This window comes from Amblyomma mixtum, chromosome 2, assembly GCF_055824585.1.
Source record: "Amblyomma mixtum isolate Tamu chromosome 2, ASM5582458v1, whole genome shotgun sequence".
In the NCBI taxonomy this organism is placed as follows: Eukaryota; Metazoa; Arthropoda; class Arachnida; order Ixodida; family Ixodidae; genus Amblyomma; species Amblyomma mixtum.
This window is the reverse complement of record NC_143013.1, coordinates 102,272,288-102,344,376: the sequence shown is the minus strand read 5'-3', so window position 1 is coordinate 102,344,376 and position 72,089 is coordinate 102,272,288. Positions and strand designations below refer to the sequence as shown.

The window sequence follows — 72,089 nt, the reverse complement described above, 5'->3', positions numbered from 1 at the left end:
ACGTACGACTGCATATTCTCTATACCGATGCTTATCACGCTCTCGGCCCCACTGCATCCACCTGCCCACCGTGGCAGGTGGATGTAATGACGTGTGACCTCTTAGCCAGATCTCACCCTACAGTGTCCGGGGGGTGGAAAAGGTAAAGCAGGTCACTGCAGCGACTTTCTTCCCCGCTCATATGAACATTCTAAGTGTTGCGCAAGCCTCAGCGGTAATGAAATGATTTTACGGCATTGCATTGTTTCCCGGCATGGCCCGATGCATCGGCACTACTCAAGGGTGCTCCCTAAATACAACTGTTTCGAAACATGAGAGGTTATTTCTGCTCCTATCTGCTGGTAAAGAATACATGGCATTACGTAAGCAGTTGTTATCGTGCCAACCATTTTCATGACGGCTGAGAAATCTGTTTGCTGCCAGCAAAAGATGGTGCCTTTCAAGAACCCATATGTTGCACTGACCAGGAACGACTTCGAAGAAGGCATTACTGCAGGCTGAGCGTCCGCGCTTGCCCTGCAGTCATCACTTCATATGATCGCCTTTCGCCACCACGTCTTGCAGTTAGGCTAGCAGTCACTTAGCATTTGGTGAAGGCGCTGGTGGTCATGTTCGTCTCCAACATAGAACTTCCTAGCCTTTTGTGCCTTGAGCTCTCCGGCGGGGTGCTCACGACTTCCGTTACTGCGCGGGCGTGCCATACCTGGCCTCTACTAACTGCCCTCCCCGCCTTGTCCCCGGAACCAACGAAAACCCCACTGGCGTAAGACCATTCATCGCCTCCTGACCTCGAACCCCACTGAACGCCCACTCGAGAGAACATCACGCCGCCGCCGATATCGTTAGGCGTCGACTAAATGAACCTTGAGAGTCGTCTCCTGGCAACAGGTGGTTCTGCCGTCTTCATGAGCCAGGCTTGAGCCGCTCATCTCCTTCAAAGTGGCGGAAACAAATTACTTCTTTCTTTCTCGAACCCTTCTATATTCGTCCATTCCCGATGTCCAGCGTCGCTCTTGTCCTGTATTATGTACGAGTCATCGTCCTTGTCATTTTTTCTTGTTCTCGATTGCGATGACGGCTTGGTGGGCACGACTAGAAAGACGACAAAGATGGCAGGGCTTGGACGGAGCAGTAACACTTGGACCAGTGCCGTTAAACAAAAATATTTCCACCCGCCAGCAGGAGACGTGATGGACGGTTAACCACACCGGCTTGGAGCACCTGTGACAGTGAGATGTCAAGACGAGAGCCTCCCCCTCCACCTCTCATTTTACAGCTGTACCGTGCTTTGGGTCCTCCGCCGATACGTATGAAGGTTTAGCGGCTAATAAAGTGCTTCATCTAAATCCCTTGCCTCATCCGTAATAAAAATTGCATCGTGCTGCAAGTTCGAGCAAACTTGTTCTTAACAGCGCAAAGGTGATAATCTTCACTCCTTTGGAACGCATGAAAATACTTAACGTCCGGCTTTGCTGAAAGTTAACAAACTGAAAGCCATCGCCGCTTGGAGAACATGAAGTGAAGAAATAAAGTTGACGTCTAAAAAGATTAAGCCGCCTCATTAACCGCAATCGTTCAACCGCACCGCTATATAACAAAGGATGCGCTTGCGATACCTGAGCTTTTGACCCTGTAGCTGAAGCCAGGCTGGAAAGCGTCGTACAATGTTTAGTTAACTGACAGAGCAAGCTTTAGCTGGCGGAAAAGAAGGTTCGTCTAGGATATTTTCGGTGCAACTGCTTGCTGAATCTTTGAACACCAAGAGATGTTGGCACCATCACCAGGTTTGGGAGAATGCTTGTCCGGACAACCATTGACAAAGTTCTGTTTCTGCTACTGCAGACCATACAGTCTACACATTTTGCAGGTGTGTTCGTTTATCATTTTAAACACCGCTTAGGAACACTTATTTTCTCCTCAACTGACTTGTCCTTCTTTTAGCTTTGTTTTCATTACCGTGAAGCCTGCTAAACTAACCCACCTTTGTCGTCCGTATTTTTTTCTTCGGGTTTAGGACTTTAACCTGACAAAATATGAAAGTTCCGAAACTTTTTATGCATTTTTCAATTAATCATTGTAAAAAAATGTGCGAGAAACTTTAAGCGATAGAAGAAGCAAAGAGTAGTGCAAATTAGCGGTGCCAATGGTCTGTACTTTGACTTTCACTATGTTACACCCTGTGGCAGTGCTGGTTATAGAAGCAGAGATATATAACAATTATCGGCGTCTCAATATGGCACCGCCCTTTCGACCCAGGTGCTACGTTAAAATATTGTAAAGGAGAAGACGGAGACGAATTTCTAGTCATGCCAGTGGGTAAGGATAATGCTTATCTGGTCGAATTGTTTCCACGAAAAAAAAGGATCAGCCAAATTCAGCACTCACCCTGGTAGACCATCCTGTCCTTTGAAGTGATATACGTAGGTTACTTTCCCAGTAAAGGTGTCGAGTGGTAAGCGGTCAGCGGTCAAACATTGCAACGTTGGATCGTCTGTCGTCCCTGCCAGCAGAACTGCGTGTGGCAATGCCTTGCACGCCTGCGATACAGAAGGTAGTCCTTAAAATCCAGGACAAATAACTGTTCTTCAGCACGCAAGTGTTTGAAGAAAAAAGAGAAATGCCAAAAATAAAAGCCAAGAATTCGAGTATTGTGAGCCCCTTTCAAGCTTTCTAAACTTTGTGCCACGAACAACACAGGAAAGCAACCGGCGTGAGCAGTGAAGGACGAAAAAAATTCACTGAGTGAAAGATTTTGTTGTTTACCGGATTCCTCTAAGCTGCGGTCTCTTTTACATTGGACAGACGGTGAAGATTGCCGAAATCTACGCCAGAATGAAGGCAGCTTTCTAGTGGATGACTGAAAAGTGGGCAGACATTGCCGTCCTGTGTTTGAAAATCACTTTCTTCAGGAGTGAAAGGAACACAATTGACATGGTAGTTGTGGAAGCTTATTATATTAAGAAAGAAGGAAGCACATGCGTTATCAAGCCACCTATTACGCTTAGCAATGAGGAGGTCTCTTTTCTAGAAGGATATCTATAGGTCTGATATGGTTCTTGGTCCTGTAGTTCATCGTTCTTCCATTTGGCGTTCAGATTGAATTCTTTTTTTGACGCTTTGGCGTTTTTCGTGCGGATTTCTTTTTTGTTTTTAGGCCTCTGAAGCGACTTTGGTCTTAACACCCATCTTTCGTTATTTTCTCGTTTCTTGTACGTCATCTGTAACGCAGTTACTATTTTCGTTTTCGGTTGTTGAAGCATTTCCGTTAATCGCACTTTTCGCCTTTTATGTTTTTTTAGGCACACTTTGGTCATAATAGTTCATTTTTGACCTTTTTCATTGTTCCTCGTTGGTCACCTGATATAACTTCCCTCGCAGTTGCATTTTTTTTTTTGCTTAATGGTTTTCCCTTGGTCGTGCTTGTTTTGCTCTCTGTGCCGATGTAGTGCAGTTATTTTTTTATTTTTCCTTGTAATTTTTTTGTGTTTTTTCCTTCCGTATGGACGTTACAAATAGTGACTATGATGGTTTATTCTTGTGCTTCTTGTTCGATATGTTTATGTGACGGACTACGCGCATTGCCTCCATGAGCCTGCGTTATATGGGTGCTTGCAAGTGTGATGCGGCTAGGTCGGCCTACAAAAAGTTGGGTTTCGTGCGAAATAAAGTTAATTTGCTAGTTGCGCCGGTCCTCTAATTTTGTATGCCTCCTTTGTCTTTGTCCATCGCGCCGTCTTTTTTTCTCATTCTTTCGTATAAATCGTCCGCACAGCCTTAATCGATACACTGATGGATACCCCTCCACTTGATAAAACACGCTAATTGGCTAGTTAGTGGTGAATTCTTGCTAGATGAGAAATTAAGCTTCACGTTTTTAGACGAGAAGACGGTGAGACATGACAACATGAGGGTTGATATTAACTTCCTCCTCTTCAAACGAATTGATTGTCTATTACTTTTTTTCGCCGGCCTCGTGATCGCTTGTGCGCTGGCTGCCGCTACTAATATTCACCATCTCGCCCATAATGCCACCCTTGCAAAAGAAAAGATCAGGACCGTTGCAACCGCACAGCAAGATATCCGTTCACTTGGCCTCTCCTCCACGTTTTTTTTTTGCGATTTTCTAGAGAAAAACAATCTAGGCACGGGATTGAGCACGGACAGTCGTAGTCGCGGATGGTCTTTTTTCCTTTTGGTTCGAAAACCCAGCAAGTATTACGTGCCGTGAAAAAAGCACTTAACTCTAAAAAGCGTACCAAATTTTGTTCTGGAATCACGTGCGTGCCTTCGAGAGCTGCTAATGTTTGCTTGAGTGCACTAAAAATTGTGGGAGAAGGGCGGACAGAGCATACACTTGGCTGCAGTCAAGTTGACAGAAATATGGCCAAGATTTAAACCGTGCAAAGAAGGGAGGACAGGGCGTATTATAGCAGACCGACTCACTAACTACTGTAACGAAAGGTTTCAGCATTCGCCATCACTTGTGCAAAGGTCCCCGACCGGCATTTAGTTACGTGTGTGAAAATCCTCGTGTTACTTTTCTTAACGCGGCTACTTCCGCCGCTTTACTTTTGTTCATAATTTATTTTTGACATGCTATAGATCCTTAGGGCCATACGGCGTCACTGTGAAATAGCTGCACGCCGAAATTACAATCAATAAAAAACGCTGTCAAGAGAAAGGCGAGGGAAAGCCAGAAAATATTACTCACCATGCTCAGCAAAGCATTGTACAGTTTACTCTGAGCTTTTGTATCAAAATTGTGATGAAACCATTCCTCGTATAGTGCTCCGGGTGGTGCCAAACGCGCGTGTGTCTGTGTGCGGGTGGTGTCACCCATCACACCTCCGGAAACAGCGCAGACAGTGGAAGGCACTGTCTGCGGCGCGCCACAGTAATGGCTTCGCATTCCCACACGCAAGCACTCATGTGTGTCTCTGCCGATTTTTTTTTTAATGGATAGTTTGAAAATATATGCCAGGCTCCTTGAGCAACGCATTTCCACAGCTTGATTGATGACCCCTGTTTCGGGTAGCGTTTGCAACAGCCTTAGACTAGCTGTGCAAGAGCGAGATCGCGAACGCGCCTTCTATTTTGAAATATTCGTCCAAATTCCTTTCTGTGCTGTAAATTCTGCTTTACAGTTACTCGATTCGCCACAGCTTCTCAAGAAGTCTCACCAACATCCCCATATCTCTGCCCAAACGTTAGATAGACAAAACGGGACGTGGTTAGGCCAGCTGGCGTTGTGTGGCAGACTAAAGGCGCATATCCATGACCCCTCTTATAAAAATGGTCTATAGACAGGCTATAGACTTCTTATTGACTCTCTTGACTTTCTATAGATATTGCTTTTTGTCTACTCATAGTCTATGACTGTCTATAGACAAAAGTCTACTAAAAGTGTACGGCCATAAATCTATAGATTCTCTATAGACTGCCTATGATATTTTTATTGTCTATAGACAGTCTATAGACTTTATAGACAGAAGTCTATAGACTCTCTATAGACTGTCTAAAACTTTTTTTGTAAGGGCCATCCTACACGCCCAGCGGCGCGCCCACATCCGCGGTGCGCGACCACATCCTTGATGCACCCGGGCTTTTGCTTTGTACAGTCTTCAGCGTCATCGGGTGGGATGCGTGGTCGCAAGACACCCTAAACGCCTCGAAACGCCTCTCAGACGCCGCACATAGCCGGAAGCTCAGGGCCCAAAGACGTTCGGAGTGTGAAAAAGACGTAGCATGCACTGGGATGCTGCCCACGGATGCGTTGCACGAAAACATCCTCACATATGTGCTCAAATATTTCAGAGACAGAATGGGGCAGCGTTAATGTTCACCGGTGTAGGCAAGACGACCACCTGTATTTGAATTGTGCCACTGCTAAACGGCCACGTTTCGAAAAAGGAACAATTACGTAAAACTCATTGCCAGTGAAAAACATAAAAGCAGACAGGCTTTGTTTTTTACCTTTCTCTCGCGTAACCACCAACTTCATTACATTTTTTCTGTTTTGGTCATTTCAACTTTTTTTGTCCTGCGGAACGGCTCCACAGACACTCGCCTGTGAGGAGGCCCGAAATATCACCGCTTGCCACTAATAATTCAAAGTTTTTAAATAATTAGATAATAGTTATCACAGTTGTGTCCGCGTGACACCACGTACATAAAGCGTTATTGCGTACTGTATGCGCGTGCGTACTGTTCACCTGTCGCTCATATGGTGGCCCGTGCTGGCTTTGAAAGACCGCCTGTACGCGCTCATCGCGCTCAGTATTCAACCTGCTTGCAGTCTACTAAGTAGCAGTAATAAACGTTCCTTCGATGTTACGTCAACGCCACCCAGCTCCTGGATAACTAACATGACAATAGTTGCGATGCTTTTCACGAACGTTATTCTCTGTATGAAAACAAATGTTTGAACACGGGTGCATTCTGAAAGAAAATAAAAAATTGCGTTTGAGTTGACAGAATTTTGCACCATTAGCAAGTAAAAGGTTAGTCTTGTGCCTTCGCCTAATCTCACTTAATGCAGTCCTCCGCACCAAATCAGAATTTGTCCACATTCGCTCCTCCCCTCGGGACGACAATTCAATTCACCTCACACTCCCTTCGGGTCCAATTAGAGAGGCCGATGAGATCCGCATTTATTCACCAACAACGGAGACCGGACACAATAATCGCGAAACTCCGCATGTTCGGCGACCAGGTGGGTAGTATGGTCCGCCGGGTCTGTAATACATGGGGGGGGGGGGGGGTTACGAAGCAAAGATGCCTTGCGGCTGGCACATGCCTTCGTAACGCGATAGAATTTTGTACTCAACCCCCTACCTTCACATGCTCGGATACGGCAATGACCAATTCGAAGTCATACGCCGCAAAGTCATCAAACGGGCTCTTGACCTTCTTAGTACCACATCCAAGCAGCGTTTGCTGGACATGGGGGCGCTGAACAGCTATCGGGAACACCGAGACGCCAATCTCGTCATCCAATACATGCGCCCAACACAAACGCCATCCGGTCGCCACATTCTTGACCGACTTCATATCCAACACACCGCCATGTTGGAAGGACGGGTATGAGCGCTAGAACAATGGAGACGCGCCTTCAGGGTCCGACCCAGTGCCCACAATGGCCGTCACCAGGCGAGGTGGGAGCTCTGGAGCGACATTATGGTCGACAACAACACGCGCGCTACGTGGATATCGCCGGTTCCCACCTTGGGGAGTGGTTGACAGTGGTACTGGTCCAAAACACCAACACAGTGGCAGGACTCACGTTCTGCGCCTACAGCACAACGCATGCGGAGGATATCACGATTGCGCTCGCCCTCTCCCTCGCACGAGTGAAACACATCATACCGACTCGAAGGGGGGCCTGTCGGAATTATGAGCTGGGTTGGATACCTTCTCTCGTCTGGCGCATCCTACAGAATTGCTGTCGGTGCAGCTACCTCCAACTTTCAACCTCATCTTGGCTCCCGGCTGTGCTCCCAACCTTCAGACCCCGTTCTCTCCCAATTTGCAACCAAAAATTCCCTAGTTTTCCCTAGATACGAAAAATAGTGTTCAGTTTTATATTGTAAAGTTATAAAATTGCATATTTATGCGTAGTTCTGTAGCAAGTTTTATCATGCAGCTACCCTATTATCAGACGTTGGTAAGCAAATTAGCTGTAAATTTGAAATTAAGGATGTAAAGTGAAGAACATCTAATTGAAGCTACAAGATAAACCGCAGCGCTCTTTGGAAATTACAAATTAAAGGCTGTATATCGTATGTTTTTTTTTCACTCCACGCAAGATATCAGTAAACATACATCGCCATGTGGAATTAACTGAATTTTTTTCCATCATGTTGTGTCGGTTTAGACTTCAGCCGAAGGATACCACGTACAAAATGCCTGGAGGTCGCTTGAGGAGTGTACGGAAACTGCGATATAAAAGCTGCTTGTTCATTTGCTGCGATTGCTCTAGAGGGTGGCAATGAAGCTGTGATTGGCATTTCTATGCCTCTAGTGACCTCAACCCACGTTTTTCGTCGTGATGGAACTAGAAATTATGGTTTATGATTTTGGATGGTCTAACACCCAAAGCGACCCAGGCTAAGAGGGATGAAATAGTGAACGGCTCCGGAAATTTCGACCACCTGGAATTCTTTAACATGCACTAATATTGCACAGTACACGGGCCTCTAGAATTTCGCCTCCATCGAAATTCGACCGCCGAGGCCGGGGTCGAAGCCTCATCTTTCGAGTCAGTAGCCTAGCGCCATAACCACTGAGCCACGCGGCGGGTCAACTGGGAATTGTTCCCTTAGTTAGACTAGCTCAGATTTCAAACACGGTGCTGCTTTATAAAAAAATGGCGCCCTTGTTCTTTCCTAGTTATCAAAACAAACATGCAAATATGCTTACTAAATAGGAATTTCACGTCGTGCAGCGAGCTCCAACTGCAGCATGAGGAAGGGGCGCGCGTGTTGAGGGAAGGCGGTGGCGCGCCAGATCACAGCAGCGGGTGTCACTGGCCACGTCAGGGACCATACACGTCGGACTACGTCCGCGTAATGGCTGGTTCACATGCATGCAAGCGACTGAAAATTGAGCAGGGCAGCGCTGCGAAAAATTTTCAACTTCTTGGACTATCACCGCTCTGACTGCTGTAGCCACCGCGATGACTCTAAACAGCTTTTGCGCTGCAGCAACAAAGCGTTTTCGCCTCCATGTGAGACAGGCTTCATTCGAGTGCGGGACGGTGTTGTGCGGGCCTCCGTCAGTTGTAGAAAAAAAAACAACGAAAAGCTTGTGCTGTCTTCACAATTTGAGGGAGAAAAAAAAAACAACCCTCCGAGGAAATGAAATGTCCCTAGATTACACAAAAAATCCATTTCCCCCTAAACGACGTCCAAATTCTCTAGATCTAGGGAAAAATCTCTAGGGTTGGCACCACTCCCGGCCACTATAGACTCCAGGGCAATGAGTTAGCCGATCAGGCGGCCCGCGCGCTCTCTCCCCGGCCACTTAAACTTGCTCCGGAAGCCTGCTCCGGGCCGACCCAATTTCTAATTACAATGAAAGACATCACTACATAATAAAAGACAGTCATCGTCGCCTTTTAGAACCCTGTAAGGGTCTCACGAGACCAGACGAACGGCTCCTTCTCGAACTTTTTACAAATACAATGCTGTGCCCGGCAGCATTGAAACACTTCGACAAAAAATTTGATGATGTCTGCAGCCTGTGTGGAGTGACCTTCTCGGATGTTGTCCACGTGGTCTGGGCCTCCCCTTATAATCCCCACCCGTCCCAATCCATCATCTCCCACCCTTCGAAGGAGGCCATGGAGGCGGCGCTGCTCCGCTGCCATGACCCACAGTCCCAACGGACTCAGGTCGCCAGGTAGTGAGACGCCATTGGGGCTCCGGAATAGGCGCTCCACCTAGATTTGTGCGGACCTGGGCCAGCACGGCCCAAACACCTGCTTGCACATAGTCAGTAAGTGTTTACCACTACCGCCCTTCTCCGTTCCATATTAATTTTAAGACAATGTTTGTTGTGCGATTGTGCAAGACTGGGAGGATATCCTTCAGAAGCGAACAAGCACCCCAACACGATCCTATTTGTGACCATCTAACGTCAGCCGCGGCCTCATATTTGACGTTGTGGTTAACTGCCGCTCAAGAACAGTTAAATTTTTCGTAGACGTCGGATGGCCAAGATGCTCGTCGATGGTGACGATTAACGATGGCACGTTGGTCGAATATAGTATACACGGTTTTTAGCAGTACGAAGAGCAGTTCGCGTGTTCATCCGCTTGTCAGGCGACACGTTGCCGGTGGGGGACAAACTCCAGCTTCTTGACAAACAAAACTGATTGATTACAGAAACCACGCAAATAAAATCAGTAAGAGGAAAAGGCGGTTTCAAAGAAAGGCTGTTTAAAGGCGACCAAGGTTTATCCTTGGCGCGCTCTTCGTAATTCCATGTTTTCCGCTCGTTTTAAACCCTTCGACAATTAGGAGGAGCTTTACTTAGTCTACCCTTGCCCAATTTCGACCAATAACAGTGCAATGGCACCATACATGCAAGTGGGCGGAGCCCAGGACTCATCAGAATCTGACTGAGCGGACCCCGCTCTTCCTAAACATGCAGGGCGCGTGGTTTCGTATATGCATCTCGCTACATCTGCAACCCATCGAGGCGCTCCCGCATTGGCCTTACTGCCTCTGCTGCCAGTGAACAGAACTCCACCGCTTAGCTGGACAGACTGGTGGCTTGAGAAGTCGCCGACCCTACTGACCCCTCCCACTTGAGAGTTCATTTCTTCTCAACGGAAAAGGTCGTCGACCCTTTGCGACCCTGACAAGGCCATTCGCGGTCTCACTCCCCATTTCACACGGCCTTTGACAGCGTCCGAAGCGCGCGACGTGCTGTACATGTTCTAACCCATCTAGGATTTCCAAGGACACAGCAGTTACCGGCGAAAGGGGGGGAAGGAGCCACCAGCGCCGTACGTTTCTCGTTTAACACGAACAGAGATAACAAATGCATTAAGTTTAACAATAATAATGATATCAAGATGTGTCACCTAAAGGAGAGGAAGGCTTGTCTTAAAATGAATATGGAACGGAGAAGGGCGGTGGGGGTAAACATTTATTGACTATGTGCAAGGAGATGGTTGGGGCGAGGCCCTGCTGGCCCAGGTCCGCACAAATCTAGTTGGAGCGCCTATTCCGGAGCCCCAATGGCGTCTCACTACCTGGCGACCAGAGTCCGTTGCGACTGTGGGTCATGGCAGCGGAGCAGCGCCGCCTCCATGGCCTCCCTCGAAGGGTGGGAGATGATGGATTGGGACGACTGGGGATTGTAAAGGGAGGCCCAGAGCACGTGGATAACATCCGAGGTCACTCCACACAGGCTGCAGACACCACCTGCGTGTGTGTGTGTGCGCGTGTGTGTGTTTAAAGAGAGAGAGAGAGACCGCACAGTTCGCTTGCCATAAACTGTCATTTATCGCCATTATCGTCAGTTCCATAAGCTGCGTCGAACTCATCAATACAAACGTTTTATTCTCATATCCGGCAGACACTGCCGTTTCTGTTATGCTTCCGCCTCTTCGATTCCAGTCCGTTACCAAAATATACTATAGCTTACTTTGCCTGCCCATTAAACGCCCTGCTGAAAGCCATTTTTTCTTCATTTCAGCTGCGATATCATTACCTCGCGTTAATTCTGTGGACAAATATGCTCCGTTTTTCCCTTTCTTAGTTTTCTTATTAGCCTTATTTTAATTTAAAGCATTTTTATTAGCTTGCAAGTTTCTGCCACATAGGTGAGTACGGCAAGATACACTTATCGCATACTTTCCTGTTTAGCAGCAGTGGTAAGCTATTGGTGCCTAATTTTATTGTATCTCAAAAACATTTTAAAAGCATAAAATTTGTATCAAATGCCCTCCTGAATTCTATGAGTAAGTGCGAAGGAGTACGGAATAATTCCTTACCCTAATAACATCCAGTGGCTCGCTGCTTGTATCTTTATCTGCGAAGGACGAACGAAAAGCGATGACTCCCAGGAGCCCGAGAAAGGCAGCAAACTTCATCGCGTCCAGTTTTTCTGTATCCGAGCTGTATAACAGAGCGCTTTGTATAGTCGACAAGAACGGCTGAAATGCCGATGAGTATAGCCGACATAGACTCAGCAAAGCGGGAGAAAAATCAGCAAAACATTTTGACAATATAAGTTGTCTATATATATGCACGACATAGTTTGCTATCAATGCACAGTGCAGCCCTGAGTTCTGCCTTTTTCGTCTACGAGGCAGTAATAACAGCGAAAAACATATTTGAGTGACATTCCTTTCTTTTTTCACAGCGCACGTGGCTCAATAGCCAACAATAAAAACCTGCCAAGGTAGCTAATTGACTTCAAAAACTAAAAACGCATTGTAAATTTCTGACAAACACTGTGCTGTCTATATGAACGTACACCTGGACATATGGCAAAGAGGTATTCGTCAAGACAACATCATTACAGCAGGCCACTGGCAAACACTGAGAGAAACATTGAGTGGAAGAGGGGATATTATATTTTATCTATACACTCACGTCCCCTACATATATAAACCTTGGCTTTGAAGAGTAATCACCTATACAAGGAGTGGTGCGTAATATTGCATCATGAATAAAAAAGATATAATAAAAACCTGTCAATACTTTCTAGTTCTTTGCACAGGAGTGGGCGGTTAAGTGCTAATTAGAGAAAATCTTTGTAGCTAAAAGTGAATCATGCTGTCGCCATTATTCTCAAAATAATGTGATATAGTTTTAAACGCCTAGTGTTCTATGAGACGGTGGCGTCTCATGGCGTGGTCACGTTTCTCCTGTTAAGGCTGCTCACTTACCAGAAATCAGTAGTTAATATCTGTACTAAGCCTGTGTGTGGATAGCTGCTGAAGGCGGCTTTCAACGCAGTACAAACTACACAGAAAGCATCCTCAGCTGTCATTCATAAAATATGATAAATGATAAGGTGTGTCTTCCGGGCACTATGACAACATGACTACGAAGTCGCCTAATGCTGGTATTTGTATTTTTGAACTGGTTTTCCCGCTGTCGAGCACTCAAGAGACAAGAAAGGAAATACTTCGTTGGGTAAGACGAGATTTTCGTCTCATCGCTGTCTATATTACCGCTGCAAGAATACATGGAGCCCAATACACTGTGCAGTTTCTCTTCGTCCATTGTCTAGACCGTGAGCTTCCGTATTAAGGAGGCAAAAATACATAAAAAAGTTTGGTCTTCAGAAAAGGTTCCATAATTCGAGCCTTTCCAACTAAAAACGGTGGCATTAACAGGGTAAGGTTGTAAACCAGGTGTTTTTAGCGCGTAAAGAATAAAGTTTTAAAACTGTGGGGTTGTGGTGGTGAAAACTTTTATTTTGTGCAAAAGAGTTTGGGAGCCACAGAGTGGCCCCGCTACATGGTCGGCGTCCCTAGTCCGGGACACCGCATGACGAGGCCCCGTCTCTCGCCCGTTTCACCAGAGCCCTCTGGGACTCAAGCGAGGAGCAGTTGAGGAGGGCAGTCTCCCATGCCTCTCTGGAAGGGGTAGGGGAAGGGGGGAGGTGGGGATTTTGAGTACATGCCCACACCATGTGGAAGATATCACAGGTCTCCCCACAGTGTGGGCATCGCCCATCCGTGTTAGGATCGTAATGCTTTAAGATTGCAGGACAGAGTAGAGTACCTGTCTGCAGGCGCCTTAAAGTTCGCTCCTCCGTCTTACTCAGCCCTTTTGCAGGGGCCGTGAAAAGGCTGTGGTTGTCGCTATAATGTGTTAATATTTCCCTGAATCGCAGCAGCGGCTGGTTAGTCTCCGAGCCAGAAGAGCTGGGATGAGGAGCCCGGTGAGTAAGCGCTCGGGCAGCCGCGTCAGCGGCCTCATTACCTCGTAAGCCCTGGTGGCCAGGAGCCCAAATGATTCGTTTGGGTGTTGGATCAGTGGCAGTCCGTCGTAGAAGACAAGCAGCTAAGGGGGAGATCTCCCCTGCCAAGTAATGTTCACATGCTTTTCGGGAGTCCGTGATGATTATTCTCGAATTGGCGCGGGCGGCAGCAAGCGCTATCGCTTCTTCCTCGGCCCGCATTGAATTCGGGGCTCGAAAGGAGAGTCCATCAACGTGCATTTCCTGGTGAACGACAGCGGCCGAGTAAAATCCCGTGGGCGATGGCCCTGCTACGTCACCATAATATACACCGGGTCGGGAGCAGTGTTGTCTCTCAAGAGCCCGAGCCCGCGCTTGTCGTCTGTTTTCATGCATGTCGGTGTCCATGTTACGGGGGAGCGGGGAGACCCAGAGCATATGGCGCCATAGTACTGGGATGCGCTCCGCCTCCTCTGGAGTGCAGTCGTGTTGGATGTGTAAGCGGTTAAGCAGGCGCCGCCCAGGAGCCGTCTGCGTGAGCCGCGTGTATTGGTTCACGAGGTGGGCCTCCCGCAGCTCCTGATAGGAGTTTAGCACCCCCAATGCCTTGAGTTTGGCATTAGAGGTAGCCACCGGGAGATCCAGGGCTCGCTTAGTTGCCTTGCGGATGATGGCGTCTATTCGCGTCTCGTCTTGCTTAGTAGTGCGGAGATATGGCACGGCGTAGAGGATCCGGCTAGTCACGAAGGCATAGACGAGCCGAAGCGCGTCCCTGCCCCGGAGACCACCCCGCTTGTTGGAAACGCGGCGGATCATGCGCCCTACCTGTTCGCCTACTCTCTTGAGTTTCGCAATAGTGGAGTCCGGTCTGAGTCTCTGGTGAATGAAAAGGCCCAGAATACGGAGCTCCTCCACCTCTCTAATAGGACCTAATGACAGAGATATCTGTATTGCTGTCCTATCCTTTGGATTCGCTCTGACATGCAGAAGCTCTGATTTCGCTGGAGCACATTGGAGCCCACAGTCATTAGCATACGCATCGACTATGGAAGCAGCCTGCTGAAGGCGGTCCTCCATGTCCCCAAGGCTCCCCTGAGTGGTCCAGATTGTAATATCATCTGCATATAACGCGTGTTGAATGCCTTCCATCCGGGCCAATTGGCTTGGGAGGCGCATCATAGCAATGTTGAACAGGAGCGGTGATAACACTGCTCCCTGAGGGGTACCCCGTGTTCCCATCATGTAAGGGCCGTATTCCTCGTCCTCAATCCGAAGAAAGGCCTGGCGATTAGACAAGAAATCTCTTACATACGCGTAGGTCCTAGCCCCACAATCGGTATAACTCAAGTTGGCCAGGATGCATCCGTGTTTCACATTGTCGAAAGCCCCTTTCAGATCAAGGGCGAGGATGGCTTTGTCATTGTGTTGCATAGTTGTGGGTCGTATTACATCCCTGTGCAGCTGGAGAAGGACATCCTGTGCAGACATGTGAGGGCGAAACCCGAACATGGTGACTGCAAAGAAGCCCTTACTCGCCAGGTATGGAGAGAGGCGATCCCGTACCATCGTCTCCATAAGCTTGCCCGCACATGAGGTCAGTGACATGGGCCTCAGGTTGTCCGTATTCACGGCCTTACCTGTTTTAGGGATAAACGTCACAAGTGACGTTTTCCACTCGGGAGGGAGTGGACGCCCGTCCCAGATCTGGTTGATGTATTCTAATAAATGAAGGTAGGCTGAGTCCGGTAGGTTCACTAACAGGTTTACTGACTGTTATGTGGTCCCGTCCCGGAGCCGTACCCCGGCGCATTTTTGCTAAGGCCGCCGTAAGGTCGTGCAACTCAAAAGGGGCATCGAGTGTTTCATTAGGCCTGCCAGAGTACATGTACTCTGGCCCAGGCGGGTCCTCCATACGACAGAGATATCTGTCGCACAGAGTGTCCGCAAGTTGCGCCGTCGTACCTTGGAACCCTTGCAGAGCCCGACGGAGCTGCTTTTGGCGTCTCCCCTCTTGTTTGGGAGGGGTCGATTAGACTGCGAAAGAGACGCCACGTCCACTTCGAGCTCATCTGATGAGCTGCGGCGTCGCAGCGTGCTATCCAATTTGAATCTGAGAGCTCGGCAGCATACGCTGCAGCCTACTCTGTGAGTTTGGATATGCGGTCGCGTAATTTGCGATTAGTTTTCAGCTTTTTCCACCGTTTAGTTAAGTTCCGGCGCCCCTCCCACAAATGCAGGAGGTGGGTGGCTACTGCAGGGATCTCTTCGGTGGTTTCTAGTGTTCTGACGTGTTGCTTCTGAATGTTGTATATGTGGTTAGCCCACTCCGCGTAGCCGCCGGAAAATAGTACGGGAGGGATAGTGTGATTCCGGAATTTGTGCCAATCCGTCAGCTTGGCCTGACCCCATTTTTTGCGCGCTGCCTTTGCCTCGAGTGTAATCCGGAGAAGGAGGTGATCGCTGCCTAGAGAATCTCCCAAGTTCTCCCAGGCAGCCGCTCTAGCATTTTTAACGAGAGAAAGGTCTGGACACGTGTCGCGGGTTACCGAATTCCCCACTCGAGTGGGATACGCCGGGTCCGTGAGCAACGTGAGGCTGAAGGTGGAGATGAGCTCCGCCAGCTTACGTCCTCTTGCCTGTTCGAAGTGGTAGCCCCAATGAAGGCTGGGAGCATTGAAGTCTCCAACGATCACTAGAGGCTCTTTGGCTGCCGATTTTATCGCGCGAAGGAAGATTTCATTGAAAGTTACGCGTGGATTACGCGGAGGGCAGTATATGTTGAGGATATGTATTGACGGGTCGCGGCGTCTGAGAGGCAGTACTCGGACCATTGTATATTCTTGCTCGGTACTCAAGTCTAAGTCGACCTGAACCACGGTGTAAGCCTTATTCACCAGGATGCACGTAGAGGGGCCCCCCTGAAAGGTGCTGTAGCCTGATAATTTAGCGTCTATGCCGGGCTCCTGCAGGGCAAAGAGCGCCGGCATGTCACCTAGGGACTGCAGGTAAAGCTGGAGGTGTGACCGCTTTTTCCAAGCTCTGAAACCCCTGCAGTTCCATTGGATGATCTTGAATTTTTCAAAGTTTTTAGTATCCCTATTACATCTGCTAGCCACCTTGTTGTATTTATTTAAGGGCGATCGGATTACCTCTGACCGGGAGCTGGCGCAACCCCAGTGAGGGGCCGCACCGACCCACCAGCTGCCGAGCCTGAACCATGTTCCTCCGCTGCCTGGCGGGAGGCTGTCTTACGTTTGAGGTGAGGGGATTCGCAGCTTATGGCGTTCTTAATTTGGGTGCTGACCCAGGGCTGCACGGCTTTAAGGACCGAGTCAGTGACCTGGGCCATGAGGTCGGGAATTGCCTGCGTTAAAGCTGCCTTGAACATGTCCTGGAAGGACTCGCGGACTGCTGACATGATTTGATTCGGGAGGGCCGCCACTTGCTCCTCCAGTTGCTCGGTTTGGCGCTGCAGTGCCTCTAGGCCGGCAACGCGACCAGTAGATTCAACTACCGTGTCCCCGCTCTGCCGCGAGACGCTAGTGAGGCAAGATGTTACGGATGATCCGTCATCCTGGTCGTCTGGCTCAAGTTCTTGCATTGGTTCGGATGACCCGGCCTGTTTGGCCTCTAATTCCTGAATTTTGCGCGCTAGAATTTGGTTCTGGCGCCTGAGCTCCTCTACCTGCTGCTGTAGGGCGGTTTCGGTAGGGGAGGGACGGGTAAGGGAGGGGCGGGTAGGGGGCCCGGAGACTGCCCTACTCCAACTGCTCACCTGTGGTTGGACGGGTGCCAAGGGCGGGAAGTCCATGGCGTTGAGGACCGGGGGCACCGCCTGGGTCGCGGACTTGACAGGTTTCGATGGCCCGGTTTTGGCCTTGGTTTCCTGATCGGCTGGCGCTTTCTTCGCCTTTGGCGGAGGAGCCTGCTTGGGCCCCGTCTTTGTCTTCGGTTTGGATCCTGATGGGGAGCTGGGTTTGATGGCTTTCCGGAACCGCCCGGCACAGCCAGGAGCTCCGGTAGGGTGGCCGCCTCCGCAGATGAGGCAGCTCGGAACACAGTCATGTTCCGCGACGCACGTGTGTGCTGTCTGTGCAGGTTCTTTCCACAGGAAATCGAACAGTATCAGTAAGAAATGAAACGCGAACAAGACAACTGAACCACGGACTGAAAAATACGCACCTCTTAGCCAGGGGAAGCTGAATACTAGCTCCTACTATTCTAATTTCGAAGGCGCGAAGACTCTTCTTTAGAAGTGTTATTCAACCTCGCTTGTATTTCCAATGCAGGAGCTAATACCTTGGTGTTCTTGCGTTGCCAACTCAGTTTTCTTGTTCGCGTTTCATTCGTTGCTGATAGTACATGATAGAGCTCCGCAATTATACGGTCCATTATATAAAACTGACTAATAAACGTTTTACTTTTTGATTCCAGCAGGCACAATCATATTATGAATTTGACGACCATCAACAACGATGGTCAACCCATTTTTTGCGCTTTCTTTCTCGGCAATGCGGTTTGAAATATGTAAGTTTAAAAATAAGCATTTTAAATCTCTCTGAGTTGGCTTTTTCGTGTCGCACGTTTAAAAAAGAGTGCCACTCACGTTTGTAACGCAAGAAACATGAACGCTGTTCCTGCATTCTGTAATGTATAGGCAGTTAACGTGATTTTAGAGACTATACTGCGCGCAGCGACACCATGTAAAGAATCTTCAACGTCCGAAAGCCAATTGCACGAGCTTTCATATGTAATAATTTGTCGTTAGATGTTTCGTGCCACATTGCCGATCAAGAAATTTTGAAACTTTGCTCACCTTCGACGCCAACAGCGAAATATTTCACATTACAATCTTGCTGCCTGAGTTATTATTTATTTAAATTAACAGTATGAATATCGATCTTTATGACATACTGAAGAGGCACGCCAGTATCTCATAGGTCTTCAAAGAAGCACTTGTAAACATGAAAAAAAAAACAGTGTATTGGAGTGGTGTATGCCGTTATTACTGACAATCAGTGCGGCGAACATGGTGGTTGTCAATTCCTTTAGTCATTACTACCATTAGAATTGGGACATATTCTTACATTTTACTTGCCCTAATTATTTTGAGATCACCGAACGCACCGGTTGTTCACATTATGGAAGAGAAAAAAATTTGGTGGGAGTGCGACCCCTCGCAGTCAGTCTTGGCATGCCAAGTGCTCAAGTCGCTCCTTCGCCCGCTTTTCGCTCTCGGAGTCAGTCCATACTGTTTTGGTTTTGTTAAGCCCCACCTCGATGGACACTTCCGAGGCGTACACGCGAAGCTCCTACGCGCCCAGCACGCGCCGCGACGGGCGTCGAAAAGTAGCATGCACCTCCATGCTCCTGGTGCTAGCTCGCTCCCCCTACCGCCACTGGCGTCCCAAACTAGGCTCCTCCACCTAGTGTTTGTAAGGATCAGTCCGTTAAGGGCTGATCCAAACATACCTCCTGTCCCTTCTTAATAAATGTTTTCACCACCACCACCACCCCCTCCCGAGCCGACTGAAAGAATGTCAAGCCGTGAACAAAAGATGGGTGGGGAGCTTCAAGGATTCCAAGAAAACTTGAGGGAACCTGAAAGAGCTTCAAGCCGTGAAAATAAGACTCCCCGAGAGCCCCGCGGTCCTCCGATTGTTGTAAACCGGACCCCGCTTCCGACGCGCGCGCGAGCGCCCGTGCGCAGGCGCCGATATCTGACATGCACAGATATCTGCGCGCCGCTCGCGCCTGCTCGCGCGTCGCGCCTTGCTCATGCGCAGACAGGCTCCAGCGTACGCCCGTGCGCGTAGGCGCATCGCGTGTACGCCTCGGAAGTGTCCATCAAGGTGGGGCTTTATCGCCTAGTGGGCGCGTCTGCGAGGCCCATGTCGCGGGCATCTACATTAAGGAGGTTGATCTAGTCAGTTTGCAGCTCTGGTCCGCGCATCCGCGCGCGCAGTGAGGATAGGTTTCACCACACGCAATCACGTGGTGTGGTCAAGGGGAGGGGGGCGCGCTCTTCCCCTTTTACTTTTTATGACTAGGCTTGAAAGTTATCGGCGGACCTTCCATCCATGGTTCACAGTATCAACCAGTGACTGCTTTCCAGGCTGTCGTCGTTAGGATTGTGGTACTCCAGGTTAGCTTGTCGACCGTGCCGTCACTGCACACTTCAACGCTCGCTCCTACCGGGACCAAAACTCGAAACTAGAAAATTGTAATATTTCTTATTCATGCTGCGCACTGGTGTTCGAAGCTCATTTTGTGGAGCACTAGGCCTGCAGGCCGCAAGCCCCCTAAAAGTGAGTAAATACTCATTGGCACCCACCCAAACGCAGCCATACGGCTACAAAGAAAACTGATACACCTTTCTCCGAAACTTCGTGGTTGAAGAAAAATTCGTCCTGATCCGGGGTTCGAATCCGGGACCACCGCTTCACCAGAGTAGTCGATCTGCCAACTGTGCTAACCGGGACGGCAAGCTTATGGTAGGGCGGGAGCGAATTGATCAATAACTCGAATTCTGAACCGCGATGTTTCTGATGGCTTTCCTTTGTAATCGTATGGCTGCACTTGGGTGGGTGCCAATGAGTAATTTTTCCCTTATTACAAATCTACTCTAACTGGGGGTTTTGCGTAAAAATTTGACCTTAAGCTCCTTTTCTGGCGTTATATTTTTATATGACCTTTTGCCTTGACTTATGATCCTCCCTGAAATATATTTGTGAAATCTAATTACACAGTGTGTTGTCTGCATTAAGCAAGCCACTGAGCTGGGTATGGCTCCACGTTATCGATTCTTACGGTATTGGGTCTGCTGGCTCTACAAGCTGAGGGTAGCGAATACGCAAGCAGGCGGCTATGACATGGCATAGCGAAGCCGAATAGACCAACAACTCGAACTCCACAACCTATTCTGAGCGCAAAAGGATGAAGACTGACAGTGGTGAAATTTTTGTGCTGACATTATGTATGGAAAATAGGAATTATTGAAAATATACATAGACTAGAATGAATAATTGTGTCGAAAGACGAAGGACACAGAAAAGCCGAGCCACACATTGCGACTGCAAGTTACGTTTGGTATTTATGCATTGCTGAAACTCGAAGCGTACCCGGTGCTGGAGTACAAACCTGAGGTGCTCGAAAGCGAGCTCGTAGCCGTCTGGCTACGTTTTGATCCATGCTAATCTGTAGACGCCCTTTGATATGACCTTCCTGCGATATGCAGCGCAGTATCGTCCACTTTGACATTTCGGACTTATATAAATGTTACAGGACGCCGAGTACACGCTTTAAAAGGAACGCCTTTGAGCTGTTTAATTTGGACTAAGGCTATGAATAAAGCGACGACAAAGCCAAACAAAAAAATGCGAACATGAAGCCTTCTCACGCAGTCGCTAATCGAGAAAAATAACCTGTAAATCTTTATTCTATTTGAAACACACGAAGGCGGCTGCACGCTTCTCGCTTACAGTTTACTCTGCAAGCAGCCATTCACCGTCCGCTGTCTTCCTGCTCGGCAGCGCACAGTGCACAGCTCAATGAGACAAATATTGCAGAATATATGCTGGCATCTTCCACGCTAATGAACTGCAACCGCATGAGCCTAGAGAGCTGCGCTATGCTTTCACATCAACCCTTCGTTCATCCCGTCAGTGTTCAGCGTAATGAAGAATTTTTTTTGGGGGGAATGGAGGGCCAGGTGCGCTATATTGGACACCTGTCAATTAGAAAAAAAACGCATATGAAGTCCTAAGGTGTGTCTCGTATAAGGGACGCTATACGGCTCGTGTACTGCACAGCACGACCAGAAAACGCTGAAATAACTCATTTGCTCTGAATATTTCCTTTCGACCGGTGACAGACAAATTACATTCCGGCTTGGGGTCACAGTCGTCTTTCGCTTTTGTAACACATGCAGGCTGTGCGTCGTGGCACAAGGCTAAGCTATTTTATCATGAGATTTATGCCGGAGTAATGGCCCCTGATTGTAGACATGCCACAGAGAGTTCACCGGACGTTTACAGGTACGATAATGGGAACAGCCGCGAGATGTTTAGCTAACTGCTGATACCACTTGGAATGTCAGGAACTCTAGTTAGAGTTGTCAGGTGCCTGTACGAGGGGGCTGTATGTTGTTTTGCTGATAGCGTAGCAATAGTTGGGATCGGTTATGAGACGAAGGTATTTATATGTAGGGATACAGGATAGAGGAGCTTCAAGCTGCGCAGCATGACCGGTCACTCGTCCATATATGATATTGGTGTCCCAGCTAACTGCAGTTTCAAAAAAGAGTGGATTGCCCGAGACCACTGAAACTGAACGCCGTTGTTAGTGACCATGCCTAGTTGGCAGCCTTTTTTTTCCGATTTTCCCAGTTAGTGCAGTAGTAAAAACTAATAAACGGGCTTATTGAAGGTTGAATCCGGGAAAAATTGGAGTTCCGAAGTTCAACACTCCATACTGTCCACGCTGAGTGTATGTGTGCCCGTGTGTGTGTGTGTGTGTGTGTGTGTGTGTGTGTGTGTGTGTGTGCGTGCGTGCGTGTGTATGTGCGCACGTGCTTGCTTGTGTGTGTGCGCGCGTGCGTGCGCGCGTGTTCACTAGCCTATAAACTACGCCCTCGAAATAAAAAAGAACGCGTTGTGGCGCTCATTCCCTGGGCAACTGCGCCCGACATCGATTTGTGTTTGCATGGCCACGAGATATGCGTCAGCAAATGCTAACCAGTTGGTCGGCTTTTTTTAAAGGTCGTTAAACATAAACTCCACAAAACGCCACTTGCTGTAAGCATTTCGGAGTGCTTTAAAAAGATAAGTTGCTGAAACTTTACAATTCACAGTTCTTTACCAAGTCCAATATTTTAAAGTTCAATTATTTTGTCGAAACTAAGAAATTATTTAAAAATAAAAAAGTATGCCCGTGAATCAGCCACAAAGCTGTCAGTGGCACTCAGTTCGTTTAGGTGACTTAGGCCATCTCATTCCTAAAAAGTTGATTATATTTAGCTGGCGAGAGGTACGTGTGTGCTGTCTCTGCCGGAGCTTTGTACAACAAAGCGAACATTAAGTACGTGATAGAACTCCGTAATCATGCGGTTGATTACACAAAATTGACTAATAAACTTTTTTTTTATTTCAGACAACACGATTGTATTTTCAAATTCAAGGCCATCATCAATGATGGCGAACCTAGTTTTTCACTTTCTCGGCAATGCGGTTTGAGCTATGAAAGTTTAAAAATGAGCATTTCAAACCTCTCGGAGTTGGCTTTCTCGCGTCGCACATTTTGAGAGGCCATGTCATTTCTAAAAGTTGATTAAATTTAGCTTGAAGAGCCGATATAGGGCGAGGGCATCTGCGGTTTCAAGTGCAGGTAAGGAAACGGCGACCAAGAGAGGGACGTATTATAGAGCAAAGGGTGGATAAAAAATTATCTGTGGCTTAGCTTGGGTAAGCCCGGTAATTGCGAAAGCAATATCCGTAGCTACATCATGGTTTAGCTGGTAGTGTAGCTGGTGGTGGTGCTGTTCCGGAGTTTCTTGGGCACGTCTCTGCCGTTTAGTCGCGTTCCGGCGTTCTGCACTGGAGAGATATACGCTACTCATTGCAGTATCGCTATCCATGGCGTTTAGCATACTCATCAAGTCGGGACGCTCTTCCATAGCTTGTTCAGTAGATTCTGCCGTTGAGGCTGCACGTTGCCGCTGAGCTAGAGATACACTGCTCACTTCTGTATCGTCATCCATGGCGTTGAGCATACTCATAAGAGTAGGACGCTCTTCCATAGCTTCTTCCACAGAGGCTGTACGTTGTCGCCGAGCTGCATACTGGGCACGCCGCTTAGAAAGTCTTCACGCTCTTCTTCGGTCTCCGTAGCTCTCTATTGCTTCCTCTTTGCATTTTGCCGAGCGGCTTTCGCGGTAGGTGGCATTGCAACGTCTGGCCGCTGTTGTGTTGTTGTGACTGAGAGAAGGATGAAAAGGGAATTGCACCGGCCTGCCTACTGACTCGAGCCGAGCCACCACCGCTGCCACGTGCAGACAGAGGAGAGTTAAAAGATCAGAGGAAAGAGAAAAAGGAAAGAAAAGACGCGCGTCGCAGCAACAACTGCGTCCGCCGGAGCGGACGCTTCCTGAAAAAACAGATAAGCGGCCGAAGCCACACTCGCCGAAGCGAGAACAGTGGCCGCCGGCGCGCTGCGCGCCCGGTTTTGCGGCAGATGGCATGACGTCAGACCGCTAAGCGCGCCGCGCGCGGCAGGAGCGGCAGTTAGGCCGCGCTTGGTAGCTGCGGCCTCGCTACGCGACGGCGCAAGTTGGAGCCCCGCTCTTGCAGCTGTGACGTCAGACCGCTAAGCGCGCCGCGCGTGGCAGGAGCAGGAGTTAGGCCGCGCTTGGTAGCTACCGGCCTCGCTACGCGACAGGCTGAAAGTGCAACTGGTATTGCTTTCGCAATAGAAGGAGAAGGGTTCAGATGGAGGATACGGAGTACAGACGACGCCGACTGCGGCTACATGATTTTGCAGACTGTTCTGCATCCGGTTATCGCTGTGAAATTTCGACACATTTAGCTGCGTCCCAACCTGCTTGCACAAAAAAACTTGCAGGTACCCCGCTGCACACATACTCAACAGTTCTGCACAAAAGCATTTTTCAGCGGGAAAGAGTTTATGAGCGCAATTCTTTCATACGTTTTAAGATTTCACTCTAACAATCAATATATCCTGAGTTATCCCGTCGGTAGCCTATAATGTTTTTGTTATTAACGTCTTTGCTATCGATTCCCTATTGATTTTCTACGGCACATTTAGCTGCTCGATGCGAGCGATGGAAACACTATAAAAGAAAACTTTTGCAACATATCGGAAGATAGGACCACAACCTTCCGTATTTCTACACCAGTACCTCACAGTTTCCAGTGTTAAAAATGTTTGTCAAAGAAGGTTCCGTTCCATGATCTGTCGTACGGATCTGACTTTGGATAGCAGTTGAGTAGAGGGAGTTTTATTAGCAGTTTGCTGTGACGTGGACGCCATATGTTAACTTCTTAATGCCCGCTTTCTTTAAGAAGCGATATATGATTAGCGATATATGATTAGGAATGTAAGCAGAATCTGTACTGGAACCAGCGTATAAAATGACTGTTTCTTCTGGCAATAAATTTAGTTCAGAGTATCGCTCCTTTGTGTCTGTGTTCTATCCCCGTCCTTTCTTAGTCGTTTTGCACTAAGAGCCTTTACATTACCAAGATGAACCAACTCTCCCAGCAGAACGTGTTAATGATTAGCACACCGAATACTGACGCGACCAAAGTATTACCGGAGGCGTGCTCTCAGGTAAACGATTACTGCATCATAGCCTCGCTACTGATTTGCGCAGCAGTGGTGGCAGAGGTTAGAACAAACACGTCCCCTCTGTCGTCGACACATTTCAGGCGATTGGATCACATTACTGTCCCGAAATAAAGATATACCTAAAGAGTGGAAGAGCAAATTCCTTACGCTTCCGCTTCCCAAAAACATGCACCCGGAGCATCATCATGCTAGACGAGTGGCGAGGTGCAAGAAAATGAACGAGTGCTATTCAACAAAAGAAGGAGGCTACGTCGTGGACGCTGCGGGTCCTGTACAAGGAACAACAACAATCTCAATGGTGCACCAAATGCAAGTCGTGGACGGGCTTTCAGTTCGTAACGGGGATACACAGGCTATGGAGGAAGTAGCGATAGCCCTAGCCGCAACGCACTCCGCATCGAAATACATAGTTATAGATTCCCAGGCGGCTTATAGAAACTTTATGCGTGGCAGAATCACGCCGCCAGCCTGCAAAATTCATAGTCAATGTAGGACTTCAGCTGAATTAATATGGGTACCAGGCCCCCAGGGATTTGAAGGAAACGAGCGCGCACACGCTTCGGCCCGAGATTTTCTTCCCTAGAATCCTTCTACGTCCTCCCTTACTGTTTCAGGCTCCCCCTCTCCGTTAACAACATATTCAGAAAAAAATTCAGGGGGCACTTTGACTGTTTAAAGTGCATAGAGGCGAAAGCGTTTTCCGCACCACTTTCAGTGCTTCTGTGGCACTGGTGGCGTCCCATGTAATTGAGTACTAATTAAGAAGTGATGACAAATCACTAATTAATGGTTAATTACTGATTAATGCCTGAATACTAATTAACCGTTAATTAAGCTTAAGCTTAAGCTTCGCCTTTAGGAGTGGAACGCGACAGCGTGTTGTAGCGCTGCCAGGGAGTCCACGGAACGCCACCACCCGTTCGGCGCGATGCCTTGCCGTTTCAACGCAACGGTTTTTGAGGAAAGGAAATGGCGCAGTAAATCTCTGTCATCTCGGTGGACACCTGAACCGCACCGTAGAGGAACGGAGGAAGTGGGAGTGAAAGAAGAAAGACGAAGATGGCCCGTAATGAAGAAAATGAAAATTGTATTTGAGGAAAGAAAATTACGCAGTAACTGTCTCACATATCTCGGTGGACACCGGTCAAAATTCAGGGGAGGGGGGGGGGGGGTGCACTTTTTTGACCTAAAATGTGGTCACTGATGTGTGGTTAAGATGTTAAGCTTCGCCTCTAAGAGTGGAACGCGAGAGCGTCTTGCAACGCTGCAGGGTGTCCATAGAACGCCATCGCCCATTCGGTTCTACGCCTCGCTCGTCGGTAAATTGGTTTTTGAGGAAAGGAAATGTATTTCTCTCTCATATCTAGGTGGACACCTAAACCTCGCCGGAAGGGAAGGGAGGAGGATGGCAGTGAGCGAAGACACCGTATTCACTAGACGTGCCTTTGTTCATTCCAAACCATCGAGCTGGCATGACGGAGTGGATAGCATGCTCGTCTCGCACTCCGAAGACCGGGGTTCGATTCCCGAGCTCGACCAATTTCTTACTAGGTTTTATTTATTTATATGGAATGACTAGAGAAGTTAATTAGGCTAACTGGGTAATTAAGCAATTAACTAAGCTCAGTCCCACTTACTTGGAGCATCACTATAGGTCCCTTCAATTGGTTGCATGGTTACTAGCCAAAGTACAATTGGCCCCGTTTGAAATTGGCGCACTTTGACGTAACGACCGTTTCGACCAACTGAAAAGCGTGACATTCTCTGTCGACAACTGCTGCTTACAACGATGAGACATTAAAGGCTTTCGCCTTAATATTACAACATTTGAGCCTTGAAAGGCAGACACTCCCGAGGCCCGCTAACGGCATTATTAAATCAGAAGAATGTCACCTTCGCAGGCTACAAACTATGTCTTTCAATAATCCAGCTACGCTTCATGCTATTGAGCCCGAGTCCTTTTCGGCAGAGTGCAAATTTTGTGGCCAGAAGGCAAACTTATACCATATGGTATGGGCTTGTCAGAAAAATAACAGCGTTGACATCATAAATCAGCCAACGCGGGAGGGCTGGGAGGCGGCCCTGTCCAGCTCGGACCTCGAGGAACAACGAGCCCTCAAAAGAGCTACTACTGGGGCTAGTTGGAAATACATACTTAAAGGAATTGGTGAGCGCTAAAAACCACGGAAAAAGGACTAATACACAGGACGAAGCGCTTGTTGCTAACTTGCTCAGGCAGCGTGCGTCCCGAAAGCTTGATTGCTCCGTGATCATTAGACATAAATTTCTTTGATTTTTTTGGAAGACTAGCAAAATTAGTTTTCCATAGCTGTTCACCGCATGCTTCGGCGTGTTGGATGAAATATCTTGTCATCTGTCGCGAGGCTCCTTCGTCGAGGAAAGTAGTGCAAATCACGTTGATGTGTATCCTGAACAGCCGTATTTTTCTCCAGCTTTCTGCTCGAAGAATCTTGCAGAGCCGTCTGGAAGTCTTTTCTGCAGGAGCCATGCTTCCAAGCATTTCTGACAAAACTGGGTTGGAAATTTCATGGCTGAGGGCGTATGAGAGAGCACGGGTGCGAAACCTTTCTTCTGCGATGGTTCTGACGAAATGGTGCACTTTTAGTAGAGGAGGAAGATGAAGAACATTCAGGCCCGATGTACTAGAAATTAAAGTCAAAAGAGCTACTACTGGGGCTAGTTGGAAATACATACTTAAAGGAATTGGTGAGCGCTAAAAACCACGGAAAAAGGACTAATACACAGGACGAAGCGCTTGTTGCTAACTTGCTCAGGCAGCGTGCGTCCCGAAAGATTGATTGCTCCGTGATCATTAGACATAAATTTCTTTGATTTTTTTGGAAGACTAGCAAAATTAGTTTTCCATAGCTGTTCACCGCATGCTTCGGCGTGTTGGATGAAATACCTTGTCATCTGTCGCGAGGCTCCTTCGTCGAGGAAAGTAGTGCAAATCACGTTGATGTGTATCCTGAACAGCCGTATTTTTCTCCAGCTTTCTGCTCGAAGAATCAATAATCCAGCTACGCTTCATGCTATTGAGCCCGAGTCCTTTTCGGCACAGTGCAAATTTTGTGGCCAGAAGGCAAACTTATACCATATGGTATGGGCTTGTCAGAAAAATAACAGCGTTGACATCATAAATCAGCCAACGCGGGAGGGCTGGGAGGTGGCCCTGTCCAGCTCGGACCTCGAGGAACAACGAGCCCTCAAAAGAGCTACTACTAAGAAAGGTTTCGCACCCGTGCTCTCTCATACGCCCTCAGCCATGGAATTTCCAACCCAGTTTTGTCAGAAATGCTTGGAAGCATGGCTCCTGCAGAAAAGACTTCCAGACGGCTCTCCAACATTCTTCGAGCAGAAAGCTGGAGAAAAATAGGGCTGTTCAGGATACACATCAACGTGATTTGCACTACTTTCCTCGACGAAGGAGCCTCGCGACAGATGACAAGGTATTTCATCCAACACGCCGAAGCATGCGGTGAACAGCTATGGAAAACTAATTTTGCTAGTCTTCCAATAAAATCAAAGGAAGGAAGGAAGGAAAAACTTTATTTACACTAATGGTTTTTCCTGCGGTTTGGGGGCATCTTCAGAGCCGTCTTGGTTCTACCCCCAGGAGCCTTCTCTGTCGAAGTCGTCCGCCTCTAATCAGTGGTCGGTTGCCCTCAGTCCAGTGCTCCGCTGGCCACTGCCGCCCGTTGAGCTCGCTGTACCAGACCTTGTTGGTCTTCGCAGCGGTCGCTGGACAGCAGAGTCTCCCACTGCTCCGCACTCGGGTTTTGTATTTTGGGGACCACGTCTATGTTTTGGCAGGCCCATGTGATGTGGTATAGTGTAGGTTTTTCGTCGCACCAGGGACATTTGTTCGTGTATATCGTAGGGTGCATTTTGTTTAGTATATGTAGGTTTGGGAAAGAGCCCGTTTGTAATTGTCTCCAAGTGACAGCTTCCTCTCTGGTGAGAGATTTGTGCGGTGGGGGATATCGCATTCTTCTGCCTCTATAGTTTTGTAGTATGGTCGAGTATTCCCTGGGTGCTGGCGCGAGTTCCGCGGTCTCGTCGGAAGCTCGGAAAGTAATGTATCCTCGAGCTATCCTGTCGGCCTCTCGGTTCCCTGCCACCCCCGTGTGCCCCGGTACCCACACAATTTTGTGTCGGATCTTGTCGTTTTGTTCTTCCCGGTTTTTAATTCTGTCACTCGCTGCGAGGAGTATACGGAGCGCGTGACGACCTATCCTGCCATTCATGTAATTTCGGCAGGCTGTTTGAGAGTCCGTAAGTATTGTTAGTGACCGCCCGGTTCTATAGCCCTCCGCCACCGCTAGAGCAACGGCTACTTCCTCGGACTCTGCAGCTGTGCAGCCTCGGAGAGACGCGCTGGTCATTTCGCGTAAAGACGAATCGACCACCGCCGCTACAGCGATTTTGGTATCTCCTCCTCTCCAAGACGCGTCTGTATACACGGTCGTGGCTTGAGGAGCGTATGTTTTCTCGATGAATTCGGCCCTCGCTTCTCTTCTGCCTCGATGGAGGTTGGGATCCATGTTTTTTGGTATTGGCGCTACCTTGAGGGTCTTGCGAAGCTCGTCGGGGATCGTTGCCGTCCTCGACATTAAAGAAATTTATGTCTAATGATCACGGAGCAATCAATCTTTCGGGACGCACGCTGCCTGAGCAAGTTAGCAACAAGCGCTTCGTCCTGTGTATTAGTCCTTTTTCCGTGGTTGTCAGCGCTCACCAATTCCTTTAAGAACGAGCCCTCGTCGCCAGAGCACGGGCAGCGGCTTTTACCAACGGCGTCCGGGACTAGGGACCCGATCAGCCTTCCCTTCAACTAAGGCATCGTGGCTTTAAATAAACGTTTTCATTACCGCACCCTTGCGTTCCGCGCACCTTTTCTGGTGATAGCACGCATGCACATAAATACTGATCTGAACAAGTTCTTAGTGACCGCTCCTTTGCGATTAAAAGCAAGGTGGTCACTACAGGAAAACTGTGTGAAGTAAAAGATTGCCAGAATGTGTGACTTCCTAACAACGTCCACTAGTTCTTCATCTGTCATTTTCTGACATCTGTTGCACTTATTGGAAAAAAAAATTACCGATGACTGCGTTACTTTCTAATGCGAAATTTGGGCGCAGCTCATCACCTGTTTCAGCTTGTCGATAGATCGAGGCAAAGAATTCGAGCAAGGCATGTAAGTACAATTACAGACAACTTGTTATTTTTCAAACATTATCCTTCTTCACGATATACACTTCACTAACAGTCCTTGATTTTCATGAAGGAAGCTTTGTGGACGGATAAATAGATGGATATATGCTCGACTTGCTGCACGAATGCCTGGTTCTCAAAGACGAGGTCTGCGTAAATATTTCGCGAGGTTGTCACAGATATGGGAGCCGTTATGAGCGAGAGTAACGGGATGTTCTCCCGCGTAAGTGGTAAGAAATTCCCGCTTGTCTTTATATCTACATTAAAGCCCCACCCAAACTGCCACCCTGGCAGGTGGCAGCGTTTCTGGCACAACGTTGTCAATGCCAAAACATGCAGCGCACATCTGTCACTACAGCAACGTAGCTTAAAGCACGATTGAGGCGTCCACTGTTCCAAGAGGGCAGTTATGCGCCTTCCTTCTGGTTCAGGTGTCCACCGATATGTGTGAGACAGATACTGCGCATTTCCTTTCCACAAAAACCAATTTACAAATTTTACCCTCTGCTTTCCAAGCCCCGCTCAATTGGTTTCGCAGCAGTGGGAGACAGATACTGCGCATTTCCTTTACTCAAAAAAATACCGAAGACACTTTGAAAATTCTGAAGTGTGCTTGGCGAAAAGCTTGTGGTCACTACTCACCCCTACTCTTCAACATAGCTATGATAGGCCTAGCTCGAAAACTAGAGAACATCGAAGGCATCAGGCATGCAATGTATGCTGACGATATAACAGTCTGGACAAACACGGGCTGTCTCGGAGAGAAGGAAGAAAGGCTACAGGAAGCGGCCTCTTGTGTAGAGCAATACCTCGCAGAAAGAGGACTCACATGCTCGACCGAGAAATCGGAACTGCTGAGAGTCTGGAGAGGCAAGCAAAACCGGACCGTCCCAACCAACGAGGACCTAAAACTCAACGTCTACCTAGAAGGGACGCCCATACCCGAAAATACAACAATAAGAATTTTGGGCATGTGGGTTCAATCCAACCAGCGCAGTACTCACACTTTTACCCTACTGAAAGCAACAACGCTACAAGTCGCACGCATGATCACCCGCATCACCAACAGGCGACATGGCATGCGTGAAGAAGACACACTAAAAATAGTCAGAAGCCTAGTAGTTAGTCGATTCACGTACAGCCTACCCTACCAGTGCCTCAACAAAAATGAAATACAACAAGCGGATGCCCTGCTACGCAAAGCGTATAAGACAGCGCTCCGACTACCACGCAACACGTCTACAGAAAAACTCATGGCCCTGGGATTACACAACACCTTTGAGGAGCTACGAGAGGCGCAGCTTGAGTCGCAAAAACTCAGGCTGTTGCAAACAACGACAGGAAGAGCGCTCCTGCAGAGGCTCGGATACCGCGAGCAGATGCGAGAAATGTCGAGGACGGCAACGATCCCCGACGAGCTTCGCAAGACCCTCAAGGTAGCGCCAATACCAAAAAACATGGATTCCAACCTCCATCGAGGCAGAAGAGAAGCGAGGGCCGATTTCATCGAGAAAACATGCGCTCCTCAAGCCACGACCGTGTATACAGACGCGTCTTGGAGAGGAGGAGATACCAAAATCGCTGTAGCGGCGGTGGTCGATTCGTCTTTACGCGAAATGACCAGCGCGTCTCTCCGAGGCTGCACAGCTGCAGAGTCCGAGGAAGTAGCCGTTGCTCTAGCGGTGGCGGAGGGCTATAGAACCGGGCGGTCATTAACAATACTCACGGACTCTCAAACAGCCTGCCGAAATTACATGAATGGCAGGATAGGTCGTCACGCGCTCCGTATACTCCTCGCAGCGAGTGACAGAATTAAAAACCGGGAAGAACAAAACGACAAGATCCGACACAAAATTGTGTGGGTACCGGGGCACACGGGGGTGGTGGCAGGGAACCGAGAGGCCGACAGGATAGCTCGAGGATACATTACTTTCCGAGCTTCCGACGAGACCGCGGAACTCGCGCCAGCACCCAGGGAATACTCGGCCATACTACAAAACTATAGAGGCAGAAGAAAGCGATATCCCCCACCGCACAAATCTCTCAGCAGAGAGGAAGCTGTCACTTGGAGACAATTACAAACAGGCTCCTTCCCAAACCTACATATACTAAGCAAAATGCACCCTACGATATACACGAACAAATGTCCCTGGTGCGACGAAAAACCTACACTATACCACATCACATGGGCCTGCCAAAACATAGACGTGGTCCCCAAAATACAAAACCCGAGTGCGGAGCAGTGGGAGACTCTGCTGTCCAGCGACCGCTGCGAAGACCAACGAGGTCTGGTACAGCGAGCTCAACGGGCGGCAGTGGCCAGCGGAGCACTGGACTGAGGGCACCCGACCACTGATTAGAGGCGGACGACTTCGACAGAGAAGGCTCCTGGGGGTAGAACCAAGACGTCTCTGAAGATGCCCCCAAACCGCAGGAAAAACCATTAGTGTAAATAGAGTTTTCCCTTCCTTCCTTCCTTGTGGTCAACCCAGTGCCGCTTCCCTGAACCGCTAGGCGCGGACTCACTGGGCCACTTCGGACCCATGCGTCTCACTCAATCGACTGCAACGAGACGTCTGGCGAAGGAGAGGCGGTGTAGCTGCCAACGCCGACGCCCGCGCGCTCGTTCTACCGCTGCTGTGTGACGTCACGGTTGCTGTGCGCAGCTGCGCCCTCCACTGGCACGCCGGTTGCTAAGGAGGGGAGGAGCTTGCGCTTTTACTTTCTCCTCTCCAAGCTCCCGCTCCATTGCTTTCGCAGCTTAAAACGCGTCCACTGCTAGTTGCAACGGACAACGGCGACGGCAACGGCAACGGCGACGGCGACGCCGCGAAAGGCATAAACGGGCGGCTAAGAGCTGCGCTCTAAAATGTTTTTTGGACGCTGGAGTTGGCTCAAGGCCTTCGATTTCGTCATCCAAAAAAATTCACAATATCTGCTCCAAAAGAAAGCAGAAGGAAGGGAAGTGGCTGACGGAAGAGGGTGAGAAGCGAAGAGTGGTCATGTCTCTTGGGCGCGCAACTCGGTTGCGGAAGACGGTTCGTTCGCAGCCTAACACAGGACAAGGATGGCTACAAGCGTCCGCCGGCCCGACTTCTTTCTTTGCTGTCACATCACAGCGAACGCTCAAACATTCGAGTTACACACCTGCAACCGCCCTGAGACTTCTTTCGGCTCCTCTATGAAGATCATCTTTCAGGTAAAATATGATTACACTAACAGTTTCTCTTTGATCAGCACCCCATATTAAAAAATAAAAAACATCTCGTTTTTTATGCTTTTCGCAGTTTGTCTTGCTGGTGGCCTATTTCGCCTGTGCGTCGCCAAGAATCCCTCATTTTCCAGTCCTTTCTGCTGACGTACTACACAGTGCGAGCAGAAAGAAGAGTGAACGCGATCGTTTTGGAAACTTGGTAGGTCTTTTGTGCCGCTAACAAGCACTTGTGCGTAGTGTTATGATTCAGCTTGCGGCTCGCGATGATCACGGTGGCGGAAACAGCAGCGGAAGTTTCGAAAGGTCGTTTGACCCCAAGATGACCCCACCAAAAAAAAGGATGACTAGATGGGAAGTGGCCGATGGAGCTCTTCCCACGCTCGGCTCGGTGGTAACGACCTTCCCTTCGGTACCCCGCAAGAAGCGACCGTCGATCGATAGACGACAGGGAAGAACGGATTCACCACGTCTGAGAGGAACCGGAACGAATCGCAGGAAGCCGGCGCAGATGCGGCCGCGGCGCCAGCACGCCTATGCCACACCTGTGTTCGATGGACACATGCTGCTTGCAGTAATGTTGCACCGCAGTGCGAAAGAGGTGCATACTTCCGTTTCCTCCTCGCCAGTTCCCACGCGTGCACTCTGCACCAGGTGCCTCCATGCTGTGCTGTGCTGTGCCGATCTCTGTGTCATGTTGAATTGCCGCCTGGAAGGGGCGGAGCCTTAGGCTATTTAACCAGCGCCATAAGTGAAACCGAACGCTCTGGGCCTTCTCGAAAAGCCTCATCCAGTCGCTCGACGTTATGAACTCTTGAATTTTTGACTGTTTGCTATTCTATTCTAATCTGCAGTATGTAAATAAGTGCCTTAAAAAGTGCCATTAAAACCGCTTGTTTTTCCGTTTCCCAAATTTCGAAGCTTCAGACCTCCCTCATCCCGGACGAGCCCCCAGGGAGACGCAACAACTGGTCATGCTACCCGACGTATGATAAATGGTGGCAGGGGTGGGATGCTGCTACACGATATGTGATAACTGATGGCAGCGGTGGGATGCTGCTACTCCAGTTATAACAACTGGTGGCAGCGGTGGGATGCTGCTGCTACCCGAGCTATGATGACTGGTTGCCAGTGGTGGGATCCGAAGACCGAACATCTGTGGATCAGCGATGGGAATCTGAAGCCACAAGCGACAACAACGATCGGCCAGCGATAGTACAGCTGTCTTGGGACATGGTCACGTGTGTGGGTGAGTGCTTGGCTTTTCCTCTGATGTGGACCAGGTTCTAAAAGAGCGTTACAATTTAGAACTGGTAGAGACCTGTGCTTAAATCCTAGAGGTTTGGTATTTTTGCATAGTTGTTTTGGAAATAGCCCAGACTCAGAACTCTCATGGACCTGCAGAAGCTGCAGAAGCCGGACCTGTTGCTGTTGTGTGAGGAATTGGGGATTGATACAAGGGGTTTGGCACGAGAACCCGTAATCATTCAGGCAAAAGGGCTCCGGAAATTTCTACCACCTGGGGTTCTTTAACGTGCACTGACATCGCACAGTACACGGGCCTCTAGAATTTCTCCTCCAAAGAAATTCCAGCCGGCCGCGGCGGCTGGAATTTCTTTGAAGGAGATAATTAGCGTAGACGAGGTAATTAGCGTAGCAGGACGCCGTCCCAGAGGCGTTGGCTGCGCTCTCGCCCCGTGGACAGGGGAGGTCCACCTACCACGGGACCGGAATCCAAGTCAGTGTGGTTCACGCGTGGTCGTGAGGCCCCAAGATGGATCGATAAACCCTAAGCGCCGCTCTGCACTGCTGTCGTCTACAGCGTTCTGCACATAGTGCAGGTGACATCTTGTGTCGTTGTTCTTGTTCGCCTTACAAAAGTCACCATGTCAACGTCTTCCTCGCGCGAAAGTTTTCATTTCAACCTTCACTTCTGACTTACTTCCAAGAGGTGTTATATTTACATATATATTTCCCCTGTTAATATGTTTTAGAATAATTTTCGTGTTTTCCTATTCATCATATCTTTTCTTATCTGCAGATATTATTTCCTTTCTTATGCCTGCTCCTCTGTTTCTTATTCTGGCTCATCTGGTACTTAACATCACAATTCTAGCAGCACTTATATCCCAACGCTTGACACTTTGCTTTGGATCTCACGTGTTATTCCCATTTTCTCATTCTGAGAATAGCTTTCGGAGCGTGAGCATGGGAGAACCTTTCAAACTGTTCTTTGGAGAGTGTACGCCAGTTACTGAACTCCATCCTCCCCCACTGTACGTGGAATCAGTAGCAGAGAAATTCGAAGTGTCACAAGCATCTAGCGAAAAGGCAGAAACGATACTTCTAAGAATGCAGCTGTTTCCAAAATTAATGAATCGAAATCCTATACTTCCACGAAAGATTAGACAACAGAAGACAATCACTGAGAGCGGCGTCAACCCCAAAGCTGTCAGCTTAATGTAGTTCTGAGGGCCGAATTGCACATCACAACTACGTCAGTGATCAGCTTCACATGAATTTATCAGAACTGCTGGGCGGTACTGGTAACTCACAACGAAAACGGTTCCAAATACGAGGACAAAAGAATGCACCCGTCCCCGTATTTCGCCCACATTCGGCGCTATTTTCTTGAACTGGGGGTATCTGTTGCTGCAGCCAGCGTCTTCGCTTTGGCGGACGCGGTTGTTGCGACGCGCGTCTCTTCTTTCACTCTTTCCTCTTGTCTTTCAACTCTCCTCTATCTGCAAGTGGTAGCGCTGGTGGCTCGGCTCGAGGCAGTCGGCAGGCCCGTGCACATTCCTTTTCATCCTTCTCTCAACAACAACAATGCCATTTTCTTTGTGAATCATGAACCACCTAGCCCAATGCAGGGTTCTTCAATACAGTGCTGGTGAATTCTTTGGCGACTTTAATGACTAAGAACACAGAATGGTCATCCAGTCTGAATAGCAGACTAATCCTCTTTGAAATGCTCCAAAACTTCATTTTTTCTTCTAGATCACCCCGTTCTTTGCGAATACTAGTGAAATTACTTTTCTGAAATTACTTCTCTGAAATTACGTTTCAGAGCTTTAATATCTGCGGCCAGTTCCACATGACTTTTCTGCAATTGCAGGGAACAAGAGCGTACACCTTTTATTAAGTTAAAAATGATGTCATTATATCACGAGTTTATTAAGGCGGAAGCCTTTAATGCCTCATCGTTGTAAGCAGCAGCTGTCGACAGAAATGTCACGCTTTTCAGTTGGTCGAAACGGTCGTGACGTCACAGTGCGCGAATTTCAAACGGAGCCAACTGTACTTTGGCTACTAACCATGCAACCAATTGAAGGGATCGTATAGTGATGCTCCCAGTAATTTTGACTGAGTTTAGTTAATTGCTTACTTAACCAATTACTCCAATTAACCTTTCTAGTCAGACCAGATAAATAAATAAAATCGAGTAAAAAATTGGCCGAGCTTGGGAATCGAACCCCGGTCTTCGGAGTGCGAGTCGAGCACGCTACCACTCCGCCATGCCAGCTCAATGGTTTGGAATGAACAAAGGTGCGTCTATAATAGTGAATACGGTGTCTTCGTTCACTCCCATCTTCCTCCCTTCCCGTTACGGCGAGGTTTAGGTGTCCATCGTGATATGAGAGACAGATACATTTCCTTTCCTCAAAAACCAATTTACCGACGAGCAAGGCGTATTTGTCCGCGTTTCAGATTGGTCCAAATTGTCGTGACGTCACCACGCGCGAATTTTGACGGGTGTCCACCGAAATATGTGAGACAGTTACTGCGGAATTTCCTTTCCTCAAATACAATTTTCATTTTCATCACTACGGCCCCGCTTTCTTCTTTCACTCACACTTCCTCCCTTCCTGTACCGTGCGGCTCAGGTGTCCACCGACACGACAGAGAATTACAGCCCGATTTCCTTTCCTCAAAAAGCGTTGCGTTCAAAGGGCAACGCATCGCGCCGAACGGGTGGTGGCATTCCGTTGACTCCCTCGCAGCGCAACAACACGCTGTCGCATTCCACTCCTAAAGGCGAAGCTTAAGCGTCATTAATTGGCAGTTAATTAATGGACCAACAAAATGTGAAGTGAACAATCGCGTAGCAGAATGCAGCACTCAGGCTTTCGCCTTTCACCACTTTAGCCGCTAAAGTTCCTCGTAATTTTTTCTGTAGTTGGTCGCTTTTCGTAAGCGATTCAGATGGCGTCTCATGACCAGCATTGGTCTCAATGTTCCCTCAGTGGAGTATCAACAGCGGCGTAGAAAAACATTCTAAAAAGCAACAGGAAAAGTAAGACAAAATAAGATGCTGCGTCACCGTCGCCGTCGCCATTGTCTGTTGTAACCTGCAGTGGACATCTTAGTGGCGCTTTAAGCTGTGAAGCCAGTAGAGCGGGAGCTTGGAAAGGAGAGGGAAGGCACATAACTGCCCTCTTGGAACAGTGGATACCTCAGGCGTGCTTTAAGCTATACGTGGCGGTCGCGACAGATGTGCTCTGCATGCGTTGGCATTGACAACGCTGTGCCAGAAACGCGGCACTGAAGCTATACGCTGTCGGCGTTCATTGTGTTCATCAGCGTTGGCGTTGACAACGTTTCAGAGCGTAGTTCTTTGGCGCCCGTTTCTGCGTTTCGCGGCGTCGCCGTTGCCATCGCCTCCGCCGTTCTCCGTTGTAACCAGCAGCGGACACCGTAGTCGTGCTTTAAGCTGTGAAACCAATGGAGCGGGATCTTGCAAAGCAGAGGGTGAAATAGGCAAATTGGCTTTTGAGGCACGTAAATTGCGCAAGGAGCAGGTTCATGAGGCCGAACAGCTGCCTGACGTTCTGTGTCCACAGCTTCTTCTTTATGCTGCGCGATAGCAATCTTGCCCTGCAGGCGATGTCCGCAATCAGGTGCGGTTTGAAGAAGAGAGACGAAAAGGGGAGCGCCCAGCGAACAAGAAAACTACTGCAAGATGGCATTCTTCTGGGCCAATTGGCATGTATCCGTATGTGGGCTACCGTGAACTTTCGGACGCAGGGCCGTAGACACACGCATTCCGACACATTTTCAGCGCTGTGTTCCGTGTTTTACTGCGTCTCTTTACGTCCTTGCATCCCAAAGTTCACGGTGGCCCACATATGGAATCATACCAACTGGCCCAGAATAGTGCCATTTTCTACTTATACAGCCAGGGCCTATACCGCCCCGCGATGGCTAAACGATCATGGCAGTTGAAGCGCTTTTGAAGGGGTTTTAGTTCTTCTCACAGGATAACTGTTTCCCAGAACATAGCAAAGTTGAAATCAAAGCAGCAGCTCGATATTAGCAGTGAGTACGGTACCTACCTAAGTACATACTGAGCATGGTGCCCGCAGCGACAAGCTAGGTAAAAGTCAGGTAAAGGGTAACAGCACTGCTTTGAAGTTGGTGAAATTGAGTGTTTTGCCACTGTCTGCCACTGCTGCCTGGCTGAAAGCAGGAATTCGCCGCTGCTCACTCAGGATGTCGATTGGTTTGAAAAATTTTCATTTCCTCATTGCTGTAGCTCTTTTTTTGGGCGAACATTGCCCCAAACAAATTTAAGAAGGATTTTACTGCCGGAAACGCAGTAAAATCAGGAATCAGATCCTATGAAAACAGATATGAAGTACGGTTGGTACTGCAGGAATTCATTTTTATGGGAGTCAGCATGAGTATAGTTTTTACATTTGAGACCGCAGGAGCGGCCTAGTCGTTTCAAGAGTGCGCCTGGCATGTGGAAGGTACAGGGTTTGATCCCCGGTGACGTCCGGTACCCAACGGTGATAAAATGAGTACAAGTTTTCCCGTGGTGCTCGGCCTCTTTGAGGCGAAATGCTTAAAAAATGGGATTATGATTCAACCATGAGTAGACTAAGAATCCTTGCGCTATGACGCTTATTGGCCACAGCCGCCATGTGCCATAAAAATTTACTTGTGGGGGCATGAATATTTATTCATGCCCCCACAAGTAACTATGAAACATGAAATCATATTACAAAAAAAAATAAAAATATAGGAAAAGTGAAGTTTTACGATAATGAGAAATTTTCAATGTTTATAAATGCTTTTATAGTACTTACAATAGCTGAGTGTATGCCACCAGAGTTCTAAGAAAATGCACACCCGTGCCTCACGATTCTCTCCAGAATGCTAGCAGAGAGGCGTGGTTCATTGCGTGAAGGTTTTTTGGATGTATAATTTTTTTCATTTCACGCACAGATACACGTCCTGTAACTACGATGAAAGCATATAAAATAGAGGGCCTTTTTATGAAGCAGAATCATATGGGCCTTTGTTAGATGCCCTCACCTTCGTTTAAATAGAATAACACGGCGAATGATGCTTTCGTGGCTATGGCGTGTATTCAACCTTTATTATTTCAGGAAATAAAACGTTTATTTGGTGGCCAGAATTTTTCCGACCATCTTTTATTTCTTGGTTTATTTTTGAGTACATCATATGTAGGCCTCTCAAGAACACCCTCAGTCTCTGGCTGTGAACTGAAAAATTTGATTCAAAGAAACTTCTTCGAGTCTTACTCACTGCTGAAAAATTGTGTTGCTGTGTAAATGACTAGTGTTTACATACAACCCACATAGGAACAGTACGTGATGCAAAAAAAGAATGGGATGCCTGCCTCGCTGAGAGATTTCGCTAAAACATATTGGGTGGGGCAAGATAGTGTCCCGAGGCAAGCAACAGGTGATGAAACTTTGCGTCGCGGCCTTCGCTTGTCGGTCACGAGGGGTGAGGCATTGCCCTCCCGTTCACTTGCCTCCATCATCCTTTCCTCCGTATGGCCCCACCCAACGTCATACTAAAAAAGCTGAAATGGATTCCCATCAGTCAAAACTCGTTTGCAGTGCAGTTTCTAGGTCAGATGCGGAGCCACCGTTTGGGGGACGGCACGACGTCGGCAATCCTGCGCGGCGGCCGCATGTGCGGATTGGTGCTGGGCGTGTGGACGGCACACAGGCGGATGATGAGCGCCGTCAGGCCGCTCCACGCTGCCACAGCCATCAGGGTCAGGTACCAGTAGCGCTGCACGCAGGGTATGCGTTGTCAGGTATCTGAGAGTGTCCGTCTCATTATGTGTTGTACGAATTCTGGAAACTGCATAACCACGTGCGATCCTTTCTGCTCTGCGAATCTGTGCCTGGGGAACATTATTAACATCCCTGCTTTTCACTGTAACACCAGCTAACACTTGCGGACCATGAAAATTATGCGCCATAAGGCTTATGCAAAAGCTGGGAGAAATACAAAGGTGGGAAGGCCAACCTAATGACATCACTGAATGGGCTGCTCTAATCAACAGAAAGAATGAATAAAAAGTGCACTACAGAAGAGAAAGGTATAGCGAATATGCGATATGTGCATGAAGCCTGTCTAAACATTCCTGCCATTCTAGCGCCTCGTCAATGAAGAAAAAACGTAACACTCCCTCACCTGTAACTACGCCGCAGGTGTCTTCGAGTTTGGGTGCTTCATGAAATATATTACTTTAATCCTTTCCAAATAGATCTTCTCGCCCCACCCAGTTACATCTCATCTGGCATTGATCATGTACACAAAGTTGATGTGCCATCTTGTCGCATTATTATGCACGATTATTTCTTTATGTCACAACCCGCCACTGACTGCAACCGTTTCCTGCCTCCACAGACTCCATTTCTGACAGCACCCACCTTTAAGATTGCTGTTCGAAGTGCCTTATATGTTATAGGCTCATTTTTACCTGTGAGGCAGATTATGTAATATTTTAAGCATGATCAACTTCAAAGTGCCTATTGCTCCTTTTGCCCTTTTTGACTCTGTACTGCAATTAATGTACGAACTTCACCACCCCTTTCTATAGCAACTACAAGTCTTCAAGATATGTATACAAATAACTAAACAAATTCACAGTAGAAACACTGATGACGGTTACTTTAAACATCTCTGCAAAGTGCTTTCAACAATTGAGGTGACCGCTACGTTCGAGTGATCTGGCCATGCATGGACAGGCTTCCAGTGCTGCCTGAGGACCTGAGGACTACCTTAGTCATGCGTACCACGAGCGCGTTGCGTATTCCCCTTCCCCCGAAGACCATCCGGTGTAGGCGTGCCAGTGGTCCCTCGGCGTCGACCAGACGGCAGCGCTGGAAAACGTCGCAGTATCCACGCATGTCGTCGCACGGCGCCCCGGGCTCCATCTTCTTGTTGCAGAAGTCTTTCATGCGCTCGTAGTGGCAGGCCTCCATACACTGGCTGCCTGGAGCTGCGCACCAAGAATGGCGGAGGCTATCGCCTAAATGGCATCACGTCACTATTACACCTTAGTTCCAGTAACTGCTCGCACGACCTTAGTTGTTTGATTGGCTAAGTCGAGGACGCTTGCGTATTCCTTTCTTCGCAGCGCTCAGGAGTTTCTTGCTCGGCTTGGTACGTCCAGTCGAACATGTTCTTCGATACAGGCTTATTCCCAACTTATAAGCCATTCGGAGGTGACTACCAAGGAATAGTTTATAGGTGATACTAAGACACATATTTACCACATTTACGATCTCAGAACTGTATATGTTTAAACATTAAATTTTCTCATTTTCATACTATATACACTTGTGACCCACACACTCCAAGCGAGTTTTATTCATTTGAGGAGTAACGTCGACCGTTAGCCCCTGGATACGAACGGAGAGACGAAAATTATATTTAGTTTCCACTCTTTGCTGTGGTCTGCTGTAACTCCCCAACAAAGAAGGCATCTGCTGGTTGCAAACTTGTGGCGCTATACTTCGGTGCGTTATATCCTACGTTGGCATACTATAGTTTACTATATTCGAGGTAGCACCACTAGTTTTGTTCTATCCGTGCTGAACACACATGAGCATGTCATATCCGAAGTGACATACTTAAGTTCGTTATATGCAAGGTGAGCGCACCGAAAATCGTTACATCCGAGGTTATACTTATGTTCGTTGTATTCAAGCTCAACACATAAAAGTTCATTATATCCAAATTGGTATATTAAGGTTCGGTATATCTGTCTACATGTGTTGGTGGTCGCCATTTTCTCTTGCACTGCGCTTGAAATGCTAACTCATCTATGAGCTGTCAAAGTTGCTATTAAAGAAAGACAACATCACTGGTAATGCGGAGGCCAGCACTGCCGCTTCAGAAAGGCTTAGTGGCATCGAAGGGACTTCCAACTGAGAATGCGGCGATATATGACGCTTTTTGAGACGTCTATGGAGGTGAGTAGCGAAGTGTGAGTATATGGCACCCGCGGTACAGCAATGGTGCGGGAGAGGCTCTCTTTCTTTTTGTTTTTTACGCCTTGAACTTCATCTTGTAAGCATATAGCTTATACTGTCTTGCAGCGAAGCGAAACATGAATTGGTAAACGGCCGGTCATCGCAGCGGCATCAAGCACTCGAAGCTGCCCGACGCAGTAACGCCGTGCTTGGCGGAAAGACGAGACCATACACCAGCGGCAGCAACGAGGAAAGACCGCGCCGATAAGGCGCCTAGAGGGCTCGAGTGAACATTGTCACAATACAGTGCCTGCTGCCAAACAAAGGGCGTCAATACTCACGCACAACTGCATCATATTCTTGCGCGAAGAATGACAATATCACCTGGCCGTCTAATTTTGAAGGCTCATCAAAGCCTGCTTCGGAAGCGTATCAAAATAAAACAACCACACATTACACGAATATTGCATCGCAAGTCTGTGCCTGCGCACTGGTGCCCCGTATTCCCTATTCCACTAATCGATAGGGCACCCCTGTTCTAATCGTCTCTATTGCCTAACCAAAACCCTTGTGGGGAGGAAGCTAGCACGCGTTGTGGGTGTTCAATCTACATATAAGGCCGATAGATCTGCGACGAAAATAGCTCTGATATAGAAAGCAGCAGAAGATGCCGCAAGCAGTGGGAGGCGGTGTTGTCCTCCTAGGACACCTTCGACCATCTTTGGGACTAGAAGATGGCCTGGCAGGCTGTAACAGACCTTGGACTCGCGGATTTGGGAGAACCACCCTCTTAACTTGTAGGAGCCAACAAAGATTCCTTTTTCTTTGAACCAGTTGTTTTGGGTGCGACTTTAACTGCATTCTCAAAGTGAGCGAAGGAGCGGCCCGGGGTGGCAACGTGGATGCATCGGCTCGAGTGCTTAGGGAACCCTTGAGCAACTCTCCTCTCGCTGTCGTGAAAATGGAACAAGCGTTGTCAACTACCAGCTACACCCACTCGGTCGGCTCGGTTGTCACGAATCAGGACCGCCTCGACCGCATCTACATTTCTGGTGACGTGCTCGCGTCTGTTCGTGGTTACACCGTCGCTCTCGTGTGCTTCTCGGACCACGGTCTTGTTTCATGCGGGCTAGCGCTCGTAACTTGTCGAAGAGAGAAAGCTTCAGCAACTGGCATTATGAAGGCGACTGTTCTGTATAACGACGAGTTCAAAGACAAAGTAAATAAGGAGAACAGCATGCCTAAAGCTGGGTAAGCAAACACAGTACTGTGAGAGTTGCTGAAAGCAAAAGTCTGCACTGTAGCCATAGAAACTGGTCGAGAAAAAGTTGCCAAGAAAAAAATAAACTTCAGCAGTTCAGCACCTCTCAGTTACACTTGACTACCTTGTTGAGCCTAACGAGCAGTGCCTTGGAAAAGTTACAGAGGATATATGAAAGGCTGAAGACGATATTCAAGCTTATCCGGAACAATGGTAGTGTGGCGAACTGATTCGCATTCGTGGTGAAAAGCCAAGGGTACGAGGCGCAGCCATCGAAACGATTTTGTACCTTCGGAAGTGAGCATTTCACACGGAACAACGTAGATGAGGCAATTCATTGCGGCAGCGTTGTCGGGCGGCGCGCGGGTGGTGTTGCAGGCTCTACGGCGCTGATATCTCCCCGCATCCCATACTCAGCGAAATCAAAAGCAAACTACCCAAAGTTCCTGAAGTCATTAAGGAAGCAACAATCTCCCTACTGGCTGATGAGGAAAAGTGCCAGGGATACTTTCACCTTAAGGACGACGCGATAACGTAATGTACTATTTATGCCCATATATGCGGTATTCTTCAATTTCGACATTACAATCAAAGATCCCTGGATGGCGTCATACCACTCCTGGCTCAGTGGTGCAGCGGTTAAGCGATGCGCCACTGGCCTGCGATGGCAGGTGATGCAATAGGTGGAGATTGTGAGCCCCAAGTTTCTCTTCCCGAGCGACCAGTGATTATTATAGCTGCCACCTCTCACTGGGGCCGGTCAGCTAACAATCCGGTGGGTAGGTCGTGAAGACGCCCCTAACTCATGTGGCCTATGTGGCCCACCACAATTAAAGCCAATAGATTGGTACGACAATGTGACCAGATGTCGGCTCTAGTGTGCACCTTGTACCCGGCACCCATGTCTCTCATGACACTTGTCTCCAGAGCTATTGTGGTTAGAACCGGGCAACCAAGAATTACGTGGCTTCTCATACGCTGGTAGCGCAGCTTCATATGGACGACACAGACAGAACCAAGTAAGGTCGCTGCTGGCAAGCCGACAGTCAGCCTTCCGGAGCTGAGGTGAACTAGAAAAATGAACTAGGTACTTGACTAGGAGGGTAGAACGAAAAGCCCGATAAACTCTTCGGAATGGCCTGGAGCGATAGAATTGGAAGCTACATGGTCATCAATTCTGTAATGGGAACTAGTAAAAGCAACCGATAGTGACCGAAAATCTATAGCTGCTGCTAAAGTATAGCTTTGGCCTTGGTGGCAAAGACACATTGCCATATTCACTCGAGCTACATGTCTAATGCGGCTGTTTGCTGGATGGTTTTCTGCACAGCCGGGGTGACCACTATCGAGAAAGTCTTCGCGGCTATGCTTCACATATGTTGGGCGGTTTTTTATATCGCGTTCCATCGCTGAGCCTATGCGCCACAATAACCTACTTTGGAGCGTTGAACCTGGAAGTGATGCTTAAGATTAGAAGATTCATATACTTTCGATATGAGAAATGTTTTTCTTCGGGCTGCTAATCTCAATTTTCGTTCGCTGAATATGGGCCGACGGTTGACCGCAACTCAGCCAGTGTGTGAGCCAGAACATTTTACAAAGAAGTTGCACAGGCGGTGGAGCTGTTGCAAGGGTTTTCGCCTTGGAAGTACCGCCTCTCAATGAATCCCAGAAATCACTACTCAGACCTACTGTGCAGGTTTTTCTGCCGCCAATATATCGATAAAACCCTCCAGGAGCAGAAAAAAACGGATCTCGTGAAGCGTGTCAGGAAGCTTCCTGTGACAACGAGCCCTGAGGATTTATTCTTCTGCTTGCACACAGGAGCTTTCATTTAACCCAGTAAGTATGCAAATCGATGTTGTCGGGGTTAGTGCATATAGAAGGAAGCCAAACTTTCGCGTCTCTTCTTGTGTAAGGAAAGCATGTACCTCAGAACGGCGCTCTCAAAAAGAAAAACTCCGCCAGAAAAAACAATCCTAACAAACAGAAAAAACATGTGCGTCTATGTTAGATGAAAACAAGTAATAGCCGCAAAGTCTAATGTAACTTATTTCACAAGCTAGCACTAGATAGAGCCAATTTAATGGCATAGCAGAAAAATAACTTTGTTTAGGGGTTTACTACCGCCGCAGGCGATGCAGACCAGTGATTCACTACGGCTGAACAAGTTGCGAACCGGGAAAAAAACGTCCTCCTAACGAAGCACGCAGTGAATTTTTATTTTCATTCTAGACATGAGCGCTACGGAACAGGCGCCTGTGGTCGGAATTGCACTGGTACCTGTCGCTCGGACTGACAGGGCTTTCGTACAAACGGCTTGCATTCGTCTCCTTCACATCTGCTTCTCACGCTCCTGCCTGACGACGATATGCGATAGAAATAAGCACATGTGCTACAGAGACTGAGTTCCCTTTGGCGCCCAAATAAAGGTTTAGTATATTGTTTTAAATAATTTTGAAAAAGTTTGGTATTCCCGCAAAAGCCATTTTCTCGTTATTATTGCCCTGAATATGTTTATCGATTCCTTCCCTTTATTCAGATCTTTGTTATATACTGCACAAGGGAAAGCGAGACAAACCAGAGCAGGACAGAGTGAGGCTGCTTTCCATACCTTCCTCCTTGCAGGCGATCAGGCACATCTCGTCTGGCGTGCGGTACGGCCCGGTGAGGTGGCACTCGACCAAATCATACAGGCGGCACACGGAGCGCACACACTCCCCGGCCTCGCACGCCTGGGTGCCCCGGTTGCAGAGCAAGCCGTCCCGTTTCACGGACGACGCAGGGCACTCGCCGATTGTGCCGCTGACGCCGACGACAAGGCCATTATGTCAAGGGCACCAAACAATTCACATCAAAAACTGCCCAGCGTCCGTCTTTCGCATATCAGCGGAGGAAACATTGGGTCATGTGCAGCAACCGCAGCGTTTTTTGCCGCTTGCGAGGCCCGATTACTCCCTCGGTTCCTGGCCACAGGTTAGTCCAGGATTCGTGAGTATTAAGGCGAAAGCCTTTAATGTCTCATCGTTGTAAGCAGCAGTTGTCGGCAAAAATGTCACGCTTTTCAATTGGTCGAAACGGTCGTGACGTCACAGTGGGCGAATTTCAAACGGGGCCAGTTGTACTTTGGCTAATAACCATGCAACCAATTGAAGGGATCGTATAGTGATGCTCCAAGTAAGTGGGACTGAGCTTAGTTAATTGCTTAATTACCCAATTAGCCTAATTAACTATTCTAGTCAGGCCATATAATTAAATAAAACCGAGTAGGAAATTGGTCGAGCTCGGGAATCGAACCCCGGTCTTCGGAGTGCGAGACGAGCATGCTATCCACTCCGCCATGCCAGCTCGATGGTTTGGAATGAACAAAGGCGCGTCTAGTGAATACGGTGTCTTCGCTCACTCCATTCCTCTTCCCTTCGCTTCTGGCGAGGTTTAGGTGTCCACCGAGATATGAGACACAGATACATTTCCTTTCCTCAAAAACCAATTTAACGACAAGCGAGGTAGAACCGAATGGGCGATGGCGTTCGATGGACCCCCTGGCAGCGTTGCAAGACGCTGTCGCGTTCCACTCTTAGAGTTGAAACTTAATAGCTTATCCACACATCAGTGACCGCACTTTATGTCAAAAAAGTGCCCCCCTGAATTTTTACGGGTGTCCACCGAGATATGTGAGACAGTTACTGCGTAATTTCCTTTCCTCAAATACAATTTTTATTTTCGTCATTACGGGCAATCTTGTCTTTCTTCATTCACTCCCACTTCCTCCCTTTCTCTACGGTGCGGTTCAGGTGTCCACCGAGATGGCAGAAAATTACTGCGCCATTTCGTTTCCTCAAAAAGCGTTGCGTTTAAAGGGCAAGGCATCGCGCCGAGGGGGTGGTGGCGTTCCGCGGACTCCCTGGCAGCGCTACAACACGCTGTCGCTTTCCACTCCTAAAGCGAAGGTTAATCGTCATTAATTAGCAGTTAAATAGTATTCAGGCATTAATCAGTAATTAACCATTAATTAGCGATTTGTCATCACTTAGTAATTAGTACTCAATTACATGTGACGCCACCAGTGCCACAGCAGCAGTCAAAGTGGTGCGGATACGCTTTCGCCTCTACGCACTTTAGACAGTCAAAGTGCCCCCTGAATTTTTTCATGCCTACGATGTACAGTCGTTTTCAAAAATACACGGCCCATGGCTTCAGCCGGCGGAGCGGCTGCGGGGCCGCACCGCGGCGCTGCTGTCTCCGACCGGCGCTTGCTGCGAGAGTGCCCCGCGTGACGACAGCCTTCAACCCTCACTCTCGAGCTGTTACTTAACGCGCCTGATAAAGACTATGTGCGGCGTTCGCCGGTTTCGCCGGCTGAAGCCGTGGGCCGTGGATTTTTGAACACGACTGTACTATTAAAGTAGATTCGATTTTTTTTGCGAATAACCTAGACAGATTCTGAAGGCAACAAACTGCGCTGCGACAATGGGCAAGGAAGAAGATACGACCGAAGTTGTCCTGTCTTCTTCTTCGTCCTTTGTTGTACTGCTGTTTTAGCCTTCAAAATTGTGCCCGATCTAGCTTAACTCTCCCTTTTACTCCAGCCTCGACAGATACGTACATCACACTTGGATCTTCGAAAACTAATGTTATCGCTCTGCGTAGCATGCAGTTCTTCACCGCAGTATTCGCGCGAAGACATGCTACCTAGCCCGAAGCCAAGCTTTCCTAAAAAGCGGACGTGACCTCCAAAGTCTGTGAGACGGCCCGCAGTCTAGACGAGAACGGGCATCTCAACGCACACTTCACGTCTAGGCTTGCCCGAAGCCAAGGTTTCGTAAAGAGCTGAGGTGACCTCCATAGTCTGTGAGACGGCCCGCAGTCTAGACGCGAAGGGGCATCTCAACGCACATTTGACATCTACGCTTGCGTCCTAGTAAACCAATAGAGCTACGGAAATATTAATATCAATATATTGAATAAGTAGACTTGTCGCGGCCGGCATAAAGCGGATAGACAGATTTTAAGCGTATAAGGCTAGGAAAAACACCATTGGCCCTTGATCAGTTCGAATCAAGTTGTTCAGATCCCAAAGAACCAAGTACCGGCCACTGAGAGCAAGTGCGCTGCTCACACACCGCAGCGCCTTTATTTTCTAACGCTCAACTAGACTCATGCTTCCAAGTTTATGCTGTCGTCACCCCGTATGGTTACAGTACAACTTGCAGCTCCCTATTATCGCAGCTGAAGCTCGCAGCAGTCTAACGCATTATGTAACAAGGTGTGCCAGTAGACATATGCGAAGGTTATTCAGCCGAAACGTCTCTCCCAATGGCTCTCTACAGCATGCAGTCATTTATTTAACTTACGCTTTCGGGCTCAAGCTGGACCTCTTGTGTTTTGGCGTTTAGCTTCTCAACAGGCGGCGTGCTTACATCCTTGTGCTAATACTTTTCTCTGTCTATCGAGCCGTTATCAGCACTAAAGCTGGGCAGAAATCCCACGGATATTTCGCTAAGGAAAGGATACTCGCAGTAGGCTTCAAATCGGCAGTCGTCATCAGGCCGGCAGACACGCGAGGTGTTGTGAAACTGGCAGGTCTCGCTGCAGCAGGCACTGTTTGAAGGGCTGCGGAAGAGCGGAAACCGATGGAGAAAGTAAAGCATCGGCGGAGAACGCAAGGGTGCTCGTCCTGTGTCCGCAAAAACATGCGAAATATCGTTGTTCTGCTGGCAGATGTACCGCCTCTACCAAAAGTAAAGAAGCAAAGGCATTCACATCTCACAAGATGTGATCAAGGGTTATCTAAACTTGCGGCCATTTATAGCTTTAGGAACGCTTTAGTTATAGCTTATAGCTTTAGTTCGGAATGGTACTGTCTCCAGCCGCAGTGGGTGCAGGCCTGGAGTTCGCCAACGCAAACATGAGTCTGCGTAAATCTGACTTGCAACTAGCTTAATTCATTTATGCGCTGAAAAATCAGCATTTGGTGGCCTCGTGCTGGCGGCATGATTGCTGCAGGCGTACCTGCATTTGGCGTCCCGCCGCAGAGTGCATCCTTTGCGGTTCAGCAGGCCGTGTTCACGCGGGTAGCAGCAGAGCTCGCGGCAGTCGCTCCAGTCGTATCCACAGTCGCACTCTTCGTCCTCCTCCCGGATCGAGTTGCCGCAAAAGGGGCCGCGCGTCTCTGCAGAAGGCACAGCGGTGCGCGCAGCTAATTCGTTAACTAATGCGCTCTACTTCCCTCTCAAGTGCTAAGCCTCGTATTGGGGCGCAGAACATTAGTAGTCCTTCTTCAGTACGAATTGGCGCTAGCTGCCATTGGACCGAAACTAAGGCGAAAATCGTACAGAACAGCGATGTGAACGCGAACAGTACGCCGTGATTGAAGCCGAATATGAAGCCAATCCTGTAAAAGAACATGAGAGCCAACTGTTGTCTGAACCTTTCTGAAACATTGCGACATTTTGCGTCGAGTACTCTCGAGTAGCAAAATATTTGCGATTCTACAGGCAAGAGCAAGACTGGAACTAGCGGAAGAGCAGCTGAGGAACGATGATTCCTAAAGGCCTTAAACCATCGATTGAGCCTTTTGAGGTACTTGTTTAAATATAGCCTTGTAATGCTGCTTGTTTCCAATGGTACTTGTGCTTCACCCATTCTTCCGGAGCTTCGAATTCTCGCGCCACAAATGCCTCCACAGGGTCTTTGCACTTTACATAGAATAGTCGAGAAGCGTATAAGCTGACGTTTTTCACCAACGACAACTTTAAGTAGCAGCACACAAATATGTGAGTCTGCTTTGGCAGTGAAACGCGTCGCTCAGGCTCACGAAAAGACTCTTAGCGCTATGACGTATAAGAGAGGAAAGGCGAAACGCTCTCCAGCAAGAAAAGCAGACACGGCCGAAAGCGGTGGCACGTGAAGAACAAAAAGAATCATTGAAAGCCCTGCGCGATGTTCAGCTCAGTAGTGATCGCGAAGGCTCCCCTACTTGTGAAAGCAGCCTAAGATGCCTCGCGTACTACCTAGTTCGAGGGTAAGACACGGGCGAAAAAAGGGACAATTCCAACAGACAGAGTCCCTAAAACTGCCATGTGGCTAGTACTGTCTCTGAGCCGTCCTAGAATGCGGTACGCCTTCCGTGCAATGGGTCTCAGGGGCACACTCTCCACTGACGAATGAATGGACCACAATTATTCGAAGAATCACTCCGCAGCACATGAGTAAAAGAATGTACGGAACTGTTCACTGGTCTTATAAGCACACAGTAGCGGAGTGTTTTAGAAGCCTGCCATACTATCTTGTGCGCCATTGTGAGACCTTGAACATACGCTGAGGGCTAAGTAAAAGCGGAGTTTAAATTCTGACTACCTAAAACATGCAGCTATAAGCTGTGCAACATCGTGGCCTGTGAGGTAGTAATAAATAAATAAATAAATAAATAAATAAATAAATAAATAAATAAATAAAAAAATCGAAGTCCATGAGGCATTGCGTGAGGTAGCTCTGGGCTAGCAGTCATCGTTAATTCGTACCCCTAGTGCTCACATAACTGCTTCGGAAAGGCTTTTTAGCATTCCTTCGAGAGTGCGCTTGTTTCATTCATGATGTAAAAAAAAATGCGTGAATTTAATTAGTTGCGAAGCGAACAACGAGCCTCGGATCGCCCTGATTAAAGCTCAGGAGTTCTCATCAGACACCATTTCGAGTGGCTGTAACAGGAATTATTTCATAGCTCTGTTTCAAAAATTAGTACATTCTTCACATTAAGAATAAAAAATGACAACGGAGCTGCTTTGAGGGTGCTCGCAGTATTCCTATCCGATAGTAAAAAAAAACGCGCATATCCTTCAGCCGGTGCGTTACTGAGATCCTCCATTCTCTTTAAACCAGTTGGGGCCCCCCACTTGCATCGCTGTCTACCAGACATACAAAGATCTAAAACGTTGTAGGAAATGTAGTTTTTGTATGCTTCTTAACCCGCAGCAGTGGCTGGGTGGTTATGGTGCTCGGCTACTAAGTCGGAGAACCTGGGTTCGAACCCGACCACAGGGGCCGTATTTCGATGGCAGCGAAACGCAGAAGGCGCCTGTCACATTAAAGATGCCAGATCACATTAAAGATTCCGTCCAAATTATTCAGTCGTGCCTCACTACAGCACCTCTTTCAGTGACTTCCACCTTATTCCCTTCACTAACGGCATGGTTTAGGTGAGGTGTCCACTGAGCAGTGAGGCACTTACTGTGCCAATTCAGATCTTCAAAAACCAGCAGTTGTATGCTTTTAAGAAGGTACCGATGACAAAGAGAAGTTGGTCATTGTATAATGGCCACCCAGTTTTGAATACAAAGAGACCAAACCTTTTTTCAAAAAGAGGCTTTGTGTATGCTTGCAAAGAACAAAACGAAATGCAGCTATCGCCAATAGTGGTCAACTTCGGAAGCAAAATGCGTGTGTTGACACTGGTTCAAGGATGCGGATTCCAGATGCTACGCTACAGCGCCACTCACTACAAAGCGGTTGCAACACGGCCTTTTTCGGTAAGAACGCCCCGTGTTTGAATGAACCGGTGGGAACATATTTAAGCCCCATATTTCTGGCAACAGACATATCTTGTGCTACCAGACAAACGACGGTATTCGAGAAAAAATTCCAGACAATTCTTACTGAAAGCATATGCAACAAGTTGAGACAGCGCATTTTTTTCCAAAGAGAACATGCTTACAAACACAATTCTTTCGCATATCGTAAGATTGCACCAGAGACAAGTATACAAGAGCTCTATCTTATAGGTCTTACCTAAAGAGCAGAAATATGGAAGCAAACAAAACACCTTCAACTCTAACTGAGGACAACGCAGCGAGCTATAGAACAGAAATTGACAGGTGGGAGAGTGGTAGAAGGAACATACGCGAGTTACTGACATCCTAGTGGGATGTAATGCCAAAGCAAGATAACCAACGCTCGTTAAGGGTAACGGAGTGGATTCCAAGAGAAGGCAAGCGCAGCAGGGAGAGGCAAAAGGTTAGATGTGCTTTTGAGATTAAGAAGTTCGTGTGGATTGGGTGGCTTCACGTGGCAGAGAGGAGGGTTAACAATATGTATGGGAGAGGGCTTCGTCTTGTAGTGTGTGTAGCCAGGCAAAGATTAATATCACTCCATAACAATGAATATGCAGTGCATGCACATCCGTCTTCGGAACAGTTGTGCATTTCTTCTACTTATGCCGAAATGGCTACCTGGTGGTTTTTTAGGGCAGTCCTAACTGGTAGGTGCGAGAGCAGGCCGCACTTTAAAACTATGGTTTTTTATCCCATCGGAGAATTAAACTATTCCAATCAAGATGTTCGCAACAGTATCCTATGATATTCCATAGCTGCCTCAAAATTATTGTCAGACCGCCGCGGTGGCTCAAAGGTTATAGCGCTAGCCTATAAAGAAGCCTTAAAGAAGCCTAGGTGGTCGAAATTTCCGGAGCTCTCCACTATGGCGCCCCACATAGCCTGAGTTGCTATGGAGGTTAAACCGCCCATTAACCGTGAACCAAAATTATTGTCAAAAACGCACTCCTTTTGTTTTCTGAGGCAATCTGCGGAAAGTTACTCCGGAAAGGTGGACCACTCCAATCAGTATGATCATGTGAGTATCTCAGAATATTCAGCAGTTGCCTCACAAATAGTAGTGACGACCTAAAAAAGCTGCACTGGCCATAACTGGATGGCAGTTGCCTTCAGTGCCTCTTTATGATGTAGTTTCATGAGCTGCTTTACCGTAAACTAAGCTGGCGCTGTCCGATGGGACACCGAGAAGGCCGCGCTCACCCTGAAAGCAGTTGGCCCGGCTTCCCTGGCCGCTGAGCATCTGTGCCAGGATGGCCGAGATGGATCGAATGCTGCAAACGGAGAAGCGCCGGTTGTTGGGCATCGTGCCGTGCGAAGCACTGGCGAACATCAAGAAGTTGCCCACGCCGCCGTCTGGCACGCACTCCGGGGGGTCGTGCTGTGACGCAGGTAAAGGAAATGTCTTTAAGAATTGAAAAAAGTCGTAGAAATCGTAGTAACAGTAACCGAGTAACTGTGCCATGAAATGGCGAGTTGGTATAGGTCACACTATATAAAAAAATATGTAAATGTAGTTTATCTGATAAAGGATGCCTATAGGAAGTACCTGGAGCGGTTTAACCCTGACAACTAATGTAAGGTAACAAAAATATTGACAACTTGTACGGCTTTTAGGTGCAAGGAGCCCACTTGTCATAGGTGGTAATATGTGAAATCGCCAATAACAAAATATTTCTTAAAGAGACACTTAGGACATCACCATCATAATTTTATCTTCTTTAGAAATCAATCTCCTGGCATTTTTGGCTGTGTTGATGGTATCAAGAATGCAAAGATCAATTTCATTGCTGTGAAATGTCGTATTTTTAATAGATCCTTTTTGCCCTCCATTTTTTTTTCACGCTGTCAAATGAACACAAAAAAAGGAGTTCCTGTTGGCCGCTTGTAAGTGAACTGCGGTGCAGCGTTGCTACAGCTTTCCGCGAATAAAATACTATCTTAAATTATCTCACTTCTTTCGCTCACACGGCGTGGTGGCGGTGACACCTATTTTTATTTTGCTCATCTTTTTTAGGTTACAACACTGCTTTTAATTATTACTACCCTGTTTGTCTTTCCCACGGGCTAATTTCTCGATGCAATGCAACATCATTTCGTCTTCTCCATGAGTTTAGGGGCTGTTTCAAAGACACAAAGCGCCCTATTTACCTACACAAGATACAAGGAGAACTTCGCATCAACAAACAAGGATAACCACAGGGTGTCGCTCCGGCTGCGTACCTGCGACCCAAAGTTGTGTCCCAGTTCGTGGGTGAAAGTTATCTCGGAGACCATCAGGGGCAGGCGACTGTTCTTGTTAATGAAGGTGACGAGCCCCGTGTTGAGGCTGACGCTTCCCGCGTACTCGGACATCTGGAGGCCCACGTCCGCCTGGTACTTCTCGCAGATGCCGCCCGTGTTTCCTGAAAATAAAAGCGGCACCACATGCCGGTCGAGCACTACCGGCTTGTCAAAGGTAGTGGTCGCTGTCTGAGGGTGGAATGCTACCAGAAAAAAAATGCCACCGATGATAATATCCCCATTCCTGAGATGATGTTCGCGACCTTCCCGACCAGAAGTTACAGGTTCAGCTCGTGCAACAAGTGGGCGCTACGGAGTACTGCTTCTGGGGTGAGCATAAGTAGAACCGCGCTTCTTAAGAAATTCAAGATAAATTGACGTCGGTGCTTCGATTCTGGTAGCCTATTTTTATCAACACTCCCTCCTTTTTTGGTGCTGTCAAAGATATAAACAAAAGAAGGGAGGAAAGGCTGTCTGGAGCTTTAAACAGACCGGTGTCAAGTCAAGCGGTAGGCGGGGTCAAGAGCACTTTGAAGGAAATTTAAAATCAGTAACTTAGACGATGAAGGATCTTCGCGAACTGGCAAATGAAAAAACCAGGAGCGTAATTCATTGCATTTAGCACTACTGGTAAGCAAGATCAAAAAGATCGAGATCGAGAAACCTCGTCTGCTGCTGTCCATGAATATTAACGGATAAAGCTGTGCCTTCGTGCGTTTTTTCATTCATAAATTTAATTAAACACTTGCACTCCAAATATGAATATATTTTTCTAATCATATGTATAGGCGGAAAGTGAGGGCGATAAGGATGTCTTTGCCGGAAAGCAGTGCTATTGGGGTAACTAACCAGGACCTTGAGCTCTTGGCTCGTAAGCAGGGCATGAAAACTACTATTTACGTAAAACCGCCTATCATACATTTTTGTTCATATAATAATATTATTCGATTCATACTAGCTGTGCGCATGACCGACCGACCGAACGACCGACCGACCGACCGACCTGACCTGCCCTGACCTGACCTGACTGTCCGATTCATGAGACTCCAAGGGCACGGGCAATAGGGAATTGCCAAAAAAATCAGAAGGAATTGTAATTTTAATTAAGCCTTTACGTCGTTTTCCCCGCCCCGCACTACGTCATAAAAGATCACCGATTTCCATAAACGAATGTCGTAACACGCCATTAGAGAGGCTGTTATGCATGAAACTCTACCCTTTAAATGTGTCCTTATTTCATCTCTGCTAAGTGATGTTAATAAAAAGCCTGGAATTCACATAGGTCTTTCTACTATGGCAAGTCATCTGCTTGCAAAATATAGGATCCATATGTGCTAACCAGTGCGCTGTCACTGTCCTCCAAGCATTCCATTTTAACCTTGAAGCTTCCGGTTACCGTGTTTCTTCATGCACTGAAGAACTCCCGCATCAATACTCTGCGGCTGTTGTAATTATCGTGCAAACACCCTCGTAACATTCCGCAACATTCTGCGTAACATTCACCGGTATCTTTCTTTTACCGCAAACTTCTGACAACGACGCCTGAAAGTGCCGGCGAAAAACCAGCGTAACGGAGGCAAATGCTGTAGTTCCCTTCTTGCTCATCCTTTGTAGGCTAGTGAACGGAGTCACAGTGTGGCCTCGAGTTCGTGAAAAGCGCCCATGTTTATCTAGCGGAGGGCTCTACGACCCGGAGTACAGAAGAGCACTAATAAATCCGAGTAGTTCTAGGCTTTAAATATAAATGTGGTATAGTAAGTTCCAAAAGCCCAGAAATAAGTTAGAGATACCTAGAATGTTAGCGAATTCCGAGAAAGTATTTATCCATCGAGAAAAGATAAATGGCACAACGGATTGCACGAAGCCACTTATGAATATTTCCCTACATGAAATGCAGATGGTACTGCTATGCTACCGACTTAAGTCATCAACATGGAATAACGTATCAAATATTCAGACATAGGAGCGTTTGTTCAGAATGGTGTTTATTCCCATGCTAGAAATTTCAGTTTGTTTAATAAGGAGCCAATCATGCTAGGCATGGTTTGAATAAGTAATAAAACTTTCTTACAGGCTGTTGGTTAAATCCTTAGTGTGAGCACACAAATAACTTTGCCACCTCATGGAACCCATCTCTATAAACTCCATTTCTACACCGTTGCAAACTCCTATATCTTTCACTCGCATGCAGTGTCCTCGTGTAGCTAGGTATGCCGTCAATTGTGTGATTATAGGTGCCCTGGGGGTATATCTCCGCTCTCATCTCGTTTCGAAATTCATTATAGATGCGCGGTACAGCCACATACCCCGCTGCTGTAGAAACGGCATACATGTTTCTTCCCTCGTCTTTCCAGCTTCTGGACAAGACTTGGGTAAAGCCGCTGCGATGTGAAACGACCAAATGGCAATCTTGTCGTCCTTTTTGTGTGCCTCACATGAACCAGACAATTTGAATGCCGCAGCCAAAACTAAACTCTAAATCAGAGAAAAAACTGTGTAGTGTAATCGATGAAGTGTTATCTTCTGTAGAGCAGGCAAATTAGGGGTAGCGACCTATGTTTACTACAGCCTCACATGCGCGCAGTGGCTCTACTTCCACCCGGCATGGTTCAATGAATATGCTGTATGTAGTGCATTCTGGCCACAGCTGGCTTTCTGTGTTTACTTCCGTCCGCAAAACTATGCAGATATAATATACGGAATATAACAGACCAACGGCATCCGGGCTCGAACCATCCTTTTGAGCTATCAGCTGCGTTTAGAAGTCTTGTTCCATTGTATTGAGAGGAATGTTGCCTTCACTTCAATGGGTGCCAATTCATCACACATTGCTTAGTATCCGGTTTATTTCACGTAATAGCTGTGACTTTCTTATACCATTCTTTCTATGTGTTTCCCTTGGTCAAGCATGTACGATACGATAGTTCAAATGTACATCAAATTTCGCTTTGCACGAGATTTCTACTTCAGCCAGTGCAATAAAAAAGCCCTGTTGTAATGAGAACTCTTTCCAAATAGTGCACCCATTGATATTGGCGGTTTAGGTACTTATTTGTAGTATTCTAATAAGAAGGTATTTTTCAAGTTGTATTACTTGCAGCCTGCACCTGAGCAGTTAGATATTGCCGTAATTCCAGTGAGGTCCGCATTTAGTGACACACGATTAAGTACGAGTAAAAGCAAGGGTGGGTGGAGGATTTGAGTAAAGAACCACGGTTCCGTTTCCACAGTCAATCAACGGGGTCACGCTCCGCTCCCATAGCATCCATTCGACTGCCGGGTGATGACACGCACCGTTGAGCTCGGCGACATACGCGAGGCCCAGCGTACCACCGTGGAAATTCCGCGTCGTCCACAGGTACGAGACGCAGAAGCTGTCGTGGTTGGTTTTGGACAGCTCGACCAGCGTGTGGCTCACATCCAGCGTGTCGCTGCAGTATGGGTTAGACTCGCGTGCCGCCCCTTCGCAAGCAGTCGAGTCGTTGATCTGTAAAGAGGCGACCGCTGGATATTTCTATCTCCGGACATTCTGCGCTGCTCTTGATTACTGAACATCCTTCGGTACATTGCTGCCTTATAACACTCTACCTGGTTACGGCAAGTGAGAGGTTCGATTTAAGTGAGCCCTCATGGCAAATTGAACTCGGTCTAGAAAAATGGAGGACCAGTTCCTAATAACAGAGTGGCTACTTTAAAAAGCGCGGACCTTACATCAGCCAGTAAAGAGAGAAAAATGAAAGGCTGGCCTTATGACACCGCTACTGCTAAAACAATGCTGTCAATCCGAGATTTTTTCGTTAGTACAAAAGAAAGAATTAAATTCCCAAGTATTACGGTAAGCTTAATCGACGCGATCATGAACGCCACGAAATTGATTTGGAGTGGAGGTAGAAATACCCAACTTGAGGCGCGCGCATATCAGCAATAAAATAGCGTTTTTCAGCCGAGAAAAGTTGTGAGATGCAAGGATAGCCGCCCTAAGCGCAGTTATTAAAGACGACCGTCCGAAGCAGTTCTGAGTGTATTTTTGTTCATAGTTCCTATCCATGGGAACTATGAACAAAAATATCCTTTCTAATTAATTAAAGGACTCTACATCAGTAAAAAAAAAATCCCCGGTTTTCAGCTGTTACAAATATTTTCGCTTTTCTCTGTTCTGAGAGTACTAGTGTTCGCAACACGGAGGTCGGTTGTTTCATGTTTGTTTCTTTCCTAGTGTTTTTATCAGCGACTGCCTCCATTGTCAGTAATACTGCACTGTAAGTCGGTACTTTTGGAACTGGGGTAAACTTACGGAGAGGACATGGGAAGCATTATGAAGGACTGATAAATTCACGATAAGAACCTTTACGGTAAAAAAAAAATCGCGAAGTTTTTACATGGATGCATAAGAGAGCAACTGGTGAGTCCCAGAGTACTCGTAACTACATGCCATATAAAATCGAGGGCGTGCACATAAACTGGTCGTAAAGCGCACGAGAGAAATGTTAGGAATCACAGGGGAGGCAGATGGAATAAGTTTATAGGGAGTATTTTAATCAGTTTAGCAGTAATCAGGTGGCATAGTTTTATCCATTATGCTGTTGTAGCTCCTACGCAAACGCCGTTGTTTGCGCGGCGACGGCAGTTTCTAAATCTGTACCCGCAGCCGCTGCACGACGAACGAGATATCGGTGATGCCGTTGAAGTTAGTGCGGCTGAAAATCTCCGTGGCAGAGGCGACGTGAGTGGCCACGAGGCTCGTAATGGCCGCCTGCACTTTTGCCATGTCGCCGCCCATGTCTGCCAACACCATCTGCGGTAAGTAGAAAGTAAGAAAGTAGCAAAGTGTTCGAAACCGTTTCAATGATCGTCACAAACGACGAGAACTCTCTTGCATTTTCACGATCCAGTTTTAAAGAGTTAGCGTACCTTTTTGTCCCTAGCCGAAGCGACCGAAAGTTAAGCACACATCATCGTACCGCATTTTTATTTACTTTTCAACAAATAATTCTGTGTCTAGCCAAACTGAGCCAAAGCCTCGTCTCAGAAATGTGCACTGGAAGCAACTAACTTCGCAGATCACACTGATATCTTCCGAAGCGCAATGCTGTGATCCACACACAGAGGACAGCATTCACGGTGAAAACGATCCGGACCATTTCAAGAAACAGGCGCCATCTCCGCCCCACAGTTCCACTGTATCAGCCTTAACTAAACGCCTCCAGGACGTGCAAGAAAGAAATTTGACTGACGGCTGCCAATTCACGGCGGTGCCCCACACAATACATGGGATGGACATGTCACCTTATGCATTCTTAGTTGGCTAAGCAGAGACTAGAGAGATCGCAAAGCCAGCTAGTTTGGTTGCGTCACTATGGTAGAGAAGCAGCGTTGTTGTTACATTCAATGTTGCTGAGCGTCGAAAGCGCCGTAATTCGTGCGGCACCACAGAGTTATTTCATCCTATGAGCGAGACAATGAAGTGCATATTGCAACCGCTCAAAACGACGGAGAACGAAGGGAGGAAAGCACAGGACAAGACGCGGAACTTCAACTTCGTTCCTCGTCGTTTTGCGCTGTCGCAACACGCACTCCATTGTCACCCACCAGCTAGCCCGCCTTCATTTGTTAGATATTTTATGAGAGAGCTCGGACAACTTGCTCGCTCCTAGGAAACTAGCTCGCCACTCTATACATCAGAACACGACGATAATGATCATTGTCCCCGAGACAAATTATAGATGTAGATTTCAAGCACTGCTGCGTTCATAGCAACGAACTGCCGCGCCTACTACTTGAGTCCACGCATATGGGCAAGGCTTCTGAAATATACGAGCTTTCTGAAGTCGTACACAGGGGCACAGTAGCAGCGTCATCGTGTTCAGCAAAAACTAGTTCCTGTGGGTGGCCACTGTGTATAAAGCTTGACCCTTGGACCGTATTTCTTCTGCAGAATTGGATAAATATATAGCTATTGTCAAAGGTTGCATCTAGTGGCGTTTTTTTTTTGCTGCATACATTTCTTGAAGTACCGGTACTGATTTCGATCAGTTTACGTTGATGAATGGACACCACATTTAGGTAGCAGCCTAAGTTGAGAACGGATAAACAGAAAAGACAGCAAGACTTGTCCCATTGACGGCTACCGAAGCAGAAATGCTGTGCGGGAAAATGTTTCAGAAGATTCTTCGACGTATTGCACAACGGTGCGCTTCGCGTGAACACTGGGCGAATGTGTGGTACTTTGTAAGACTACGTCATGGAATGTTTAACTGGTTTGAGGCAAATATTTTGCTCACACCACAGGTGAATGTGCATCAGCTGAACACTGCAATAAAAGTGGTTGTGCTGGCTGCAGTTTGTTTTTTATTTTACTTACTTTACAACGGTGCCACGCGTTCCTGGTGACATCAGGTAGGATGACAAGCAAGGAAGCTGCCGTGAGCACACGTAATTTATAGACACTTTCTGCAGCGAAGAGCCAGTCACACTCAAAAACTTTCACACCCAAAAAGAGCGATCGCGAACACTATTAGGAAGTGGTAACACACACAAGAGCACATGCAAACGAGGATCCGATTGCGCGCTCGAACTTAACAAAGACCGCATCAGAAAGGGACAGTATGCTCCTTCAAAAAAGTTAAAAAGCAGCCACTTTTTCAAGGAGTCTCTCTTTATTAGTTTAACGAAGACAGTGAGCATTTTTAAGCAGATAAAAACTACCTTGTAACGTGTTTTCAATAAATCCTCTTGTGCTTCGCTTAATATGACATTAGGCTGTTTTTAGCAACTGTGGTGCTTTTGGTGTCACACAAATAGCAAGGTAGTTATTACGATGCATGAGCAAATGCCCCTTGCATAACCTTGTAAGAACTGCATGTGACGACAGGATGATGACTACAAAACAAGAAACAGGTATAGTAACTACAGGAAAATAAATACAAGTAAAATGCGAGAATAAATAGGAGGCCGCTTAAGCTTCGCCTGAAGAGTAGATGCGATAGCGCCTTCTACTTTTTATTCTCTTTTATTCCTTTTCTTTCTCATTTCCCACGGTTACGAACGCACATTTGTATTGCAGATCACGGTGATCGATTACAACTAGAATTATCGACCTCATGACAGGTTACACACATCCCATTACCGACCTCATTACAGGCTACACACATCCGAAACACATGTTACCAAGTCATACACACCACAACACGTTCACTAGTCGCCCCTGAACACACTCGAACCAACGACCCTCCGTGGCCTGTGCGTTGCGTGCACAACTGGTAAGGAGAGGGCCTGGTTTCAAAACCCAAAAGACGGCTATTATCTTTTAATGATTTCCTTCTATATTCTAGTTTTTATATTTTCTGGAATTTTCTCCGACTGACGCAGCACGACGGCCGACGCCGATTTATCAGCAGAACAAGCTCCATACACTGTCGCGTAAAAATAAAAACAGCATATCAAACCAGGAAAGCAGGCTTCACACCTTCCGGATTTTTCGGGGAACATATGCTATTAGTGAAGTCTTTAATCATACGTGGCGCATATGAAATTCTAGAAAGCGTTCACAATACCTTCTCCATTCTATGGTTAAATGAAACTTTAATGTGGAGTTAATATTCAAACAGGGCATACAGAACCCAACATTGTTTAGTTCACAGGTACCTGGGCAGGAGTTTCTCTAACCATGAAAGTAAACGAAAGCTACACGAGAGAGAGAATTCACTGCAATTATCTTTATTTAAGACACCGTACACAACAGCGCGAATGATAGATTTTAATAAACGGTCAACATGGTACACTGCGTTAACTTTTCAAACAAAGCGCTACAGTAGCACACACAAAATGACTGGACGAGAAGCACACTCTACATTAATGCACGTGCAACCATTTTTATTTCACAATTGGGTATGGTGTCTTAAAGGAATATATGCTTAGGTTTATGGGGGTTTAACCTCCAAAACTGACTCAGGCTATAAGGGACGCCGCAGTGAAGGGCTCCGGAAATTTCGACCACCTGGGGCTCTTTAATGTGCACTGACATCGCACAGTACACCGGAATATAGCTGACGCGGTATTTCGCGCCGAAGTTTGCAAACATACACCAGATGGCTGTTTAAACACATGCTTCAATGAAAAAGAACACCAGAATATTTTTGATTAGAAATCTATGGAATAGGAGAGCAGGCACAATAATTACTCTATGAGGTTGTGAACACAGTTCAGTATAGTTTTTTTAGATGAATGAAAATTCCAATAATACAGCACGGAAGCATGAAAGCCAATCTACAGTTAAAGAGAATCGCCTTAAAACCGCAGACGCGGTCAGTTGACCAGAAGGCATGCCAAATGCGTAGTGTGATAAGAAATTGCATTCTATTTCATGTTTTGTACCGTAGACAGCCTTCATCCACTATGCAAGATTACAAGCACAATAAAAAGGAAGAAACGAAAAGCGTACCTATGCAAGCCGATCGCGCACTTTTGGCTCTTAAAGCATTTGGGCCCACGCCCTGTCGCAAGCATTACGGAGCGCGCCTCCAAGTCTCTCATCCCTCTGGGTACTCACGCTTCAGGTACTCAGTAAATTCTTTTTTTGATTCCATGTCAACTTCTCAAATGCGTATCTCCAGAGCTCACGTTTACGATTAAGCTATAGGTATCTTGTAAACATTGACAGACGCGCGCATCTTACAATGGCAACGTCCCGCCTGAGGGTATTTTGGCTCCGACTTTTATTGCGAAAGCTATACTAGGCTAGGTTTTGAGCCTTCAGCGTCGTCCCGGCGAATCGACGTTTGACCTTTAGCTTGACCTCTGTTGTGGCGTTCATTGATGCGCTCTGACATAGCGTTGTAGACTGCGTTGATTTGGAGGAAAGGAAAACCGCCTTACCAACTCTGTGGTTTAGTGGACATCTCAATACCACTTTAAGCTAATTCCGGCGTTCCGTGCAGCACTCAGGCTTTCGCCTTTCACTACTGTAGTCGCTAAACTTGCTCGTAATTTGCTTCCGCAACCTTCCGGGCTTAACCAAGCTAAGCCTCTGCCAATTTTTTATCGAGCGGTTTAGTACCAAGACAGCAAAACTGCGCATCAAGGCTCCAGTGGCTCACAGTGTTGCCCACCTCGTAGAAAGTGTGATCAATGTTGAGCTCCATATTGCACACTCGCTGCACGTTCGTCGGGCGCACGTCTCCACGGGGGTCACTGCCACCGACGCGTCCATGCAGCAACTGGCTGGTTGAGGGCAGTGCGCTCGGGCGTGCGGTGGCGCTGCTGTTGGCAACAATGGCGGCCTCCAGTGCTTGGGCATTCGCCAGCCTGCGCCGCTGGCGCTTGCGCCTCCTGGGCTGTTGTAGGAAAATGGGTTAAGCTCCTTGAGTGCAAATTACCTCTGAAATTACTCTGAAGCACTCCAACACGGTGCTTATTTTCGCTCCTCTGTGGGATGCGCCAATCAGATACAGGTATGGTTTAAGACGCACAAAGTGCCAAAGCGACTCAGGCTATGAGGGACGCCGCAGTGAAGGGCTCCGGAAATTTCGACCACCTGGGGTTCTTCAACGTGCACTGACATCGCACAGCACACGGGCCTCTAGAATTAATATACTGCCGATATACATGGCTTGCATCTTTCCAAGTATAGTCTTTGTCAAAAGTTTAAAGCCCAGGAGGTTCACTTCCAAGCTTTATACTGGGACTCCAGGAGAATTCATGGAAGTCCTACCTAATGCAGGAGGCAGTACCAGAAATCTTCTCATGTCCGGGAAATTTTATCGCTATATATCTGTTAAGAACGACACAGTGTGGCTCAAAAGAAAACCCCCTGGGCTCCTAACTTTTGACAAAGGCTGTACGTCGATGTTACTTCCCTCCATTGCGGCTAAGATTGCCGCACGCAAGAGGCAGATAATACAAAGCAAAATTGACAAGGGCTAAGAGACACGATGCGAAATCGAATTCTATTCTCCCTGAACATCAGCACGGAAGATACTTCTGTCGCTCTAAGATTCAAAAAGAAAATTCTGCACACAGCCCCCCGACCACCATAGCGCGAGCCTATGTGAGTACCTGAACAATGAAAACTGCTTGCGTTCTTAAATATATGCCAACAGAACTTAGACATGTATACTCACCCTGTTGCGCACAGTACGAGATTTATTTCAACTTCGAATTATTTTCTCCGAATCTGCAGTCTGTTGGAAAGGGTCGTCAGCCGTAACTACAGTACTCTTGTTGTAGTATATCTATACATATACGACATTCAATAGTGTGTTCTGCTGCCGTAGGGAGAAATACAGGCTGTACATTGTTTGAGCCATGCTCGAGTCAACTGGCCACAATATGCAACTCGAGAAGGCTGCTTACTTTGACTAGTGTCCGCGGTCCTCCTTGGCGCATCTTCTCGAGGCCGCATCCGGTGCCGGCAAAGCTCACGTCTTGCGCCGCGTAGATGAACGAGTGGAAGGGCGCAGACAGATGGCGACCAGCGTGCTCCACATAAAAGTCGTCGTCGCCGTTGGGCGACAGCGATATGCGACCAGTGAACACGCCGTCCAGCATGGCCCCTACCACACGGCTGCCGGGAGCGCCTGCCAAGAAGGCAGCAGCCTTAAGACTTGCGGCAACAGTTAAGGGTGGACTAGAATACTAGTACACACACAACTAAAACCAGATCATTCTTTACGAATCTCTGTATAAACCTAACGATCAAGTTCGCGGTTTCTGACGGCGTAGCATTGATACTCGACGCGCATGAGCGAAAAATTTTCTTCGGTACCTAAATGCACTGCGGCTTGTTGTAAAGGCACACTATATAAACTTCAATAAGTATGCAGAAAGAAGTAAGAATAGAGACGCAGCAGTACATAACAGAGCTCAAAGGCAGTGTTAAGTTGCAAAGCGCTGCAAGGGCCTACTTTAACGGAATGATGAGAACATTCATCGAATATTTCACCTTCGTAAATATCAATTGTACGCCTCTTTCTGGCCATGATTTCGTTTGATGGAGCGGAAATGACACATTCCATCATCATGAAATTCGTCATGATGATGAAATCCATCATTTTTTGTTATGAAGAGAACAGCGGTATAGACTAGCTCAAGGCATCCGTGACAAAATAGGGCCTCGATGCACTGCAGCTTTTAATTTTCCGTAAACGGCCCAGCGGTGGCGGTAGCAGAGGCCGTATTCTATAAGCTGCTCTTTTGCCACTGTAATTTCGCGCCCATTTAATCCCCTGTCATTGGTCACTGAGATGTACCCACGGCTTTCAAGCCTCTGTGGGAAGCGACCCGGCCAGTGGATGGTTGGTGAGGTACTGTCGCCAACCACCAAAGGGCTGGGTCGCTTCCCACACGTGCTTCAAAAGCCGTGAGTATATCTTAGTGTCCAATCAAAGGAATGAATTGACGTGAAATTGAGGATGGACATTGTACAGCTTATAGAATACCGTGCAAGCTACCACCACCGCTGAGCTGCTGTATTATATTTTCCAACTTTTACAAGCCAATAGAAGTTCCGTTTTCAGTGACATTAGCTTCTTCGTCATTTGAATGCAGTAATCTTTCCATGCAGGCCATTTTAGTAGGTCCTGAGCAGAATGCAAAGGGAATGCGCTCTACCTAAATGCGTGCGTCCCCTTCCAAATTGTACTTGACCTTGTATAAAGGCGGCTCGCTTCGCCACTGTAATAATTAGAATGATTATTTCTACCTTCCCTGGCCATCAATAGGCTGGTGGAAGAGGAGAATGAAAAGATGGCTAGAGTGGTGGGATGGGTTCCAGAAGCAAAAGTTTCTCTGAGCCTTTTTAGGGACTTTGTTTACTCCACTCCGGCGCCACCCGCCGTCTTAAATCATGTCTCTTCATTCGACGTCCGTCTCTAGGAACGAACGCTCTTTGAAGGAGGTCACTGCTTGTCAGAGCTGCGCGTAACTGGTCCAGCCGTTCTCCGCTTTGTTATTAAAGCGACAGATGTTTGGGGCTGAAATCTTGGTGTTCCAGCCGTTCTCCGTTTTGTTATTAAAGCGACAGATGTTTGGGGCTGAAATCTTGGTGTTCCAGCCGTTCTCCATTTTGTTATTAAAGCGACAGATGTTTGGGGCTGAAATCTTGGTGTTCCAGCCGTTCTCCGTTTCGTTATTAAAGCGACAGATGTTTGGGGCTGAAATCACATTCATTCACATTCATTTATTCCACATTTATCCTGGTACAGAAAAAATGTGAGGGCAAGGACTAAAAGCTGCTAGTTAAGCAGCTTGACTAAGGCCCTTGCCCCCTTTGATGGCAGCGTACAGGGGTTTAAAATCACACAAAAAATTACACACAATGATTAGATTAGTTTCTGCAGAAATTCTTGCACTACAGCACAAAATACGATCAAATAATATTTTACGCGCGTACACCAGAAAGCATTATACCGAGTCAACACACACACATCATATATATATATATATATATATATATATACATATATATATATACATATATATACACATATATATAAACTCTATACACAAAAATTTATACAACATGTACATACTTCAAAAATGAAATCTGAAACACAGACAAATGTATTTATGCAGAAATGTTTCTCTAATTACAACATGGAAATGCCAGTCCTTAATCTATTGCTTCACACAGTTAAATTCCTAAAATATTTAACGAGTGCGGGTCTTGACGATGTTCGTATGTCCATGTCTGTGTCTTGAAGTGTGTTTAATAATACTGGCAAGCGATGTTCCAATCTATTAAAACCGTTATTTGTGCGCGAAAAGGGGACTAGCCAAATGTTTCTGTGTCTTATGTTGTAAGGAACATCCAAAGATTGTCTAAGATTGCACAGCGAGAGAAAGCATGTATTGGATTTTGCCAACGAGATTTTATACTTCATACTTAAGTTTAAATTGTACAGATGTACAGCAGACACTATATTATATGTTGAGAAAAGCTCTGTTGTATGGCCATCATACGGTAAGCCTGCAATGTGACGGATTGCTTTCTTCTGCATTAAAAATAGCCGGTGTATGTTCGCCTTTGATGTCGTTGCCCAAACAAGGCTACAGTAATTGATGTGTGGGGTAAATAAGGCATTATATAACATTAGCTTTATCTTAGGTGGGACAATGTAACGAAGTCTGCACAGAACACCACAGGCCTTGGCCAAGTTGCGAAGCACATTTGTTACATGTGCATCCCAATTTAGATGTTCATTAAATACTACACCTAAGGTTTTCACCTCATGTACAGTATCTATTTTTTCTTGGCCTATCTTTAAACAAATACTGTAATCAAGAATTTTTTGCACAGGTCGAAATAGGACAGCCTTGGTTTTTTTCGTATTTATTTCTAATGAATTTACTTTACCCCATTCTAACAGTTTACTAAATGTAATATTACCTAAAGACGATAATTCACTAATGTCCTCTGACTGAATAAAGAAACTTGTGTCATCGGCGTAGACTACAAAGAATGCCTGGTTGCTTATTGTTACTATGTCATTTATATAGATAGTAAAAAGAATGGGTCCTAATATACTACCTTGGGGCACTCCACAAGATATATTGCGTAGAGCTGACGACTCCTCTTTTAGTGAAACGCTTTGTTGTCTCGCGGACAGATATGATTGTAAAAGGGCAAGAGGTATTCCACGGAATCCGTAATGTTCAAGCTTAGAATATAGGGTTGTGTGGTTAATTCTGTCAAATGCCTTGGAGAAATCTACAAAGCCGCCTAGTGTTAATTTTCGTTGTTCGAAACCTTTAATAATAAATTCCTTTTGTGTGAGAAGGGCCAGTTCTGTTGACATACCCTGCCGGAAACCAAACTGCTGGATGGATATTATAGAATGCTTATCACAGAACGATACAACTCTTTTGCAGATGACTTTTTCCAATCCTTTTGATATGACAGGCAGCACAGAAATAGGCCTATAATTCGAAAACTCATTTTTGTCTCCCGACTTAAACAGAACAGTGACTCTGGCTAGCTGCATTTTTTGTGGGAAAACACCAGTAGTCAAACAGGTATTGAAAATATGTGTGAGAGCAGGTACCAGGAGCTCGAGCACAAACTTTATGGGGCGGATAAGAAGGCCATCAATATCACGCGCTTTGCTATTCTTCAAAGACATAAAAATGGAATACACTTCATCTGGAGTAACTGGATCAAAAAAAGCAGTGTGGGCATTCGGTAGACCCAAGTAGGACAATGCTTTATCATCATGGTTACTGTTCGCTAAAGTCGTAAAGTATTCATTAAACTTATTTGCTAGTTCTCTTCCTTTAAAACTTTGATTATTGACACTAATTTCGAGGTCTCCACTTTCGTGCGTATTGCGATTTAAAAGTTTATGTAATTCACGCCAAAGAGCGTCTCCCCGAGTTGCAACGCGACCAAAAAGATTTTCAAAATAAGCGTGTTTAGAGTTGCGTAACACTTTTGTTACACTGTTTCTGTATTTCTTAAATGATATGAAGTCATTGGGGTCTTTTGTTTTCAAGAACTGAAAATACATCGCATTTTTTTCACTAATCATTCTAATACATTCGTCAGTGAGCCATGGTTTCCGACATTTTTTGCGCTTTTTGACAGATTTGTACTTAAAACAATCTGTGTAAGCACGTTTAAGCAAACCCAAGAAAATGTCGTAGGCATCATCAGCAGTAGTACACTCAAGCGCAGATGTAAAGTCAATTCCCTCAACTGCAGTTCGGGAACGTTCAAGCGTTTTTTCATTAACTTCTTGAACTAAAAATGATTCACAAGGCTTTTCGAAGTTTTTACATAGCTCACCGGGCTTGCAAAACATAAATATAGGCAAATGATCACCCAGAGCTGCCGTTATAACGCCGGCTTTGATACAGCCTTCCGGGTTATTTGTGATGAATATGTCAAGAAGACTTTCAGAGTGACAAGTGATGCGTGTAGGCTCTGTTATTACGGTTGAACAATGAAAAGTGTCCAGAAGCATCTTGGTGTTCCAGCCGTTCTCCGTTTTGTTATTAAAGCGACAGATGTTTGGGGCTGAAATCTTGGTGTTCCAGCCGTTCTCCATTTTGTTATTAAAGCGACAGATGTTTGGGGCTGAAATCTTGGTGTTCCAGCCGTTCTCCGTTTTGTTATTAAAGCGACAGATGTGTGGCGCTGAAATCTTTGTGTTGTCCTCGTAGGAGTTGTCCACGAGTGCGGCACCCGCCCATCCTAAAACGCTTGTCTTCCAGCCCTTGACCACGCCCCGTGACTGTTTACTGCGCCTATATATAGCACATCATTAATGCCACACCCCCAACCTCCACGCCCCATCCTCACCCTCAGCTTCGCTGCTCCTGTCATGGCTGTGATCAGAATTACATGGAGGAATGAGTGACTGTCCGTCACAGTGTGTAACGTGCGCTGCCACGTGTGGCAAATGGATTTACGATTTATATCCAACCTAAATTCAAAGTTACTAATCTCTCCAGCTCTGAATCTGGGCGCGTTGAATCCACTAAAATTTGTGTTACCGGATGTACAAACATAGCTTGATCTTTTCTTCTTTTTTTGCCATCAAACATCCTCAGTCATCGTTTGTTCTCTAGACATAACTTCACCAGCGAAAGTACGAGAACACCAGGAGAAAAAGAAAACAGGAAAATGGGGCTGTTTGTTCTCTACTCTGCATTGGTGTCTGTACGCCTCCTACTAACAATCTGTCATTTTCACCATAGCTACGTCCTGTTTTTATTTAACAGTTTGGTGGGGTGGTGAGGGATAAAAAATCTCTTTTGGAAGTTCTACTCTTAATTCAGTGAAGTCTTACGAGTCTCCCATTCATTATCTCACACCTGTTGATGTAAGGGGCTGGTTAGTCATTGTTAAAGCCAACCAAACAGTGCTGTAATTGCGGCAGACCCCTAGGGACGAAGAGCAGACCTGCCACGTGGCCGGAGTAGAGATGGTCGAGGCTGGCACGGACGCGTCCTTGGTTTGTCACAAGGGAGAAATCCTCGGTGAAAGCGGACCGGTCCTGCACTAGCTGGAGCCGGAATTCCCTGTGCACAAAAAAAAAATTCCGGCTTTTAATTAAGGTCTCCGTACAAGTTTAGCATATCAGAGCACACTGTGTGCGTGCTTTGATCGATGGTGTTAAAACAAAAAGACAGGAAAATACAACGCAAACCGCGTGAACAGTTTACGGTACAGCGGGAGGAGGAAGCACAAACGAAAGCGATAACTGACAGGTGATTTTATTAGAAACAATACATATTTATTTATTTATTTCAAATACCCTCATGGCCCTGCGGGCATTATTGAGGGGAGTGGAACAAGCACAGATAACAAAAAATGAATACAATTACGGGTTACAGGACTAGATATTGTTCACTGCACTGAGTTATTACAAATTTCAACAATTCATGGAAGCCTAGACGAAGAAGAAAAAAAAACGAGAAAAGAGAACAAAAACCAGCAAAAACAAAACTACAAGTCAAGAACACAGCGTTCATGTCGCACTACTAACCGAAGGGCACACATGTCATGAGCAAGAAAAGCAGGCACTCAACTTTTTCTTAAAATGCTCGAGATCGTCAGTGAGTGCCACATCTGCTGGCAAGTGATTCCACTCGGATGATGTAGTTGGAATGAAAGAATTATGGCGAGCAGTAGTGTGACAAGGTGGAACGCCCACTTTGCGTGGATGGTCAATGCGCGATGAAACATACGTGGGTGGAATGAGCAAAGCGTTTTTCAAGACATGATTGAAATTGTAAATCTTAAAGAAAAGACAGAGTCGTGAAATTTTTCGACGTAGTGAAAGTAATGGTAGTGACAATGTACTTTTCATTTTTGTGACACTTGGATGTACGGCCATAGTCGTGAAGGATAAAACGAGCGGCACGGTTCTGAACAGCTTCCAAAACAGATATAAGTGACTTAGCATGAGGACCCCATATCGACGCGGCGTATTCAAGCTTCATGCTTCGGCGTATTCATGCTCTGATGTTAAAAAAAGTATGAAGCGAAAATCTCGTTGTAACAGGAAGCCTGTTCCGCGAGTTATGTCGTACTAGGTTTGGTTTAGTTTATGGGGGATAACGTCCCAAAGCGACTCAGGCTATAAGAGACGCCGTAGTGAAGGGCTCCGGAAATTTCGACCACCTGGGGCTCTTTAACGTGCACTGACATCGCACAGTACACGGGCCTCTACAATTTCTCCTCCAAAGAAATCCCGCCGCCGCGACCGGGATCGAACCCGCGTCTTTTGGGTCAGCAGCCCAGAACGACAACCACTCAGCCACCGCGCCGGCTGTCGTACTAGTGGTATTTATAAACATTTCGAAAAAATCAACCCAAAGGCTATCGCCCACAGCTCTTGTTGAGTGCCACAGGAGCAGAACAACGTATTCTTGCAAAAACAATCAGCTTAACCCTAATAAAGGAGATAACATGCTTCCGATATTTCTTAATGAAAACTGGATCTTTCACAATTTGA

At 47.1% G+C, this 72,089-nt stretch overlaps 2 protein-coding genes across 2 annotated transcripts in view; both read right to left on the bottom strand.

Annotated features, from left to right (window-relative positions):
* The window catches only part of LOC149360338 (uncharacterized), a 39,553-nt gene extending 28,735 nt beyond the window's left edge, over positions 1-10,818 (bottom strand). Inside the window, exon 1 of the mRNA XM_089567837.1 lies at positions 10,760-10,818. Within this exon, the coding sequence (XP_089423963.1) occupies positions 10,760-10,818 (59 nt within the window). The remainder of the gene's footprint in view (positions 1-10,759) is intronic.
* A 29,305-nt stretch (positions 10,819-40,123) lies between these two features.
* On the bottom strand, positions 40,124-65,178 carry LOC149360337 (disintegrin and metalloproteinase domain-containing protein 10 homolog). Its single transcript, XM_089567836.1, has 10 exons — positions 64,984-65,178; positions 63,741-63,965; positions 57,928-58,120; positions 54,574-54,755; positions 53,554-53,731; positions 49,757-49,916; positions 49,259-49,357; positions 46,359-46,549; positions 41,302-41,507; positions 40,124-40,288 (listed from the first exon to the last, which is right to left on the bottom strand). The coding sequence occupies exons 1-10, from the start codon at positions 65,176-65,178 to the stop codon at positions 40,124-40,126; spliced, it is 1,794 nt and encodes a 597-aa protein (XP_089423962.1).
* Between the last annotated feature and the right edge of the window lie 6,911 nt (positions 65,179-72,089).

Excerpts from the sequence above, each read along its gene's own strand:
- LOC149360337 (XM_089567836.1), bottom strand. The coding sequence starts at position 65,178 with ATGCTGGACGGCGTGTTCACTGGTCGCATATCGCTGTCGCCCAACGGC. Across the intron at positions 49,917-53,553 it reads CCGGGCCAACTGCTTTCAGG|AGACGCGCGGCCCCTTTTGC; the intron begins GTGAGCGCGGCC and ends TGCCTTCTGCAG. Across the intron at positions 40,289-41,301 it reads GAATACGCAACGCGCTCGTG|CGCTACTGGTACCTGACCCT; the intron begins GTACGCATGACT and ends CCCTGCGTGCAG.